Source organism: Triticum urartu, chromosome 5A (genome assembly GCF_056163025.1).
Source record: "Triticum urartu cultivar PI428250 chromosome 5A, HENAU_Tu73, whole genome shotgun sequence".
In the NCBI taxonomy this organism is placed as follows: domain Eukaryota; kingdom Viridiplantae; phylum Streptophyta; class Magnoliopsida; order Poales; family Poaceae; genus Triticum; species Triticum urartu.
The window spans coordinates 137,400,037-137,472,125 of NC_141877.1; the positions used below are offsets into that span (position 1 = coordinate 137,400,037).

The 72,089-nt window shown below is 45.3% G+C and overlaps 2 protein-coding genes across 2 annotated transcripts; one reads left to right on the plus strand and one right to left on the minus strand.

Moving 5' to 3' along the window:
* Positions 1–38,497: 38,497 nt before the first annotated feature.
* Positions 38,498–42,239, plus strand: LOC125528452 (calmodulin-binding protein 60 A). Its single transcript, XM_048692929.2, has 11 exons — positions 38,498–38,731; positions 38,816–38,915; positions 39,219–39,292; positions 39,452–39,936; positions 40,053–40,213; positions 40,331–40,528; positions 40,604–40,766; positions 40,854–40,942; positions 41,033–41,314; positions 41,463–41,541; positions 41,635–42,239. Exons 1-11 carry the CDS (start codon positions 38,634–38,636, stop codon positions 41,940–41,942), a joined length of 2,037 nt encoding a protein of 678 aa, XP_048548886.1. The 5' UTR covers positions 38,498–38,633; the 3' UTR covers positions 41,943–42,239.
* A 72-nt stretch (positions 42,240–42,311) lies between these two features.
* Positions 42,312–48,632, minus strand: LOC125528453 (kinesin-like protein KIN-14Q). The gene is made up of 19 exons (XM_087525678.1): positions 48,284–48,632; positions 47,547–47,713; positions 47,322–47,465; positions 46,880–47,137; positions 46,722–46,793; positions 46,563–46,628; positions 46,331–46,423; positions 46,003–46,137; positions 45,801–45,882; positions 45,619–45,714; positions 45,361–45,537; positions 45,170–45,276; positions 44,909–45,086; positions 44,659–44,818; positions 44,322–44,575; positions 44,072–44,235; positions 43,807–43,965; positions 43,005–43,423; positions 42,312–42,912 (listed from the first exon to the last, which is right to left on the minus strand). The coding sequence occupies exons 1-19, from the start codon at positions 48,402–48,404 to the stop codon at positions 42,750–42,752; spliced, it is 3,015 nt and encodes a 1,004-aa protein (XP_087381804.1). The 5' UTR covers positions 48,405–48,632; the 3' UTR covers positions 42,312–42,749.
* Between the last annotated feature and the right edge of the window lie 23,457 nt (positions 48,633–72,089).

A 72,089-nucleotide genomic window follows, 5' to 3' on the forward strand; every position in this document is an offset into this window, starting at 1 on the left:
TTATGGCATTCCCATAGCCATTCCGAGATATATTGCCATGCAACTTCCAACCTCTTTATATACATGACTTGAGCATCATTGTCATATCGCTTTGGATGATCGTAAGATAGCTAGCATGATGTTTTCATGGCTTGTCTGTTTTTTGATATCATTGCTACGCTAGATCATTGCACATCCCGGTACACCGCCGGAGGCATTCATATAGAGTCATATTTTGTTCTAGTATCGAGTTGTAATATCGAGTTGTAAGTTGTAACACCCCGGATGTAATTTACCTTATATGTATCCCAACTCTTGTCGTTTCTGGCCTAAGTTATTTTTATTTTCTCCGTTGTCGGGTTTTTGTCTCCGTGTGTTGTTGCCTTTGTCATGCATCTCATGTCATGTCATCATGTGCATTGCATTTGCATACGTGTTCGTCTCATGCATCCGAGCATTTTCCCCGTTGTCCGTTTTGCATTCCGGCGCTCCTATGTCCTCCGGTGGTCCTTTCTACCTCTTTTCGTGTGTGGGGGTTAAACATTTCCGGATTGGACCGAGTCTTGCCATGCGGCCTTGGTTTACTACCGGTGGACCGCCTGTCAAGTTTCGTGCCATTTGGACTTCGTTTGATACTCCAACGGTTAACCGAGGGACCGCAAAGGCCTCATGTGTGTTGCAGCCCAACACCCTTCCAATTTGTCCCAAAACCCACTAAAAACCCTTCCATCATCTAGAGCGTTCGATCACGATCGCGTGGCCGTAAACCGCACCTCATTTGGAGCTCCCTAGCTCCCTCTACCTCTATAAATAGATCCCCTCCCGAAATTCCCGGATCTCCTCTCCTCTAACCCTAGAAATTCAGCTCCGCCGCCATCGGACACTGTGACGCCCGGATAATTAGGCTACAGTAATCCCACGTTAACGATGCCACGTCACTTTGATTACTGTTAGTAATCTCACGTTAGTTCGAAACCGATTCAAATTCAAAATCAAAATCAAGCAAACAATAAAAGTTTTTCAAATAATAAAACTAAAGTGTTCAATAAATAGTAGATAAATCAGAGGCTATGATAAAATTGTAAACAACATTATTGAAATTTGATAAGTGACTTAAACAACCTCGAACAGTGGCTGAAAACATTATTTACTAACCTTTTTATTAAAAAAATAATAAATATGAAATGATAATTACCCCAAACTAGTTTTTGGTGGTAGGATATATTGTGTTGTGAATTGTGGGCAAACTCTCATATTTTACAAAACTTATTTGGTGCCCAAACAATTAGCTAAAACAGAAAAGAAATATAAAAACAGAAAGCAAAAGAAAAACAAAGAAAAGCCCCCTCGCCCAACTGGGCTTTAGCCCAGTCGACCGGCCCACCGACGCCAGCCCACCTCACTCTCCTTATCCACTCCCCTCACCCCCCGCAACCCTAGCCGCCACCCACTCGCCCCCTCCCCCCAGTCGCTCTCCCCCCTCCTCCCCGATCCAGATCGGATCGAGGGGAACGCCCCCCCCCCCCCGACGACATCGCCCCGACGTGCGTCGCCGTCCTCGGCGCCCCCCCTCCCCACCGGAGCACCACCCCCCCATCGCCCCACTACCCCGATCCCCTCGGCCCTCTCCCTCGCGCGCACGTCGCCGCCTGGACCGCGCCTCCGCCTCGACCTCCCCGTCGCCGAACCCCCCCTCGCCGGCCTGCATCCTCCTCGGCGGACTGTCCCCATCTCTCCACCCCGAGCCCCATTGCCCCGATCCCTACACCCCTCGGTGAGCCCCGCCGCCGCGCTGATCTCTGCCGCCCCCCCCCCCTGCTACTCTGCCGCTGCCGCGCAACCTCGCCTACGCCGTGGCCACTGGCGCCGCCTCTCCTCTGCTCTCCCTCGACGCGCCGTCGCCCGTGTCGTTCGCCCGCTCCGGCCGCGCGTCCTGCTGCCGCTGCTCACCCCCCGCTCGGCTCCACCGCGACCTTGCCCCGCGCTGCCCCCGCTTCTGCTCTGCTGCCGCTGCCCACCGCTCGCCGGGCCTCGCCCCCTCCCCCTTGCTCACCCGCGCGCGATCGCGCTTGCCGCTGCTGCGGCCACGCCGTGCCCGCGCCCTGTGGCGCCCCTGCTTCCCTCCCCTCTGCTCCGCCTTCGGCCGCGGCCAAGCCAACGCCCGCGGCCCGCCGTCGCATCGGGCCTTTGCTCGCCGACGTGCCCGTTCGGGCGACACCGCGCCCCGTCGGATGCCCACGGTCACGGCCTTGCCCCGGCCCTCCTCGCCCCGGCAATTTGGGCGAGCGCCCAGTCGAGCGCCGCAACGCCCGACCCGCCGTAGCGCCCGAACCCGCTAAGGCCCCTGTGCCTATGACGGGGGGGCCCCACCGCCCCAGAACGTTTTAATTAAAAAAATAGGAATTAAAAATAATATGTAAAATAAATAAAATAAATAAATAGGTAATAATAATTTAATTAATTAATTAATTAAGGAATTAATTAAGTTAATTAATCGTAATTAGATTAACCTAACTAATTAGTTTAATTAAACAGTAGTTAGTTTAGTTAAACACTTATTAGGCTAAACAGTCAATGACCAGTGGGTCCCACACGTCAGTTGACCAGTCAACACCTCTGTTGACTGCTGACGTCATGATGACATCAGCAAGCACTGTTCTGGATAATGTTGTATTAAAATAATTAAATAAATCCTGAAAATGATTTAAATCTTTTAAAATTAATAGAAAATAAACCGCAGCTCAGATGGAAAAACTTTGTACATGAAAGTTGCTCAGAACGACAAGACGAATTCGGATACGCAGCCCGTTCGTCCGCCACGTGTCCCTAGCGTAGTGAACCTGCAACATTTCACCTCCGGTTCATCTGTCCGAAAACGCGAAACACCGGGGATACTTTCCCGGATGTTATCCCCCTTCACCGGTATCACCTAATACCGCGTTAGGGCACCCCTAGCACCGTTACTTGACTTTTCATGCATCGTTATGCATCTGTTTGCATTATATTTATTGTTTCTTCCCCCCTCTTCTTCCGCTAGACACCGAGACCGACGCCGCTGCTACCCAATACGACTACGGAGTTGACGACCCCTCTCTCTTGCCAGAGCAACCAGGCAAGCCCCCCCTTTGATCACCAGATATCGCCTACTCTTCTCTATACTGCTTGCATTAGAGTAGGGTAGCATGTTACTGCTTCCCGTTAATCCTATACCGATGCATAGCCTGTCCTTGCTACTACTGTTGTTACCTTTACCTGCAATCCTAATGCTTAGTATAGGATGCTAGTTTATCATCAGTGGCCCTACATCCTTGTCCGTCTACCATGCTATGCTATCGGGCCGTGATCACTCGGGAGTTGATCACGGGTATATACTATATACTTTATACATGATACATGTGGTGACTAAAGACGGGTCGGCTTGAGGAGCACCCGCGAGTGGATCTTTGAGGCGGAGCGACAGGGCAGGTTCCGACCACCTAGGAGAGAGGTGGGCCTGGCCCTGATCGGCGTTCGCGGATACTTAACACGCTTAACGAGATCTGGGTATTTGATCTGAGTCTGGCCATTTGGTCTATACGCACTAACCATCTACGTGGGAGTAGTTATGGGTATCCCGGTGTCGTGGTATCAGCCGAAGCCTTCGTGACGTCAGCGACTGAGTGGCACGCGCCGGATTGGACTGGAAGGCCACTAGGCTAGGTCTGCTTTCGGCCGCGTTCGCAACGTGCAAGTGTGCTAAGGGCGATGGGCCCAGACCCCTGGGCGCTTAGGTTTAGACCGGCGTGCTGACCTCTCTATTGGTCTAGGTGGGGCTGCGACGTGTTGATCTTCCGAGGCCGGGCATGACCCAGGAAAGTGTGTCCGGCCAAATGGGATCGAGCGTGTTGGGGAATGTGGTGCACCCCTGCAGGGAAATTAATCTATTCGAATAGCCGTGATCTTCGGTAACAGGACGACTTGGAGTTGTACCTTGACCTTATGACAACTAGAACCGGATACTTAATAAAACACACCCTTCCAAGTGCCAGATACAACCGGTGGTCGCTCTCTCACAGGGCGACGAGGGGAGGATCATTGGTTAGGATTATGCTATGCGATGCTACTTGGAGGACTTCAGTCTACTCTCTTCTACATGTTGCAAGACGGAGGCGGCCAGAAGCGTAGTCTTCGAAAGGATTAGTTATCCCCCTCTTATTCTGGCATTCTGCAGTTCAGTCCACATATGATACCCTTACTCCATTTGATACCCATGCATATGTAGTGTAGCTCCTTGCTTGCGAGTACTTTGGATGAGTACTCACGGTTGCTTTCTCCCCCTTTTCCCCGTTTTCCTTTCATTCTGGTTGTCGCAACCAGATGCTGGAGTCCAGGAGCCAGACGCCACCGTCGACGATGACTCCTACTACACCGGAGGTGCCTACTACTACGTGATGCCCGCTGACGACGACCAGGAGTAGTTAGGAGGATCCCAGGCAGGAGGCCTGCGCCTCTTTCGATATGTATCCCAGTTTGTGCTAGCCTTCTTAAGGCAAACTTGTTTAACTTATGTCTGTACTCAGATATTGTTGCTTCCGCTGACTCATCTATGATCGAGCTCTTGTATTCGAGCCCTCGAGGCCCCTGGCTTGTAATATGATGCTTGTATGACTTATTTTATTTGTAGAGTTGTGTTGTGATATCTTCCGTGAGTCCCTGATCTTGATCGTACACGTTTGCGTGTATGATTAGTGTACGATTAAATCGGGGGCGTCATAAGTTGGTATCAGAGCCGACTGCCTGTAGGAATCCCCCTTCCACACTCCTTGGTCGAAGTCGAGTCTAGACATTGCAAAACTTTTACTAACATGGCTGTGCGGCCCATGGGCCCACGTCGTCATTGGGTGGTATTAGGATCTTTTACTTCTCGATCTTTACTCTGGGATTCTGAATTCTCTTCTATTCGGGTTAAACGATTTTTACTAAAATCTAACTTTAGGTTCTCGAAAATACTTTCTCCCGGAGAGCCCCTTCAGTCCAGATGATCGCTGGCTGCACTAAAAGATTTCGAAGATACTCTTTGATATTCTCTCGAGACCTTGTACCCGTTGTTTTTGCAATTCCCTTCCACCGAAATATCCCTATGGATAAATACTTACACCTGTCGTTCTTACTTCTATTCCCAGTCAATCTTGTTATTATAAGATACCCCGAGAATACTTTGTGCCTACTGCCTTGCAGTTCTTTGCCACATGCATACCACTACGGATAATTACTCGCATTTATCGAGTATCCGCTCATCCCCAGATATTCATGCAGTTCACAAAATTCTTCGAAATACCATTCGGTCTTCCGAAAATCCTGAGCAACCTATTGCTCCTGTAATTCTTGCTTGCTTGCATTATGGTTAATCCCATAATTAAGTATAGTAATCTTATTGGCAACCTTTGTCAATATCATTTTGAGTCCATTGACTCAATATGTTGCGAATGCTCGCAATCCTCACTCAGATCATAGAATTCATCCTTCCAGCTCGGATGTCATTTAAAACGCAAGCTGGTCCTCGGCCAATCAGATTGCCATCGATTGTACCCCTAAGTCTATTCAACTTGTCCGTCCTTGATCAGAGCGTTTGCTCCTGATCCCTTGATTCGAAAATCATAATTCCTTTCTTATTTAAACGTTGAATTATTCAGATTTCTGTAAAACGATGCATTTGCATTCTTTCTTCCTCTGATTGGGTATCGATACTCACATCAGCTCCATTGTGGATCACCATATCCACTGTTGGATTATTATCCGACAATGTCCTTCATAATTAATCCCCTTGTGAGTTCTTTCTCCGATACATAATGCCTTTGGTAAATTGTATCCTCTCCTTTTGCCAACCATGCTCTGCTTTCGAGCTGGTGATATCTACTCTTGAAGATTGTGTTATATTTTTCCACGATACCCTAACGGGTTGATCCGATGCCTTCCTTTATATGTGTGAACTCGGAAGTTTTCACGAGTCATACTCATCTGGTATTTCACCAGGTAAAACTTTCAACACTAAGGCCTTTATCAAAGCGAAAAGTGAATGGAAGGTTATACATTGAAGAAGTGGGAGTCGACCTTGAACTTTGTGTTCATGCCCATGGACACGATGTAGATCTTATCATTAAAGCTTCTCTTAAATTAATTACTCCCTTGGTATAAGTTCATATTATATCTGGGATCTGGCCTTTTTGCAATCGTGGTTTCGACCATGTTCTCTTTTAGGTACCGTTTCTCGTGCAAGTTTAAGCACTTGTCTTCTGCAGAGCAATACCCCAGTCCAACCTCTACTTTGATCTGTCGTCGAGTATTACCCCCTGGTATCTCGAGGATACCATGGAATACATAACTTCTTATGAGTTCTGCATCAACTAATATTCTTGCCAATTCCATTTTTCCAACGGGTTCTCAGTTGTTAGAACCCCTCAAGGACACCGACAACTGAATTGAGTCCGCACTACGATTCAACAACTCTTGGTAACCTTCATTACTTACGAGTCTGAACTCGATCACGTCATTCCGAGCCTACTCGGCTATATCATTATCGTGCCAAATTTTAACTGTGCTACCTGGTCCTTCTTTCCGGAGCACAATTTTGACGATGGGCTAAGCTTACGTCGATCTTCCTTGTCTTATCGTTTCACCTCAAACAACAAACTTGATTTCAAGTTTGTGTCGTACCCATGGTTCCAATAACCTTTCGCTTCATCATTCGTTTGACTTGATGTCATCGCCGACCGATTACATCTCCATGAAACCTCTCGACAGAAATTGTCATGATCATCATCAACATTTCGAGCTCCTCAAGGATATCAATTGAATTCCTGATGGGGAATACCATCCTTGCCCTCGATGATTTGTGTTATCATCGACCACTCAATTGCCTTCTGTTCAACACAAACTTGTTCGTGTTTTGTGTTATACCTTGAGATCCTTGCTATCCAGCATTTGTTCTCCTTTACCTTGGAGTATTACCATCTTTTATGTCAAGAATGTTGTGAGAATTTCACCACCTCTTAAGAATTCTTGGTATCGTGATACTTCTCACCATCACCATTCTTTCTTGGTCCTCGTGTTGATTCCAACCGGGGTACCAACAAGTGAATGGTGTTGTTTGGATTCTGCACTTCTAGCAACCCTATTGCTTTGAAGTTAATGGTCGGCCGTTCGTTCTTAGACTATTGATTATTGAATCACCATTCTGACATTGGTCGTGCAACCCAACCCATATTTTGGGTGCACCTTTCAACCAATGTTTAATTGTGTATGTTTTCCGTGAGCATACTTCCTTATATCATTTGATCTGAGAAATGTTATCTCCTTGTTCACTTAATTGTGGAAATCCATCTTTTGTTAATCTCGATGAATTGTCGCTGATTCCATCAGCCACCTCCTCATTCTATCCTTGATTTAATAATGAACTCATGATTCGGAACTTGCTTCCACAGTTCAATTCCCGAGAATCTTACAATGTCGTCTCGTCAATTTTTCTTGCACCTTTTCTTCTCAGGCATCTTGAGTCTGAGGTTTCCTAACACCGATCAGATCTGAATCTCGGTCAGATATGATGGTTGGAACATACTTTCAAGAGTTATAACATTGATCCTCATATGACCTGGTAAGGTGATGTCATGCCAGCACACCTGGCCGGAGGACCTACTGTTATAGTTTTCTTATTAGCAAGGTTATCCATTCTTCCATGAGGAAATTGCAAGACTTATTCTATAAGTTGTTCCTGATGAATCCTTGGTGTATCCAAAGTACGACCTTTGCTTGAAGACTATGTCAATGCTATCTCGAAGCATGTCTATGGTACTCCGATTTTCAACAAGAACATTTAAAGCCCAATGCTAAATGTTTCCTGCTCAATTATCCAAACACCGATGTACGGGTAATGTCATGAAATTTCTCTCCCCTACCTAAGGAGTTTTCTACATTATATCCTGTCATGGATAATATGTTCTGCTTGTCCTTGGGAAGAATATACCCTTGAAATATGTGTTTAAACACATTTTCCTTTCCATTGTTCTGTTTAAAACCTGATAATCACTTTTCCTTTCCATTGGGTTGTTTAAACCTCCTTGTGTTCTATATTGTATAAGCAGTAATATTCTCCTGCTTATGTAAACACCTCGGTGTACAACTCTATCAGTAAGATCCTGTTACTATTGTTGATAACATTCCGGTAGCCACCGATGGACGAGAACTTTGTCTATTGGTCCGCCTCATTCAACGAGCAGGAAAATGGTTCTCTTCGTCCCTCGCCCTAGGTACCAACGTTGTTGCCGACATAACTGATAGGCTATCCTCTGACATGCCTTGCTTACATGATTGTGCAAGACGTCACCGCCTTTCCTACTTTTAACCCACATGGTGGGCCCATAACCCACAGGTCCCAGGATCAAAACCTGACTCTCTTGTACACCCCATGTTCCCAAGGTTATTCCTTGCGCGTGTTCTCGTATGTAATTCACGAGCCACCTTCCGATGAGATCATCAATTCTGGTATCAGACGCAATACTTATTCCCATTTCTCTGAACCCCTTTCACACTTCGTTTCAGGCAACGAACGATTGCCTATGCGTTTGAAACTTCTATTTTGCACCTTCTTACTTTGCTCTCGATATTGTCTTAAATTTCAATTCGAGAGTTACTTTCCGCCACCTTCCTCGTTGTTGTCTACCAGATAGTCTACCCTGCAGAGGTCCATTCTTCCGGTATACCCCCTTATTCTTTCGTTAGTATGATGAAGACTCCGGAGAAAGGATGATGACTTCACCATGATGACCTGAAGCAAAGAAATGAAGACGTCAATGTAATGGATCGACCTCTTCGAGGAGAGCAACCAAAGACAAGAAGATCCGTTAGACTTTCGTAACCAGGACTTCCCCCTTACTACCTCTTAAATCTCGGGACGAGATTTCTTGTAGTGGAGGAGAATTGTGACGCCCGGATAATTAGGCTACAGTAATCCCACGTTAACGATGCCACGTCACTTTGATTACTGTTAGTAATCTCGCGTTAGTTCGAAACCGATTCAAATTCAAAATCAAAATCAAGCAAACAATAAAAGTTTTTCAAATAATAAAACTAAAATGTTCAATAAATACTAGATAAATCAGAGGCTATGATAAAATTGTAAACAACATTATTGAAATTTGATAAGTGACTTAAACAACCTCGAACAGTGGCTGAAAACATTATTTACTAACCTTTTTATTAAAAAATAATAAATATGAAATGATAATTACCCCAAACTAGTTTTTGGTGGTAGGATATATTGTGTTGTGAATTGTGGGCCAACTCTCATATTTTACAAAACTTATTTGGTGCCCAAACAATTAGCTAAAACAGAAAAGAAATATAAAAACAGAAAGCAAAAGAAAAACAAAGAAAAGCCCCCTGGCCCAACTGGGCTTTAGCCCAGTCGACCGGCCCACCGACGCCAGCCCACCTCACTCTCCTTATCCACTCCCCTCACCCCCCGCAACCCTAGCCGCCACCCACTCGCCCCCTCCCCCCAGTCGCTCTCCCCCCTCCTCCCCGATCCAGATCGGATCGAGGGGAACGCCCCCCCCCCCCCGACGACATCGCCCCGACGCGCGTCGCCGTCCTCGGCGTCCCCCCCCCCCCCACCGGAGCACCACCCCCCCATCGCCTCACTACCCCGATCCCCTCGGCCCTCTCCCCCGCGCGCACGTCGCCTCCTCTGCCTCGACCTCCCCGTCGCCGAACCCCCCCTCGCCGGCCTGCATCCTCCTCGTCGGACTGTCCCCATCTCTCCACCCCGAGCCCCATTGCCCCGATCCCTACACCCCTGGGTGAGCCCCGCCGCCGCGCTGATCTCTGCCGCCCCCCTGCTACTCTGCCGCTGCCGCGCGACCTCGCCTACGCCGTGGCCGCTGGCGCCGCCTCTCCTCTGCTCTCCCTCGACGCGCCGTCGCCCGTGTCGTTCGCCCGCTCCGGCCGCGCGTCCTGCTGCCGCTGCTCACCCCCCGCTCGGCTCCACCGCGACCTTGCCCCGCGTTGCCCCCGCTTCTGCTCTGCTGCCGCTGCCCACCGCTCGCCGGGCCTCGCCCCCTCCCCCTTGCTCACCCGCGCGCGTCCGCGCTTGCCGCTGCCGCGGCCATGCCGTGCCCGCGCCCTGTGGTGCCCCTGCTTCCCCCCCCTCTGCTCCGCCTTCGGCCACGGCCAAGCCAACGCCCGCGGCCCGCCGTCGCCTCGGGCCTTTGCTCGCCGACGTGCCCGTTCGGGCGACACCGCGCCCCGTCGGACGCCCACGGTCACGGCCTTGCCCCGGCCCTCCTCGCCCTGGCGATTTGGGCGAGCGCCTAGTCGAGCGCCGCAACGCCCGACCCGCCGTAGCGCCCGAACCCGCTAAGGCCCCTGTGCCTATGACGGGGGGGCCCACCGCCCCAGAACGTTTTAATTAAAAAATAGGAATTAAAAATAATATGTAAAATAAATAAATAGGTAATAATAATTTAATTAATTAATTAAGGAATTAATTAAGTTAATTAATCGTAATTAGATTAACCTAACTAATTAGTTTAATTAAACAGTAGTTAGTTTAGTTAAACACTTATTAGGCCAAACAGTCAATGATCAGTGGGTCCCACACGTCAGTTGACCAGTCAACACCTCTGTTGACTGCTGACGTCATGCTGACGTCATGATGACGTCAGCAAGCACTGTTCCGGATAATGTTGTATTAAAATAATTAAATAAATCCTGAAAATGATTTAAATCTTTTAAAATTAATAGAAAATAAACCGCAGCTCAGATGGAAAAACTTTGTACATGAAAGTTGCTCAGAACGACGAGACGAATTCGGATACGCAGCCCGTTCGTCCGCCACGTGTCCCTAGCATAGTGAACCTGCAACATTTCACCTCCGGTTCATCTGTCCGAAAACGCGAAACACCGAGGATACTTTCCCGGATGTTATCCCCCTTCACCGGTATCACCTAATACCGCGTTAGGGCACCCCTAGCACCGTTACTTGCCTTGTCATGCATCGTTATGCTTCTGTTTGCATTATATTTATTGTTTCTTCCCCCCTCTTCTTCCGCTAGACACCGAGACCGACGCCGCTGCTACCCAATACGACTACGGAGTTGACGACCCCTCTCTCTTGCCAGAGCAACCAGGCAAGCCCCCCCTTTGATCACCAGATATCGCCTACTCTTCTCTATACTGCTTGCATTAGAGTAGGGTAGCATGTTACTGCTTCCCGTTAATCCTATACTGATGCATAGCCTGTCCTTGCTACTACTGTTGTTACCTTTACCTGCAATCCTAATGCTTAGTATAGGATGCTAGTTTATCATCAGTGGCCCTACATCCTTGTCCGTCTGCCATGCTATGCTATCGGGCCGTGATCACTCGGGAGTTGATCACGGGTATATACTATATACTTTATACATGATACATGTGGTGACTAAAGATGGGTCGGCTTGAGGAGCACCCGCGAGTGGATCTTTGAGGCGGAGCGACAGGGCAGGTTCCGACCACCTAGGAGAGAGGTGGGCCTGGCCCTGATCGGCGTTCGTGGATACTTAACACGCTTAACGAGATCTGGGTATTTAATCTGAGTCTGGCCATTTGGTCTATACGCACTAACCATCTACGTGGGAGTAGTTATGGGTATCCCGGCGTCGTGGTATCAACCGAAGCCTTCGTGACGTCAGCGACTGAGTGGCACGCACCGGATTGGACTGGAAGGCCACTAGGCTAGGTCTGCTTTCGGCCGCGTTCGCAACGTGCAGGTGTGCTAAGGGCGATGGGCCCAGACCCCTGGGCGCTTAGGTTTAGACCGGCGTGCTGACCTCTCTGTTGGTCTAGGTGGGGCTGCGACGTGTTGATATTCCGAGGCCGGGCATGACCCAGGAAAGTGTGTCCGGCTAAATGGGATCGAGCGTGTTGGGGAATGTGGTGCACCCCTGCAGGGAAGTTAATCTATTCGAATAGCAGTGATCTTCGGTAACAGGACGACTTGGAGTTGTACCTTGACCTTATGACAACTAGAACCGAATACTTAATAAAACACACCCTTCCAAGTGCCAGATACAACCGGTGGTCGCTCTCTCACAGGGCGACGAGGGGAGGATCATCGGTTAGGATTATGCTATGCGATGCTACTTGGAGGACTTCAGTCTACTCTCTTCTACATGTTGCAAGACGGAGGCTGCCAGAAGCGTAGTCTTCGAAAGGATTAGTTATCCCCTTCTTATTCTGGCATTCTGCAGTTCAGTCCACATATGATACCCTTACTCCATTTGATACCCATGCATATGTAGTGTAGCTCCTTGCTTGCGAGTACTTTGGATGAGTACTCACTATTGCTTTCTCCCCCTTTTCCCCGTTTTCCTTTCATTCTGGTTGTCGCAACCAGATGCTGGAGTCCAGGAGCCAGACGCCACCGTCGACGATGACTCCTACTACACCGGAGGTGCCTACTACTACGTGATGCCCGCTGACGACGACCAGGAGTAGTTAGGAGGATCCCAGGCAGGAGGCCTGCGCCTCTTTCGATCTGTATCCCAGTTTGTGCTAGCCTTCTTAAGGCAAACTTGTTTAACTTATGTCTGTACTCAGATATTGTTGCTTCCGCTGACTCGTCTATGATCGAGCTCTTGTATTCGAGCCCTCGAGGCCCCTGGCTTGTAATATGATGCTTGTATGACTTATTTTATTTGTAGAGTTGTGTTGTGATATCTTCCGTGAGTCCCTGATCTTGATCGTACACGTTTGCGTGTATGATTAGTGTACGATTAAATCGGGGGGCGTCATAGACACGTCCGGTCGCAACCGGACGCGTCCGCCCGTCACGCCCAGCCAGCCACAGCGTGCCACGTGGCACCCCGGCGCCCGCCGCCGCCGCGGCCCGTGGAAGCCCGCGGCCGGCCCTCCCCGCCGCCCGACCGGGCCCCGCGCCCCGCCGCCTACCGCCGCCCACCTCTCCACTCGGCTGCCGCCCGTCCGCCTGCCCGCCGGCGTTCGCCCGCCGCCCGCCGGCGCTCGCCTCGCCGCGGAGGTCGCTCGCCGCCGCCTCGTGCCTCGCCGTCCGGCCCTCTTCGGCCGCCCTCCGCCCTCCTCCTCGCCCGGATCCGCCGGCCGCCGTCGCCTCTGTCAAGTCCGGCGAGAGCGCCGCCGCCTCGGGAAGCGCACCGCTACAGTACCCCCAGATCCAGATCTGGACGAGGGTTGACTTCTTCCCCGAAAACCCTAGCTAATTTGCATTTTTCTGCATGTCGTAACTCTGCATCCGGAGCTCTGATTTGTGCGTGTAGCATATCAAAATGTTTGTCTCGACGAGTACATCATTTCATCTCATTGCATCATTTTCATCTGAGCTCATCTTGATGCCCAAAATTCTGTTGGAAGAGGGCTATGTGGTGAATTTGTCAGATCTGTTTCATCAAATAGCTATTTGTCATTTTTGCCATGATTAATGTGTGCATGCTATGATCCTGAGCTCTACATGTGTTTTGTTATATGCCATGCCATCTTTGCAGAGGTGCTTGCCATGTATTTTTGTGATATTTGTGGTGACTAGCACAAGCTTGCAAAGTAGCGTAACCGGTAATGCTGATTTCAGGGACTTAGAATTTCACCAAGTCCTTGTCCTGTTTTTGTCATTATGCCATATGTTCATGTTGTTTCCTAGTAATCCGTGCCTCTTTTGAGGATGATCAGTAAGGATGTTTTGTTAACATTGTGGTGCTCTATCTATCCATGTCTTTGTTTGCATTTATGGAGCACCCTAGCTTGAGTCAATCGAGCTCTACTTGTGCTATAAAGTGAATCCTGGCAGATTGTTGACATGTTTAGCGATTTTGCCGGGGATGTTGCTATTGATCCATGCATGCTATGTTGTTGTTCTTGCCATGTCTAGATCCTATGCCATGTCTTATTGATGGGTGTATGCTTAGTTTGTCATGCCATGCTCTGTAGTGAGTGCATCGAGCTCGTAAACATGCCTACTCGTTAACTGATTTGCATGCTCCAGTTTTTCACAAGTCTGAGATCTGTTTATGTTTTTGCCATGTTCACATGCTTGCAATTGTATTCTCTGATCCCTTTTGGCTCAAGGTCACTAAGGGACTTTTGTTAAGTGCTTTGAGTAGCTTCATGCCATGCCTTGCTTTGCCATGTTAAGTTCCTGTAGCATGTACTTTTCATGCTCTAAAATGTGCTTCCTGATGATAAATTCCAGACTTGTGTTAATTTCACAAGTCTGAAACCTGTTATCATTTGCACTTTTGCCATGCTTGTTTGAACCTGTTAATGGATGAATTAGCCGTAGCTCAGTGTTCATATTTTGTCAAGCTTCATGAGTGGATCCCTGCCATGTATTTTGTTGTCATGTTTGAGTGTTGTAGCATATTTGTCTTGATGCATTTAGATGACTACTTGCTGATTATCGCAGACCGGTGTCATATTTGTTTTTCTTGCCATTTCCAAACCGTGCATCTGATTCCGGTGATCTTTATATCGATTTCAACCGAAATCACCTCACCTTTCCAATGGCACTCTTGGATTTCCAAGTTGAGTCCAAGTTCAATCATTCCTCGTCAAATCTTGCATATGCATCACATACCGCATCCCGCATATCATACCATGTTTGCATCATGTTGTTTGAGCATTGCACGTGGTTGATTGTGTTCCGTTTGCTTGTTGTTCTTGTTTGGGTAGAGCCGGGAGACGATTTCATGAACGAGGAGCCCGTTGAGTTCGCTTACGAGGATCAAGTCAACTCTGACAACTTTGCAGGCAAGATGACCATACCCTCGAAATCACTTCTATCTTTGCTTGCTAGATGCTCACTCTTTTGCTATGCCTATGCTATGATACCTACCACTTGCTTATCATGCCTCCCAGATTGCCATGCCAAACCTCTAACCCTCCATGTCCTAGAAAACCGTTGATTGGCTATGTTACCGCTTTGCTCAGCCCCTCTTATAGCGTTGCTAGTTGCAGGTGAAGCTTGGAGATCGTTCCTTGTTGGAACATTGTTTTATTGTTGGGATATCACTATATTATCTTTTTATCTTAATGCACCTATATACTTGGTAAATGGTGGAAGGTTCGGCCTTTTTCCTAGTGTTTTGTTCCACTCTTGCCGCCTTAGTTTCCGTCATATCGGTGTTATGTTCCCGGATTTTGCGTTCCTTACGCGGTTGGGTTATAATGGGAACCCCTTGATAGTTCGCCTTGAATAAAACTCCTCCAGCAATGCCCAACCTTGGTTTTACCATTTGCCACCTAGCCTTTTTCCCTTGGGTTTCGCGGACTCAAGGGTCATCTTTATTTTAACCCCCCCCCCCCTGGCCAGTGCTTCTCTAAGTGTTGGTCCAACTGAGCGATGTCCGGGGCTACCAGGTGCAACTCTGGGCTGGCCTACCCGACGTCTGGCTCATTGGAGTGTGCCCTAAGAACGAGATATGTGCAGCTCCTATCGGGATTTTTCGGCACATTCGGGCGGTGTTGCTGGACTTGTTTTACCATTGTCGAGGATGTCTTGTGACCGGGATGCCGAGCCTGATCGGAATGTCTCGGGAGAAGGAATATCCTTCGTTGACCGTGAGAGCTTGTGATGGGCTAAGTTGGGACTCCCCTGCAGGGATTTGAACTTTCAAAAGCCGTGCCCGCGGTTATGGGCAGATGGGAATTTGTTAATGTCCGGTTGTAGATAACATGAAACTTAACTTAATTAAAATGAATCAACCGCGTGTGTAACCGTGATGGTCTCTTCTCGGCGGAGTCCGGGAAGTGAACACTGTGTTGGAGTAATGCTTGACGTAGGTTGTTCTAGGATCACTTCTTGATCATAGTTGTTCGTCCGTGCTTTTGCATTCTCTTCTCGCTCTCTTTTGCGTATGTTAGCCACCATATATGCTAGTCGCTTGCTGCAGCTCCACATCATACCTTGCCTTACCTATAAGCTTAAATAGTCTTGATCGCGAGGGTACGAGATTGCTGAGTCCCCGTGACTCACAGTTTACTTCCAAAACCAGATGCAGGGACCGATGATACCGTTCCAGACGATGCGCTTGAGCTCAAGTAGGAGTTCGATGAAGACTCTCGCCATTACTATGTGTCTTTCCCAGATGATCAGTAGTGGTGCCCAGTTGGGGCGATCGGGGACTTTGTCGCATGTGGGGGTTGATCTTTATTTTGGTACCGTAGTCGGACCATGAGTGTATTGGATGATTGTAATGTTATTCTTGTATTTGTGTGACGTGGCGAGTGTAAGCCAACTATGTATCCTTTCCCCTTTTATCTATTTACATGGGTTGTTGTGAAGATTACCTTACTTGCGACATTGCTTTCAATGCGGTTATGCCTCTAAGTCGTGCTTCGACACGTAGGAGATATAGCCGCATCGAGGGCGTTACAAGTTGGTAATCAGAGCCTTCCCCGACCTTAGGAGCCCCCTGCTTGATCGAATCGTTGGCGTTGTTGAGTCTAGAAAAATGTTTTGAGTCATTTAGGAATTATTTATCAGAGAGTTAGGAATTCTTTTTACTCCCCAGTCCCTTCATCGCTCTGGTAAGGCATCCCGACGTAGAGTTTTGACTCTTCTCTTCTCAAATTTCACTAAAAAAATTAGGATCACGCGGGTATCTTGGAATTGTTCTGATCGATTTGTGACGAGAACATTGTTCTTGGTGCCAGCTGTCATTTAGGGGTTGTGGCAGTGTCCCGGGGAGTTGAGCTCCAAGGTGTTGTCGTCACAATTTTATCGTTGAGATTCTGGAATACCTGAGTTTCGCCGACATCGAAAATCTCTTTTATGCAGTTGTTGGTGAGATAACCTCGACGCCACCCAGTACAGGGGCGGGAGTTCGGGAGTATTGCCATAACTTGTATAACGGATGCTTTTCAAAGGTTGAGGTAGACGATTTCCGAAGGTTTCTCGTTTATGTGTTGAAGGATGGATACAGCTGGATGTAGGATTTGCTAGATTTGGGTGAGATATTATGCTTCCCCTGTATCCCCAACACCTGATTGCATAACCGGAAAGGTTCGGGAGTTTCATAGGTGGGAATTCTTGTAGCTCTAGTTCTTCTTCCGCGGATATTTGGTTTGGGATTGGGTAATCCTCACCAAGTATTCGTTCTTGTCCGTACCTTGTTGGTTTTATTCTTCTACCTCAATTCTAAGTGGCTTATCAATTTATGGATATGTGACCATTTCAATTGGAATGCATTCGTTCATTTTGTTCGGATGTGAAGACTATATGTTGCAATTTCAACCCCTTTGATTCAGCTTCAATATTTGTCTGTCAATGTGCTAATGGATGTCAACCTCTTCAGGATGGCTCCTGCAACGCGCATGACTCTGAATCCTGATCCGCCACCACCACCTCCACCTCCGGAGGCATGGAAAGCTGTGATGGCTGCTACCAATGCAAACACGCAGATGATCATGCAACTTCTTCAAGAGCGCAACCAAGGGAACCAGGGTCATGGCAACAATCAGAATCAGTTTGCTACACTCAACCAGTTCCTTGCTAACCAGCCAAAGACCTTCAGCAATTGTGTAGAGGCAACAGACGCTGATGATTGGCTCGTGGACATATGCAAGCATTTCGAGTGCAGTAACGTCAGGCCTGAGGACTTTGTCAAGTTCGCCTCCTTCCAACTCAAAGACCAAGCTGCAGAATGGTTTCAGCAATACAAAGATTCCAGAGGAGGCCATGTGATTACCTGGGATGAATTCCGTCAAGACTTCAAAGCTCATCATATTCCTCAGAGTGTGGCTGAGAGCAAGCGTGAGGAATTCCGCAACCTGAAGCAAGGCTCTATGTCTGTTTACGAGTACAACAAAATGTTTCAGAAGCTCGCCCGTTTTGCTAAGCAAGACGTCCCTGACGAGAAGAGCATGATATATCAGTTTAGGGGTGGTCTCAAAGAAGAAATCCAGCTAGCTCTCATCCTCTTTGAGCCCAAGAGGTACGATGAGTTTTACAACATGGCAATGAAGCAAGAGACTGCTCAACTGAAGTGCGATGCTTCCAAGAAGCGAGTCAGAGATGCAACTCCTTCTTCCTCAACTCAAGTGGCTAAGCAGCAAAAGTATTGGCTTCCTCCTCCTCCGTTCCGTCAGCCTTATCAGTAGAAGAGCAAAGGTGGCAGTGGATCTTCCCACCCGCCCAACCCTGGCTTTCAGAACAAGACTTCGTCTCAAGCTACAAGATCAAGTGCTCCGTATCACCATCTGCTCTCGGAGGTCACTTGCAACAAGTGCCAACAGAAGGGTCACTATGCCAACAAATGCTTCAATCAGAGGCATCTCCATCCTCCTCCTCCTGTGAGATCGGCAAGTACAGCTGTGGTCAAGCATAACCCCAAGTCTGCTAAGGTCAACTTGATGAATGCAGCTCAGGCAGAGGACTCGTCAGATGTCATCATGGGTAACCTTCCTGTTAACGATATTCCTGCAAAAGTTCTTTTTGACACTGGTGCATCACATTGTTTCATCTCGAGACCATTTGTTTCTAAGCATGAGTTTCCTTTACAAGAATTGCCTAGGCAGTTATCAGTTGTTTCTCCGGGTAAGTTCATGAATGCAAGCGCTATGGCCCCGGATTGTTGGGGATCGTAGAAGAAATTTAAAATTTTCTACGCATCACCAAGATCAATCTATGGAGTAATCTAGCAACGAGGGGAAGGGGAGTGCATCTACATACCCTTGTAGATCGCTAAGTGGAAGCGTTGCAAGAACGCGGATGAAGGAGTCGTACTCGTAGCGATTCAGATCGCTGTTGATTCTGATCTAAGTGCCGAACCACGACGCCTCCGTGTTCAACACACGTGCAGCCCGGTGACGTCTCCTACGCCTTGATCCAGCAAGGGGAGAAGGAGAGGTTGGGGAAGACTCCGTCCAGCAGCAGCACGACGGCGTGGTGGTGATGGAGGAGCGTGGCAATCCTGCAGGGCTTCGCCAAGCACCGCGGGAGAAGAGGAGCACTTGGGAGAGGGGGAGGGCTGCGCCAGAACTTGGGTGCGGCTGCCCTCCCACCCCCCACATATATATAGGGGCAAGGGAGAGGGGGGCCGGCCCCCTCAGATCCAATCTGAGGAGGGGGCGGCGGCCAGGGGGGTTGCCTTGCCCCCCAAGGCAAGGGGGCGCCCCCCTTTTAGGGTTCCCCCAAACCCTAGGCACATGGGCCCTAGGGGGGAGGTGCCCAGCCCACTAAGGGACTGGTCCCTCTCCACACACAGCCCATAGGGCCCTCCGGGGCAGGTGGACCCTCCCGGTGGACCCCCGGAACCCCTCCAGTGGTCCCGGTACAATACCGGTAACCCCCGAATTATTCCGGTGACCGTATGATGACTTCCCATATATAAATCTTTACCTACGGACCATTCCGGAACTCCTCGTGACGTCCGGGATCTCATCCGGGACTCCGAACAACATTCGGTAACCACGTACATCTATTCCCTATAACCCTAGCGTCATCGAACCTTAAGTGTGTGGACCCTACGGGCTCGGGAGTCATGCAGACATGGCCGAGACAACTCTTCGGTCAATAACCAACAGCGGGATCTGGATACCCATGTTGGCTCCCACATGCTCCACGATGATCTCATCGGATGAACCACGATGTCAAGGATTCAATCAATCCCGTATACAATTCCCTTTGTCTATCGGTACGATACTTGCCCGAGATTCGATCGTCGGTATCCCGATACCTTGTTCAATCTCGTTACCGGCAAGTCTCTTTACTCGTTCCGTAACACATCATCCCGTGATCAACTCCTTGGTCACATTGTGCACATTATGATGATGTCCTACCGAGTGGGCCCAGAGATACCTCTCCGATACACGGAGTGACAAATCCCAGTCTCGATTTGTGCCAACCCAACAGACACTTTTGAAGATACCTGTAGTGTACCTTTATAGCCACCCAGTTACGTTGTGACGTTTGGCACACCCAAAGCACTCCTACGGTATCCCGGAGATGCACAATCTCATGGTCTAAGGAAATGATACTTGACATTAGAAAAGCTTTAGCATACGAACTACACGATCTTTGTGCTAGGCTTACGATTGGGTCTTGTCCATCACATCATTCTCCTAATGATGTGATCCCATTATCAACGACATCCAATGTCCATGGTCAGGAAACTGTAACCATCTATTGATCAACGAGCTAGTCAACTAGAGGCTTACTAGGGACATGGTGTTGTCTATGTATCCACACATGTATCTGAGATTCCTATCAATACAATTCTAGCATGGATAATAAACGGTTATCATGAACAATGAAATATAATAATAACCAATTTATTATTGCCTCTAGGGCATATTTCCAACAGTCTCCCACTTGCACTAGAGTCAATAATCTAGTTCACATCGCCATGTGATTAACACTCACAGGTCACATCGCTATGTGACCAACATCCAAAGAGTTTACTAGACTCAATAATCTAGTTCACATCACTATGTGATTAATACTCAATGAGTTCTGGGTTTGATCATGTTATGCTTGTGAGAGAGGTTGTAGTCAACGGGTCTTGCCATATTCAGATCCCTATGTATTTCGCAAAACTTTATGTCATATCGTAGATGCTGCTACCACGTTCCACTTGGAGCTATTCCAAATTATTGGTCCATTATACGTATCCGGTATCTCTACTTAGAGTTATCCGGATAGGTGTTAAGCTTGCATCAACGTAACTCTTTATGTCGAACTCTTTATCACCTCCATAACTGAGAAACATTTCCTTATTCCTCTAAGGATAATTATGACTGCTATCTGGTGATCCACTCCTAGATCACCTTTGTACCCTCTTGCCAGACATGTGGGAAGTCACACATCTGGTGCGGTACTCAGCATGACATACCGTATAGAGCCTATGACAAACGCATAGGGGACGACCTTCGTCCTTCCTCTTTCTTCTGCCGTGGTCAATCTTCGAGTCTTACTCAACTTCACACCTTACAACTCAGGTAAGAACCCCTTCTTTGACTGATCTATTTTGAACTCCTTCCAAAACATGTCAAGGTGTGCGTTCTTTGAAAGTATCATCAAGCGTTTTGATCTATCTCTATAGATCTTGATGCCCAATATGTAAGCAGCTTTATCCAGGTCATCCTTTGAAAAACACTCTTCAAACAACCGTTTATGCTTTCCAGAAATTCTACATTATTTCGGATCAACAATATGTCATCCACATATACTTATCAGAAATGTTGTAGTGCTCCCACTCACTTTCTTGTAAATACAAGTTTCTAGCAAACATTGTATAAACCTAAAAGCTTTGATCACTCCATCAAAGCATATATTCTGACTCCGAGATGCTTGCTCTAGTCCATAGAAGGATCGCTGGAGCCAGCATACCTTTTAGCATCCTTAGGATCGACAAAACTTTGATTGTATCACATACAAATCTTACTTACGAAAACTGGTAAGAAAACTCATTTTGACATCCATCTGTCAGATTTCATAATTGAAAAATACAGCTAATGCTAACATGATTCCGACGGACTTAAGCATCGCTACGGGTGAGAAATTCTCATCGTAGTCAACTCCTTGAACTTGTGAAAAGACTCTTTCCCACAAGTCAAGCTTCATAGACGGTAACATTACCGCCCACGTCTGTCTTCTTCTTAAAGATCCATTTATCTCAATGGCTTGCCGATCATCGGGCAAGTCCACCAAAGTCCATACTTTGTTCTGATACATGGATCCTATCTCAGATTTCATGGCTTTTAACCATTTGTCGGAATACGGGCCCACCATCGCTTCTCCATAGCTCGTAGGTTCATTGTTGTCTAACAACATGATATCTAAGACAGGATTACCATACCACTCAAGAGTAGTACATATCCTTGTCGACCTACGAGGTTCGATAGCAACTTGATCCGAAGCTTCATGATCACTATCATTAACTTCCTATTCAACAGACGCAGGTGCCACAGAAAACATCCTTCTGTGTTGCATCACTCTCTGGTTGAAGTAAAGGTTCGACAACCTCATCAAGTTCTATCTTCCTCCCACTCAATTCTTTCGTGAGAAACTCCTTCTCGAGAAAGGACCCGTTCTTAGCGACAAACAATTTGCCCTCGGATCTGAGATAGAAGGTGTACCCAACTGTCACCTTTGGGTATCCTATGAAGATGTGTTTGTCTGCTTTGGGTTCGAGCTTCTCCGGCTGTAGCCTTAAGCATCGCAGCCCCAAACATTACGAAACGACAACTTTGGTTTCTTGCCAAACCAATGTTCACACGATGTCGTCTCAACGGACTTAGATGGTGTCCTATCTAAAGTGAATGCAGCTGTCTCTAACGCATATCCTCAAAATGAAAACGGTAGATCGGTAAGAGACATCATAGATCGCACCATATCTCATAAGGTTCGATTACGACGTCCGGACACACCATTACCCTGTGGTGTTCCAGGTGGATTCAATTGTGAAACAATTCCAAAATGTCTTAAGTGATTGCCAAACTCATAACTCAGAAATTCTCATCGATCAGATTGTAGGAATTTGATCTTCTTGTTATGACGGTTCTTAACTTCACTCTGAAATCGCCTGAACTTTTCGAACGTTTCAGACTTGTGCTTCATTAAGTAAATATACCTATATCTACTCAAATCGTCAGTGAAGATGAGAAAATAGCGATATCCACCGCACGCTTCATTTCTCATTGGATCACATGCATCAACATGTATGATTTCCAACAAGTCACTTGCCCATTTCATTGTACCTGAAAACGGGGTCTTAGTCATCCTGCCCATGAGGCATGGCTCGCATGCGTCAAGCGATTCAAAATCAAGTGACTCCAAACATCCATCGACATGGAGTTTCTTCATGCATCTTACGCCAATATGACCTAAGCGGCAGTGCCACAAGAAAGTGGTACTATCATTATTAACTCTACATCTTTTGGCGTGAACATGTGTATTACCACGACCGAGATTCAATGAACCATTCACATAGGGTGCATGACCATGAAAGGTATTATTCATGTAAACAGAATAACCATTATTCTCTAACTTAAATGAATAACCGTATTGCAATGAACATGATCTAATCATATTCATGCTTAACGTAGACACCTGATAACATTTATCTAGGTTCAATATTAATCCCGAAGGCAGATGGAGCGTGCGATGGTGATCTTATCAACTTTGGAAACACTTCCAACACACATCGTCACCTCGCCCTTAGTTAGTCTCCGTTTAGTCCGTAGTTTTTGCTTCAAGTCACCAATAATAGCAACTGAACTGGTATCCAATACCCAGGTGCTACCAGGAGTACTAGTAAGGTACACATTAATAACACGTATATACTTTGTTGAAGTTGCCGGCCTTCTTATCTACCATGCATTTGGGGTAATTCCGCTACCAGTGACCGTTCCCCTTACAATAGAAGCACTTAGTCTCGGGTTTGGGTTCAACCTTGGGTTCCTTCACTGGAGCGGCAACTGGTTTGCCATCCATGAAGTTTCCCTTCTAGCCCTTGCCCTTCTTGAAACCAGTGGTCTTGTTAAACCATCAACACTTGATGCTCCTCTTGATTTCTACCTTTTGCGGTCTTAAGCACCGCGAACAGCTCCGGGATCAACTCCATCCCTTGCATGTCATAGTTCATCACGAAGATCTAGTAGCTTAGTGATAGTGGCTAGAGAACTCTATCAATCACTATCTTATCTGGAAGTTTAACTCCCACTTGATTTAAATGATTGTAGCACCCAGACATTCTGAGCACATGCCCACTAGCTGAGCTATTCTCCTCCATCTTGTTGGAAAAATAACTTGTCAGAGGTCTCATACCTCTCAACACGAGCATGAGCCTGAAATCCCAATTTCAGCTCTTGGAACATCTCATATGGTGTTCAAAACGTCATTGGAATCCCGATTCTAAGCCGTAAAGTATGGTGCACTAAACTATCAAGTAGTCATCAGGACGTGTCTGTCAGGTGTTCACAACATCCACAGATGATGTTCTAGGGGTTTGCACATCGAGCGGTGCATCAAAGACGTAAGCCTTCTGTGTAGCAGTGAGGACACTCCTCGGACTACGAACCTAGTCCGCATCATTGCTTACAATATCTTTCAACTTGGTCTTTCTCTAGGAACGTATTGAAACAGGGAGCTACAACGTGAGCTATTTATCTACAACATATTTGCAAAGACAATTTGGACTATGTTCATGATAATTAAGTTCATCTAATCAAATTATTCAATGAACTCCCACTTAGATAGACATCCCTCTAGTCATCTAAGTGAAACATGATCCGAGTCAACTAGGCCGTGTCCGATCATCACGTGAGACGGACTAGTCAACATCGGTGAACATCTTCATGTTGATCGTATCTTCTATAGGACTCATGCTTGACCTTTCGGTCTTCCGTGTTCCGAGGCCATGTCTGTACATGCTAGGCTCGTCAAGTTAACCTAAGTGTATTGCGTGTGTAAATCTGGCTTACACCCGTTGTATTCGAACGTTAGAATCTATCACACCCGATCATCACGTGGTGCTTCGAAACAACGAACCTTCGCAACGGTGCACAGTTAGGGGAAACACTTTCTTGAAATTATTACGAGGGATCATCTTATTTAAGCTACCGTCGTTCTAAGCAAATAAGATGTAAAACATGATAAACATCACATGCAATCAAATAGTGACATGATATGGCCAATATCATTTTGCTCCTTTTGATCTCCATCTTCGGGGCTCCATGATCATCGTTGTCACCGGCATGACACCATGATCTCCATCATCATGATCTCCATCATCATGTCTTCTTGAAGTTTTCTCGTCATCTATTACTTCTACTACTATGGCTAATGCTTTAGCAATAAAGTAAAGTAATTACATGACGTTTAAGTTGACACGCAGGTCATAAATAAATTAAGACAACTCCTATGGCTCCTGCCGGTTGTCATACTCATCGACATGCAATTCATGATTCCTATTACAAGAACATGATCAATCCCATACATCACATATATCATTCATCACATCCTTTTGGCCATATCACATTACAAGGCATATGCTGCAAAAACAAGTTAGACGTCCTCTAATTGTTGTCGCAAGTTTTTTACGTGGCTGCTGTAGGTTTCTAGCAAGAATGTTTCTTACCTACGCGAAAACCACAACGTGATATGCCAATTTCTATTTACCCTTCATAAGGACCCTTTTCATTGAATCCGATCCGACTAAAGTGGGAGAGACAGACACCCGCTAGCCACCTTATGCAACTAGTGCATGTCAGTCGGTGGAACCAGTCTCACGTAAGAGTACGTGTAAGGTCGGTCCGGGCCGCTTCATCCCACGATGCCGCTGAATCAAGATAAGACTAGTAACGGCAAGTAAATTGACAAAATCGACGCCCACAACAACTTGTGTTCTACTCGTGCATAGAAACTACGCATAGACCTAGCTCATGATGCCACTGTTGGGGATCGTAGCAGAAATTTAAAATTTTCTACGCATCACCAAGATCAATTTATGGAGTAATCTAGCAACGAGGGCAAGGGGAGTGCATCTACATACCCTTGTAGATCGCTAAGCGGAAGCGTTGCAAGAACGCGGATGAAGGAGTCGTACTCGTAGCGATTCAGATCGCGGTTGATTCCGATCTAAGCGCCGAACCACGGCGCCTCCGCGTTCAACACACGTGCAGCCCGGTGATGTCTCCTATGCCTTGATCCAGCAAGGGGAGAAGGAGAGGTTGGGGAAGACTCCGTCCAGCAGCAGCACGACGGCGTGGTGGTGAAGGAGGAGCGTGGCAATCCTGCAGGGCTTCGCCAAGCACCGCGGGAGAAGAGGAGGACTTGGGAGAGGGGGAGGGCTGCGCCAGAACTTGGGTGCAGCTGCCCTCCCACCCCCACATATATATAGGGGCAAGGGAGAGGGGGGCCGGCCCCCTCAGATCCAATTTGAGGAGGGGGCGGTGGTCGGGGGGTTGCCTTGCCCCCCAAGGCAAGGGGGCGCCCCCCTTTTAGGGTTCCCCCAAACCCTAGGTGCATGGGCCCTAGGGGGGAGGCGCCCAGCCCACTAAGGGACTGGTCCCTCTCCACACACAGCCCATAGGGCCCTCCGGGGCAGGTGGACCCTCCTGGTGGACCCCCCGGAACCCCTCCAGTGGTCCTGGTACAATACCGGTAACCCCCGAATTATTCTGGTGACCGTATGATGACTTCCCATATATAAATCTTTACCTCTGGACCATTCCGGAACTCCTCGTGACGTCCGGGATCTCATCCGGGACTCCGAACAACATTCGGTAACCATGTACATCTATTCCATATAACCCTAGCGTCATCGAACCGTAAGTGTGTAGACCCTACGGGCTCGGGAGTCATGCAGACATGGCCGAGACAACTCTCCGGTCAATAACCAACAGCGGGATCTGGATACCCATGTTGGCTTCCACATGCTCCACAATGATCTCATCGGATGAACCACGATGTCAAGGATTCAATCAATCCCATATACAATTCCCTTTGTCTATCGGTACGATACTTGCCCGAGATTCGATCGTCGGTATCCCGATACCTTGTTCAATCTCGTTACCGGCAAGTCTCTTTACTCGTTCCGTAACACATCATCCCGTGATCAACTCCTTGGTCACATTGTGCACATTATGATGATGTCCTACCGAGTGGGCCCAGAGATACCTCTCCGATACACGGAGTGACAAATCCCAGTCTCGATTTGTGCCAACCCAACAGACACTTTCGGAGATACCTGTAGTGTACCTTTATAGCCACCCAGTTACGTTGTGACGTTTGGCACACCCAAAGCACTCCTACGGTATTCGGTAGTTGCATAATCTCATGGTCTAAGGAAATGATACTTGACATTAGAAAAGCTATAGCATACGAAGTACACGATCTTTGTGCTAGGCTTAGGATTGGGTCTTGTCCATCACATCATTCTCCTAATGATGTGATCCCGTTATCAACGACATCCAATGTCCATGGTCAGGAAACTGTAACCATCTATTGATCAACGAGCTAGTCAACTAGAGGCTTACTAGGGACATGGTGTTGTCTATGTATCCACACATGTATTTGAGTTTCCTATCAATACAATTCTAGCATGGATAATAAACGGTTATCATGAATAATGAAATATAATAATAACCAATTTATTATTGCCTCTAGGGCATATTTCCAACACGGATGTTACTATCACGTTGGGGACTACAAGTTTCTATCCTCTCCAGTGGTCCTTGGTAACTCGGATATTGATCTTATTCTTGGTATGGATTGGCTTTCTAAGCACAAGGCTCAGCTTGATTGTGCTGACAGGCAGATTCAATTGACTCATTCGTCTAAGGATGTAATTGTCTTTGCTGCTAATGACGATACCATCCGGCTGTTTTCTCTCAATGAGAAGGGTGAACTGGTTGCCATCTTGCAAATTCCAGTCGTTTGTGAATATCAAGACGTCTTTCCAGAAGAGCTTCCAGGAATGCCTCCGCACCGGCAAGTTGAATTCGTCATCGATCTTGAGCCTGGTACAGAACCTGTTTGCAAACGTCCTTACAAGCTGGGACCTAAAGAGTTGAAGGAGCTGAAGAAGCAACTCGATGAACAAGAGCGTATGGGTCTCATCCGACCTAGTTCTTCTCCGTGGGGTTGTGCAGTTCTTTTTGTGAAGAAGAAGGATGGAACGGACCGACTTTGTGTTGACTACCGTCCATTGAACAAGAAGACTATAAAGAACAAGTACCCACTTCCCAACATCAACGAGCTGTTTGAACAACTCAAAGGTGCTCAAGTATTCTCCAAGCTTGATCTCTGTATGGGCTATCACCAGATTCGAATTCGTGAGCAAGATATCCCCACGACAGCATTCAGAACAAGCTATGGTTCATATGAATACACTATCATGTCTTTTGGCCTCGTCAACGCTTCGCCGACTTTCTCTTGCATGATGAACTTCATCTTCAACCCCTACACAAATGACTTCGTCTTGGTCTACCTCGATGACATTTTGGTCTTTTCCAAGAACAAGGAAGATCATGCCAAGCACTTGCGTTTGGTGCTTGATAAGCTCAAAGAACATCAGTTCTACGCCAAGTTTTCAAAGTGCGAGTTTTGGCTCGATGAGGTTCTCTATCTTGGGCATATCATCTCTGCCAAGGGCATAGCGGTGAATCCCGAGAAGGTGTCTGCAATTGTGAATTGGGAACCACCTCAGAACGTGAAGCAACTCCGCAGCTTCCTTGGTCTCGCAAGCTACTGTTGAAGGTTCGTTGAGAACTTTTCAAAGATCGCGAAGCCGCTTTCCAACCTTCTCCAGAAGCACGTGAAGTACGTTTGGCCTCCTGAATGTGACATCACTTTCAACACCTTGAAAGAGAAATTAGTCACTGCTCCAGTTCTGACTCCTCCTGATGAATCCAAACCGTTCGAGGTCTTCTGTGATGCCTCTCTTCAAGGTCTTGGTGCAGTGTTGATGCAAGAGAAGAAAGTTGTGGCTTATACCTCTCGCCAGTTGAAGCCCAACGAGAAGAACTACCCCACTCATGACCTCGAGTTGGTGGCAGTTGTGCATGATCTTTTGACTTGGAGACATCTCTTATTGGGAAGAAAAGTGGACATCTTCACTGACCACAAGAGTCTCAAGTACATCTTCACTCAGCCTAATCTCAACCTCAGGAAGACTCGTTGGGTCGAAATGATTCAAGAGTATAATCCGAGTATCGAATATACTCTAGGCAAGTCCAATGTTATTGCTGATGCATTGAGCAGGAAGGCTTACTGCAACAGTCTGATTCTCAAGCCTTACCAACCCGAGCTTTGTGAAGCTTTCCGCAAACTCAATTTGCAAGTTGTTCCTCAAGGTTTCCTCGCCAACCTCCAGGTCTCTCCTACTTTGGAAGATCAGATTCGCGAGGCTCAACTTCTTGATGCTATGGTGAAGAAGGTGAAGATTGGGATTGCCAAGAGTCAATCCAAGTACAAGTGCTATCGCCTTGATGACAAGGATACTCTCTTATTCGAGGATCGCATTGTTGTGCCTAAAGGTGACCTTCGTAAAGTCATTATGAACGAGGCTCACAATTCACTCCTCTCTATCCACCCTGGAAGTACAAAGATGTACCAGGACCTCAAGCAGGCGTATTGGTGGACTCGAATGAAGCGTGAGATTGCTCAGTTCGTGAATGAATGTGATGTCTGCAGAAGAGTGAAGGCGGAACACCAACAACCAGCTGGTCACCTCCAACCTCTTGCCATTCCAGAATGGAAGTTTGACCACATTGAGATGGACTTCATGACGGGATTTCCATAGTCAAAGTGTGGCAATGATGCTATATTCGTTGTCATCGACAAACTCACTAAAGTGGCTCATTTCCTTCCGATCAAAGAATCCATCACAGCAGCTCAATTGGCAGAGCTTTATACCTCTCGGATTGTCTCTTTGCACGGCATTCCACAGTTGATCTCTTCAGATCATGGCAGCATCTTTACCTCCAAGTTTTGGGATTCTTTTCAGAAGGCCATGGGCACCAACATCCGTTTCAGCATAGCTTTTTCATCCTCAAACTAGCGGCCAAGTCGAGCGTGTCAATCAGATCCTTGAAGATATGCTCAGGGCTTGCGTTATCTCTTTCGGTATGAAGTGGGAATATTGTCTTCCATATGCCGAGTTCTCCTACAACAACAGCTTCCAAGCGAGTTCGGGCAAGGCCCCATTTGAAATTCTCTATGGCAGGAAGTGCCATACTCCTCTTAACTGGGCAGAGACTGGTGAACGTCAACTTCTCGGAAATGACTTGATCACAAAGGCAGAGGAAATGTGCAAAGTCATTCGTGATAACCTCAAAGCAGCGCAATCGCACCAGAAGAGATACTATGATAGTAAGCATCATGATTTGGCTTTCGAGATCGGAGACCATGTTTACCTCCGTGTCTCTCCAATGAAAGGTACTCGTCGCTTCGGTATCAAAGGGAAGCTTGCCCCTAGATACGGGGGTCCTTTCAAGATCGTCAACAAGAGAGGCGATCTCGCCTATCAACTCGAGCTTCCCTCCAACTTTGCAAACGTGCACGACGTGTTCCATGTCTCTCAGCTCCGCAAGTGCTTCAAGACCCCTGACCGCACCGTCAACTTCGAAGACATTGATCTCCAAGAAGACCTTTCTTATCGTGAGCACCCAGTTGCTATTCTTGAAGAAACTGAGCGCAAGACTCGCAATAAGTCAATCAAATTCCTCAAAGTCAAGTGGTCACATCATTCCGACCATGAAGCCACCTGGGAACGCGAGGATCACCTCCGTTCTGAGTACCCGGCGTTTTTCTAGTCCTAGATCTCGGGACGAGATCCTTTCGTAGTGGTGGAGTGTTGTAACACCCCAGATGTAATTTACCTTATATGTATCCCAACTCTTGTCGTTTCCGGCCTAAGTTATTTTTATTTTCTCCGTTGTCGGGTTTTTGTCTCCGTGTGTTGTTGCCTTTGTCATGCATCTCATGTCATGTCATCATGTGCATTGCATTTGCATACATGTTCGTCTCATGCATCCGAGCATTTTCCCCGTTGTCCGTTTTGCATTCCGGCGCTCCTATGTCCTCGGGTGGTCCTTTCTACCTCTTTTCGTGTGTGGGTGTTAAACATTTCCGGATTGGACCGAGACTTGCCATGCGGCCTTGGTTTACTACCGGTGGACCGCCTGTCAAGTTTCGTGCCATTTGGACTTTGTTTGATACTCCAACGGTTAACCGAGGGACCGAAAAGGCCTCGTGTGTGTTGCAGCCCAACACCCTTCCAATTTGGCCCAAAACCCACCAAAAACCCTTCCATAATCTAGAGCATTCAATCACGATCGCGTGGCCGCAAACCGCACCTCATTTGGAGCTCCCTAGCTCCCTCTACCTCTATAAATAGATCCCCTCCCGAAATTCCCGGATCTCCTCTCCTCTAACCCTAGAAATTCAGCTCCGCCGCCATCGGACACGTCCGGTCGCAACCGGACGCGTCCGCCCGTCGCGCCTAGCCAGCCACAGCGTGCCACGTGGCACCCCGGCGCCCGCCGCCGCCGCGGCCCGTGGAAGCCCGCGGCCGGCCCTCCCCGCCGTCCGACCGGGCCCCACGCCCCGCCGCCTACCGCCGCCCGCCTCTCCACTCGGCCGCCGCCCGTCCGCCTCCCCGCCGGCGTTCGCCCGCCGCCCGCCGGCACTCGCCTCGCCGCGGAGGTCGCTCGCCGCCGCCTCGTACCTCGCCGTCCGGCCCTCTCCGGCCGCCCTCCGCCCTCCTCCTCGCCCGGATCCGATGGCCGCCGTCGCCTCCGTCAAGTCCGGCGAGAGCGCCGCCGCCTCGGGAAGCGCGCCGCTACAGTACCCCCAGATCCAGATCTGGACGAGGGTTGACTTCTTCCCCGAAAACCCTAGCTAATTTGCATTTTTCCGCATGTGTAACTCTGCATCCGTAGCTCCGATTTGTGCGTGTAGCATATCAAAATGTTCGTCTCGACGAGTACATCATTTCATGTCATTGTATCATTTTCATTTGAGCTCATCTTGATGCCCAAAATGCTGTTGGAAGAGGGCTATGTGGTGAATTTGTCAGATCTGTTTCATCAAATAGCTATTTGTCATTTTTGCCATGATTAATGTGTGCATGCTATGATCCTGAGCTCTACATGTGTTTTGTTATATGCCATGCCATCTTTGCAAAGGTGCTTGCCATGTATTTTTGTGATATTTGTGGTGACTAGCACAAGCTTGCAAAGTAGCGTAATCAGTAATGTTGATTTCAGGGACTTAGAATTTCACTTTTATTGCTGGGATATCACTATATTATCTTGTTATCTTAATGCACCTATATACTTGGTAAAGGGCGGAAGACTCGGCCTTTTGCCTAGTGTTTTGTTCCACTCTTGCCGCCTTAGTTTCCGTCATATCGGTGTTATGTTCCCGGATTTTGCGTTCCTTACGCGGTTGGGTTATAATGGGAACCCCTTGACAGTTCACCTTGAATAAAACTCCTCCAGCAATGCCCAACCTTGGTTTTACCATTTGCCACCTAGTCTTTTTCCCTTGGGTTTCGCGGACTCAAGGGTCATCTTTATTTTAACCCCCCCCCCCCCCCGCGGGCCAGTGCTTCTCTAAGTGTTGGTCCAACTGAGCGATGTCCGGGGCTACCAGGGGCAACTCTGGGCTGGCCTACCCGACGTCTGGCTCATCGGAGTGTGCCCTGAGAACGAGATATGTGCAGCTCCTATCGGGATTTGTCGGCACATTCGGGCGGTGTTGGGACTCGTTTTACCATTATCGAGGATGTCTTGTAACCGGGATGCCGAGCCTGATCGGAATGTCTCGGGAGAAGTAATATCCTTCGTTGACCGTGAGAGCTTGTGATGGGCTAAGTTGGGACTCCCCTGCAGGGATTTGAACTTTCGAAAGCCATGCCCGCGGTTATGGGCAGATGGGAATTTGTTAATGTCCGGTTGTAGATAACATGAAACTTAACTTAATTAAAATGAATCAACCGCGTGTGTAACCGTGATGGTCTCTTCTCGGCGGAGTCCGGGAAGCGAACACGGTGTTGGAGTAATGCTTGACATAGGTTGTTCCAGGATCTCTTCTTGATCATAGTTGTTCGTCCGTGCTTTTGCCTTCTCTTCTCGCTCTCTTTTGCGTATGTTAGCCACCATATATGCTAGTCGCTTGTTGCAGCTCCACATCATACCTTGCCTTACCTATAAGCTTAAATAGTCTTGATCGCGAGGGTACGAGATTGTTGAGTCCTCGTGACTCACAGTTTACTTACAAAACCAGATGCAGGGACCGATGATACCGTTCCAGACGATGCGCTTGAGCTCAAGTGGGAGTTCGATGAAGACTCTCGCCGTTACTATGTGTCTTTCCCAGATGATCAGTAGTGCTGCCCAGTTGGGGCGATCGGGGACTTTGTCGCATGTGGAGGTTGATCTTTATTTTGGTACCGTAGTCGGACCATGAGTGTATTGGATGATTGTAATGTTATTCTTGTATTTGTGTGACGTGGCGAGTGTAAGCCAACTATGTATCATTTCCCCTTTTATCTATTTACATGGGTTGTTGTGAAGATTACCTTACTTGCGACATTGCTTTCAATGCGGTTATGCCTCTAAGTCGTGCTTCGACACGTAGGAGATATAGCCGCATCGAGGGCATTACATAAGTAAATAAAAGTGTGATGATCATCATTATTAGAACATTTTCCCATGTGAGGTTATCAAAATAAAAGAGCCAAAGAAGCCCAAATAAAAAAAGAGACCAAAGAAGCCCACCAAAAAAACAAAAAAACAAAAAAATGAGAGAAAAAGAGAGGAGGGCAATGTTAATATCCTTTTACCACACTTGTGCTTCAGAGTAGCACCATGTTCTTCATATAGAGTGTCTCTTGAGTTATCACTTTCATATACTAGTGGGAATTTTCATTATAGAACATGGCTTGTATATTCCGATGATGGGCTTCCTCAAATGCCCGAGGTCTTCATGAGCAAGCAAGTTGGATGCACACCCACTTGGTTTTTAGTTTGAGCTTTCAAGCACTTATAGCTCTTAGTGCATCCGTTGCATGGCAATCCCTACTCCTCACATTGACATCAATTGATGGGCATCTCCATAGCCCATTGATTAGCCGCGTCGATGTGATACTTTCTTCCTTTTTGTCTTCTCCACACAACCTCCACCATCATATTCTATTCCACCTATAGTGCTATATCCATGGCTCACGCTCATCTATTGCATGAAAGTTGAAAAGGTTTGAGAACGTCAAAAGTATGAAACAATTGCTTGGCTTGTCATCGGGGTTGTGCATGATTTGAATATTTTGTGTGGTGAAGATGGAGTATAGCCAGACCATATGATTTTGTAGGAATAACTTTCTTCGGCCATGTTATTTTGAAAAGACATGATTGCTTTATTAGTATGCTTGAAGTATTATCGTCTTAATGTCAAATGATAGACTATTGCTTTATATCACTCGTGCCTTAATATTCATGCCATGATTAGATTACATGATCAAGATTATGCTAGGTAGCATTCCACATCAAAAATTATCTTTTTTATCATTTACCTATTCGAGGACGAGCAGGAATTAAGCTTGGGGATGCTGATACGTCTCCGTCGTATCTATAATTTTTTATTGTTCCATGCCAATATTCTACAACTTTCTTATACTTTTGGTAACTTTTTATACTATTTTTTGGGACTAACATATTGATCCAGTGCCTAGTGCCAGTTCCTGTTTGTTGCATGTTTTTTGTTTCGCGGAAAATCCATATCAAACAGAGTCCAAACGGGATAAAAACTGACGGAGATTTTTTCTAGAATATATGTGATTTTTGGGAAGAAGAATCAACGCGAGACGATGCCCGAGGGGGCCACGAGGCAGGGGGCGCCCCAGGGGGTCAGGCGTGCCCTGGGCCCTTGTGGCCACCACGTAAGGTGGTTGGTGCCCTTCTTTCGCCGCAAGAAAGCCAATATCCTGATAGAGATCGTGTCAAAATTTCAGCCCAATCGGAATTATGGGTCTCCGGGAATTTAATAAACGGTGAAAGGGCAAAATCAGCCAACGCAGAAACAGAGAGAGACAGAGAAATAGATCCAATCTCGGAGGGGATCTCACCCCTCCGCCGCCATGGAGGCCATGGACCAAAGGGGAAACCCTTCTCTCATCTAGGGAGAAGGTCAAGGAAGAAGAAGAAGGGGGGCTCTCTCTCCCCCTCTCTCCTGGTGGCGCCGGAACGCCGCCGGGGCCATCATCGTGTGACGGCAATCTACACCAACACCTCCGTCATCTTCACCAACATCTCCATCACCTTCCCCCATCTATCTACAGCGGTCCACTCTCCCATAACCCGTTGTACCCTCTACTTGAACATGGTGCTTTATGCTTCATATTATTATCCAATGATGTGTTGCCATCTTATGATGTCTGAGTAGATTTTTGTTGTCCTATCGGTGGTTGATGAATTGCTATGATTGGTTTAATTTGCTTGTGGTTATGTTGTTGTCCTTTGGTGCCCATCATATGAGCACGCGCGTGGATCACGCCATAGGGTTAGTTGTATGTTGATAGGACTATGTATTGGAGGGCAAAAGTGACAGAAGCTTCAACCTAGCATAGAAATTGATGCATACGGGATTGAAGGGGGACCAATATATCTTAATGCTATGGTTGGGTTTTACCTTAATGAACGTTAGTAGTTGCGGATGCTTGCTAATAGTTCCAATCATAAGTGCATAGAATTCCAAGTCAAGGATGACATGCTAGCAGTGGCCTCTCCCACATAAAACTTGCTATCGGTCTAGTAAAGTAGTCAATTGCTTACGGACAATTTCGCAACTCCTAACACCACTTTTCCACACTCGCTATACTAACTTTATTGTTTCTTTATCTAAACAGCACCTACTTTTTATTTACGCGCTCTTTATTATCTTGCAAACCTATCCAAAAACACCTACAAAGTACTTCTAGTTTTATACTTGTTCTAGGTAAAGCGAACGTTAAGCGTGCGTAGAGTTGTATCGGTGGTCGATAGAACTTGAGGGAATATTTGTTCTACCTTTAGCTCCTCGTTGGGTTCGACACTCTTACTTATCAAAAGAGGCTACAATTGATCCCCTATACTTGTGGGTTATCAGGGGGCACCCTAGAACACACAAGTTGATCAGTTGATCTTTTAGCCGTGTGCGGTGCCCCCCTCCACCATAATCCACCTTGATCATATCGTAGTGGTTCTTAGGTGAAACCCTGCGTCGGTAGCAACATTATCACCGTCATCACGCCGTCGTGCTGACGGAACTCTCCCGTGAAGCTCTGTCAGAGTTCGTGGGACGTCATCGAGCTGAACGTGTGCTGAACTCGGAGGTGTCGTGCGTTCGGTACTTGGATCGGTCGGATCGTGAAGACGTTTGACTACATCAACCGCGTTCTCATAACACTTCCGCTTACGGTCTATGAGGGTACGTGGACGATACTCTTCTCTCTCGTTGCTATGCATCACCATGATCTTGCGTGTGCGTAGGAATTTTTTTGAAATTACTACGTTCCCCAACAATTATCACCCAGTTATTTTGTGACGTTTGGTAGCACACAAAGTGTTCCTTCGGTATTCGGGAGTTGCATAATCTCATAGTCATAGGAACATGTACATGAAGAAAGCAATAACAACAAACTAAACAATCATTGTGCCAAGCTAACGGATGGGTCAAGTCAATCACATCATTCTCTAATGATGTGATCCCGTTAATCAAATGACAACTCATGTCTATGGTTAGGAAACATAAGCATCATTGATTCAACGAGCTAGTCAAGTAGAGGCATACTAGTGACAATCTGTTTGTCTATGTATTCACACATGTATTAAGTTTCCAGTTAATATAATTCTAGCATGAATAATAAACATTTATCATGATATAAGGAAATATAAATAACAACTTTATTATTGCCTCTAGGGCATATTTCCTTCACCCGCCTCTCGCGAAGCTCCAGACTATGACACCAGGGCCTCGCTCCTGTGTAGTTTTACCCTTGTAACCCTGGGGGTCGGCCTATAAGACCCCGCCGGAGCCCTCCATGCAGGGGGCGACCTCATATGCTCTCTAAGCGACCAAAGTAGAACACACACACACATACACATGGAAGGCAAGAAGGAGATCTAGCTTCTTCCTCCTCCACCAAACAGCTCTAGGAGCACCATTGTAGCCCTTCTGCATATCATACCATTTCGGTAGGACTAGGGGTGTTACCTCCCCCGAAGGGCCCCAAACTTGGGCACGTCTTGAGTCTCACTCTCGCACGTACCGACCTCGCCTTTGGAACCCACCCGCGTCCTCACATAGCCCCCACTTTTAGCCATCTTATGGCATCTGCCGCGATTTCACAACAACAATGGGGGCGCCCGGGAGCGCTCGGGCGCGTCCGCCACGTAGGACTGACGATGGGGTCCCACGCGGAAATGCCCAGAAACCCGGCGGTTCGACGGACGCCTCATCCGTTGTCGCGGTGTGAACGTTGCGTGGCGCCGCTCCGGCTTGTCGCCCGAGGCCAAAGCCACCTATTTAAGCCGGCCGACATCCCCCAACTCTAGCCCATCCACCTCGTCCCTCTCCGCGTCGCCACCCGAGCCCGTCCGCCTCCTCTCCCCCGCTCTCCGGCATTGCCATAGTCCAACGGCTGATCACCATGTACGCTATGCTCACACCGGAGGCAGATCACAGAGGAGATCCAGGCAAGGCGCGCCGCCGGCATCGCTGCCAGGCTGCCTCCGGACTCGCCGGAGCCGGAGGAGGACGAGGGAGAGCCACTGCCGGAGTCGATGGAGGAGGCGGATCCGAAGGTGGACGAGGCCGATCTACCGGAGCAGGGCTTCAACATGACGGAGGTGGAGTCCGCCGTCGCCCAAGCCGCAGAGATGGCGGAGCAGCAGGCCATCCTAGAGTCCATCCAGGATGACGCCTACGTGGAGCCAAACCGGCAGTTCCTCCGGCGGTAGCAGGTGGCGACCAACCAGTGGCGGTGCCAGAAGTTCAATGCAGTGTAGTCAATTTAAAGTTGTGTTGTCAGATATATGAATTTATTTATTTATTGCAAGATATATACATGTATACATTGATTTTATCAAAAAGATGGGTAGTCAATTGACTACCCAGCTTACATGTGGCTTCGCCACTGCGACCAATGCGCTCTTCGCCGAACTCGACGCGAAGATAGAGGAGAAAGAGGCCGGAGCGAAGCAGCCGGAGGCGCCAGAGGCTCGGGAGCTGCAGCTCACGCCCATGCTGCTGGAGCCGGACATGGAGATTGTCGACATCTCCGGCGAGGAGTAGCTAGATCTGTACGTAGTGTGTAGGTTTTGTTATTTGCATGTTTTTGTATGGATTTGAGAATCTAGTATAAGATGTCCAAATACAGTTGTGCTAATTTAAAGAGTGTCCGGTCACTGTCTGTGGACGCATCCGGACGTGTCCGCAAACATTTGAGGGGTTATATTTATCATATGCGGATGTAGATGCTCTAAGCAAACACTAGCGAAGGAAGTGAGCCGACAGTTCAGATATGTACTAGTCGCGTTGCGGCGGTTCATGGCCATGAACCGATCCGCTCAACGAACCTTCCCCACCACGATGGTGCTTCCAAGAAGATCCCGGCATGCAGGTTTCTACGCCTTGTCAGCCCGGCTTGTAACAGGGGTCCAGCGTCAGTGTAATAATCTTGTTAAGAACTGCAGAGGAAGTTCCGGCGGTATATAACTTCATTAATAAAAATGAAAAATAGAAAATATGTACATTGAGCTGCCTGTTGTCGTCAACTACAAAGGAAAGAAGAACAACAAAAAGAAACGTCCAAACGCACTGCCACAAAACGCAAGGCGAAAGTACCAAAGAAGAAACGGATCCGCCGTTGACAATCACAAGTCAAGTGTTGCACTAAAAGCGTAGGCAACTCAAACGCTGCCACGTCTTGTTTTTGGCCGGGGCTTGGATTATTTGCCTGTTTTACTTTGGCCCGAGAAAATCCCCGTCTTGGCCCGAGAAAAACCAAAGAAGCTGAGATTAGGGAACTTTCTCAGCTTGTTCCTGCGGGTTTCCCTCCATTTCTTGCCCCCTTCCTCCTCCTCTATATCAGCCCCCCTGCCAATGGACTCCTCCTTCCCTTTCTTCCCCAATGGCTTCTTCCAAGCGGCCCCGTCCATGTTCCGGCGACGGTTCCGACGACGGCGGCGAGCTCTCCCGACCTTCCAAGCGTTGGAGATCGCTCGTCATGTGAGTCTCCGACGCCTGGTCAACTTACCTTGTTTATATGCGATCCTGGGCTGATCTGAAGGTCCCGTGTTTTTTGGGTGGCAGGCATGTGAGGGGGAGGACCATGGGTCTGGGAGTGTTTGGCTTCAGAGGGGTCATAGGGGAGGAGTTCATGACCATGTTCAGCAATATGGTTCGGAGAGTGGTAAGCACTTGGTCAAACAAACCTCTTCCTGTCTCGCTATGCCTTTTGATTTATTTATGAGAATTTTTGTCTAGGCTAGAACTTCTGATGACTGTGAAGGAAGGATTCTTCAGAGAAACTGTTCCAAGGAACAGCTAAAAGAAAGGCCTATTATTCATTTGTGAAACGTTGTGACATGCCGCGATAGATATATCGACATTTATAACAGCTAAAGGCCAAGCATATGCTGTTCTTGATACTCTTTTTTTCCTTCTTAATATCATCTGTAAAAATTACAACCTTTTTCACATCTGCATATTTCAGGTTTCGGAGGAGGTAGAGAAAGCCATGTTCAGACAATTCAGTGCAGCAGCAGCAGCAGCAGCAGCACCTCCAAGGTGAGAGATACACTTCTCCTTTGCCATAAAACTAGATTCCATTTTACAAAATGTTTCAAGTAGGTCTCACTGGTCTTCAAGTAGTAGTACATGCTAAGCTGCATCAATATGCTTCCATTTGCTCAATTTTGATGCTAATTTTTTGAGCTATATATGTAGGCTATTAGTTGGCCAGAGCCAGCGTCCGAGGTATCAGCTCACGTTCTTGAATGATCTAAAACCTGTTTACACCATGATGAAGTTAGAAGCCAAGGATGGGTCGGCCCTTAAGGTGGCCATGGTTGAAAACCTCGAAAACGACCAGAAAAACGTTGTCAGGTTTGGTCATCTTTCTTCGGTTAGGGTTGAGGTTGTAGTCCTCCATGGCAACTTCAATGCTAAAAAAGAGGAATGCTGGACTCCTGAGGAATTCAGTAAGCATATAGTATGGGGCCGAGAGAAAAGCGCCAAACTCCTCAACGGTGATCTGACGCTGAAGCTCAGTGGAGGGGAAGCTTTTCTTGGAAGTGCTAACTTCACTGATAACTCCAGCTTCACAAGCACTAAGAAGTTCAGGCTAGGGCTGAGGCTTGTCAATGCCTCTGGAGAGAGGGTTCTTGAAGGAATCACCGAGCCTTTCCGCGTGAAAGAGCGCAGGGTGGAGGGTAATGCCTATTTGCCTCACATTGAAGCTTTTCATTTGGTTTTATTTTCTTCTTCACAAATGTGTCTTCTTCGTTTGGAGCTGAGACCGATCATGTGCGTCTTGCTGCTTTTGTAGGATTTGAAAAGCACTACCCACCTAAGCTGGGCGACGAAGTTTGGCGTTTGAAAAAGATTGGTAGGAAAGGGGCTTACCACCAGGCGTTGTCAGACAGTGGAATTGATACTGTCCAGAAGTTATTACAGTCTTATGTAAAGAATGAAGAGAAGCTATTGAAGGTAAAGGCTCTATGTTTATATCGGAGTACTAACTAAAAAATACTGCATGCTGCTTTTGTAAAACAAAGTTGCTGAAATTGGACTAACAAGTTCTTTCGGTTTCTCCTCTACCTCTAGACTTTCCCCAAGATGTCACCAGCAGCTTGGAAAGCCATCATAGGACATGCCATGACGTGCGAAGTTGGCGACACTCTTTACATGCATGAAATTAAGGAAACCAACATGGAATTTTTCTTTGATGCCATACTTCAGCTTGTTGGGGTGAAATTTGGTGATTGTTACAAGCCCTTAGATAAGATTCACCAACCAGAGAAGGTGCTTTATCCTCACTTGCTTCAGATAGCAGATTTTCTCACTAATGCTCTAACATTTAACGTTCTTTATTCACAGAATTTAGTCGAGACTCTGAAGCAAAAGGCTTATGAGAATATTAAGGATGTTCAGTATGATCATATTATGATCAACAACTGTCCTGTACCACTTCATAAGTTTCATGCAAAGGATGCTTCTGGGTTGAGTAATGCTCTTCAAAATCAGCAGATACTGAATTATGGTACCATCTTGCCTGTTCTATGAGTTCCATTCACTAACTGCAATAATTCCTTAAGAACATCAATCGTTGATGTTAATTCGTTGGCAGGTCAGCACAGTAGGTTTCAAGGAGACTTCTTGACTAGTCAAGGACTTCAATCAAAGGAGAGATTATGTTCTTTCCAACAAGCAACTGATGTAAGTAGTAATGCTTCAAGCATAAACTATGGTAAAGGATAAGAAACATATAGAGGTTGCTCTAAGACGCTGTCATCAATTTTCATGCAGGCTTCAGTGGATATGTCAAGATTTCTGCAGGGTCAGACTTCCAATGATGTTAGCCATCAAATAGTCACCAACAAAGTTACACCATATGATCCAAGCCAAGCAACTTTCTTACCTCGACCAAGAATCACACAGCTACGTATACCAAATATTGAAAGAAGAGATTTTGGTCCAGATGCTGAAACTTCTGCTATTGCTCATTACAACATTCAGGCAGGTCAGGTTGTTATGCAATTTGGTCAGCATGGACAGAGCCATTCTCATTTCTCTGAACAATCATACAGTGTAAGATAACTTTTTCCTGTGCAAGCATGGTGACATTTACTTTTGGAAGTAATCTCTATCAAAAGTGACTCTGGATATAAATTGGAACTGAACAATTCATTGGGATACTCTTAAACTGAACAAAATCAAATATCTTTTGCGCCTGCAGAGCTTCCCTGTTGGTAGTTTAACGTCTACGGATACAGCCATGGATTCTATGCAGCCTCACTCCCAGCTTACAAGCAGCAGTAATTACTCTGAAACGTTACCTTTACTGCTAATTACCTGATATTTGATGGTGACTTGCTTTGGATCTTATTAGTTCTGGATGACATCTGCAGGGGAGAGTTTCAGCAAGCAACCTGACCTACTATGCAATGGCCAAACACTAAATCAATCAAATCAAGTTTTTGCTGGCTTACAGCCATCAAGAACAAACAGCTTTGACTCGGTGGAAAATGATCAGCTCATACAACGCTTCATTTCTCAGTTTTTTAGCAGTGAAGGGGCAGCGACACCTTTGTCGCCACGCAAGTGGGTTAAGATCAAGGCAGCATTGAAGCTAGCATCTGTAGGGCGACTCTCCAGAGCTTCGAGAAGGGGTCTGCATAGTCCCCCGGGAAGGGCAAGGCTGGTACCAACAACATGACCCTGCTGAATAGTGTGGATAACAGTTGTGACAGAACAATGTGCGGATCAAGGATCCATCTTGATGTTGTACTCCATAATATTGATGAAGTATATAATCTAATAATCTAGTTAGTTAAAAATAGCAGTATTGTGACAGAACAATGTGTGGAGCTTGTATTCTGATCTGTTAGCAACAGTATACACAAGTAAATATATCTGGATCTTAGTTGTGACAGAACAATGTGTGGAGCTTGTATTGTGATTTGTTAGCAACAGATATATAAATAAATATTTCTATATCTTAGTTATTTATGAACACAGGAGTCAGACCATGTAAAAGACATGCAATTTCTTCACTCTTGCTCCTGAAGTTCATTAGAGACAATCCTTTTAAAATGAAGTGAGGTGCTTTTATTAAATGCCGTGGAAAAGTTGTCTGCTTAGCTCGATACTTGCTATAGAAGAGATCAAGTAAAAAGATGCTATAAACATGGCTAGCCTGTCTATTAGAAGCAACTACTTACAAGGTGCAGCGCTCATGAACAATTGGTACAACAGTAATTTCTAGTGTGGAGGACGTACACATCCCAAATATGAAATTCCCTTCATGTTTATCTTCTTTCTGTCCTCTTGAAGATCTTCCATCTATATTCAATGTAATAAAATGATCCATCCAGTGGATGTAAATCACTCCACACTGTTGATCCTTCCAAGGAGCTTCAAGAAGATAATTCTTTTGAAAAGCTTTTTGTTGCTCTGATTTGCCAGCACAATGCCATGCACAGACGAGGATGATGGCAGAAAAAACCACCTTCGCATTGATTCATTACTTTACAGTGTTAGTCTTTCCACTTGGAGTTCTTCTTCCATCTGTGCCACTCAAAAGTTGTTTGCCATTCTTGGTAGGTGTTTTTTGCACAGAGCTCCTGACTGGTGTTTGTAGTCTTTTCTGCGATTGTGGTGGTGACTTGCATGTTGGATTTGTACTCCTGAGTTATTCAAAACCAGAAGAACAGGTTAAAGCGACCTAATCATGTGCAAAGAATAGTTTCATTTGAGTCTAAATAGCAGCTGGCCTCACCTCGTTGTCATATTATTTTCATTCTTTTCCCTAGGCTTCTTTTTATTTGAAACGCCTCCATTGGTAATGCCAACTACTTTCCGGCCACTGGCTGACATCACCATGTCCTGGTCCGAGGAACAGCTGTTGGTAACACCATTAAATTCGTCCGACTCCTGGCCTGGTACTGATTCAACCCTACCCTTTTGCAGCCCCGGAGTGTATCTTTGATAGAACAAATTCGGAAGCAGGGTGTGAGTGGTGAGATTAGGTTCCTGCTCTCGAACAGAATTGCTATTCTCGAATTGGTTGTCACCAACAGCTGCGTTATCAACCCAGCAATTCTTGACCGAGTTAGGCGAGTTATGCTCGACGTGGATGCCAGAGCCAGGAATATCAAACTTTAGCGCTTTTTGCATCGGAGTGACATTGTTCCGGACCTAATAAAAAAAGGAAGAAAATATACATTGAACCTATATTAGAGTTCCACATGTCAAGAAGATTAAGATTAAAAGATATTTACGGTACAATTTCTGTTTTCTCAATTGGAGAAATCTGACCAATCCAATCTCTTTTCTAAATTTAAGACCTATATCTACAAACTATCTACAAAATAAGTCCGCTTAGTAGCAAGCTTTTTTCAAAAGACATTTCTATCTTAGAAGGGTTTCACTGTCCTCAAGTTATGGGTCTACCTGTAGATAATATTTGACAATATTTTTTCTGAGGTTGATACCGCAATTAGAACACATGAATTCTGTCAAATTAATACAATTTTTGTGATATCCAAGAGAAAGAGCTGAAATGGCTGGAAAAGAGTCACCTCTAGGTTTCCAACGTCTTCCATTGGCTGCCTGTTTTTTCGGAATACAGGTGTTGCATTGCCTTTGTTGATTCCGTATATGTTTGGGCTTGACTGTGTGCTCTGAATGTTCTCTGGTTCTCCTTCCTTCTTAGCCAGTGTTGCCTTGAGGCAAGCAATCTAAAATGCACAAAAGAACATAAGTTTCTTATACATCTCAATGGCAATGGCACGGTGCTACCTACAGCTAAGTCACAGAAACAAGAAATCAAGAATAAGTACGTACCTGTTCTTTCAGCTCCCTAACCTCACCACCTTCTTTATTCGCTTTTGCCGTGCCCAGCTCAACAGAGGCAACTCGTTCAGCAAATTTCAAGGTGCTTATTGTCTCATTAACAGCGTCTGGTTCAGGGCTTATGTGCACAAACATCAATGTTTTTGCTTGTCCTCCTGAACATCAACACAATGTTTATCCCATAGATTGTATATTTTGGTACCAAGAAAGTGAAATTTAGGATATTAACTTCGCAAAGTACCTAGAGAATCTTGCAAAAGCTGGGTAAGCTTGCTGTTGCGGTAAGGGACATGAGAGTTTTTCTGGGCAAGGGACGCGATCACATCTCCGAGTGCTGAAAGTGACTTGTTTATGTACAGTGCTTCCTTCAGTCTATCTCCTACAACCTCAGATTTATCAACTCTTTCACTACCGGCTAGATCAACAAGATGCATGCAACCTCTCAAGATTGTCCCAGATGTTAAGTCACGTCCTTGAACATGAACGGTCAGGCAACTGCATGTAAATTTCAGTCATAAGTATAAAGCTAAACTATACAGGTAAAAACTCAGTATAAACAAGGTATGTCGATGCCAAACCTATGAGAGCGGCTGCTTCGGTCGTTAATGGCTGTTGAACCTACCACACGATTCTTTTGGCCTTGATTCATCAGTTCAGCAACATCAGAGGTCGATGTGACAGGAACTATGCTCGCATCTGGAACTGCAAGCCCTTTCTGTGAAGTATTTCTTATCTCTAATGTGCTAAACGTTAAGGAGATTCAAGATATTCCTCAAATAGCTAAGATCCAATATTAACAACAGAAAATTTTCTAATATAAAAAAGGATATCTTCTGTTTCCACTATCCTGAAGGAGATCTCTCACTTGCTCGTTGTAGATCTCAATCATCTGCACAAAAATTTCGTAATTGATTGTCCCCTTTCTCTGTGCTTTAAGATTAAATAAGTCATTTAGTGCTCTGTAGTTGACACCAACGCTTTCCTCGCTCAGTACATTAGGTCCACTCTGCACAGCATCATAAGAATGGCCTTAGCTCTTTTACCTTTGTGCTACGAATATTTAGATAATATTTTAACAAAGCTTATTACCATTGTATAGGTCTTCCCTGATCCAGTTTGGCCATAAGCAAATATGCAAACATTGAAACCATCAAGAACCGAACGGATCAATGGTTGCATATCCGAAAAGACTTCCTCTGTATTCATAAAAAGAGAACTGAAGTTCGGTACTCAATCAAAGTCAAGCTAATTATGAGTAAGCATATGCAAGAGTATGTAACCTTGAGTGGCTGCTGGGCCAAAGACCTTGTTGAAAGTAAAAGATTTGCTTCCATCTTTTCCATATTTTGCGGGAGTGATTATTGTGATTGTTCTTTCTTCCATGCCAGCAACACTGCTGGAGGAATTTGCTTGTCCAGGTAGAAAAGGCCTCACTCGACAATACACTCTAATATTTCCTGGTGATAAAGTCAAACAAAATTTATGATGTAGACTAGTATGCTTAATATCTTGTTTCATTGAGCACCAAAAATGGTTACCTTTAAGATCCTGTATTTGGTTGTACAACTTGCGGTTATCCTCAAGAACTTTATGATAGCCAGAAGCCGCGTTAGAGAGGATGTACAGCTGCCTACCTGTTATAACGTGTTGTAAAATATGGTGTTTCTTAAATAGATTTGTAGGAAAAAAACTGATAGATGCAAAATCAGTTATAGGTTACCAATTTTAGTAAAATCTTCAGAGTACTGTATTCTCAATTGTTCCATTCCAGACTTGACAGAAGAAAGGGAATTTCTTAATTCCTACAGTGAGCATATTATGTTAAAAGATCAAGCAAGGAATGCACAAATAACGGAAAATATGATCAACCGAAATGCGGATTAGGGAAGACCGAACAAGGAATGTAAAACAAAAGGAAATACCTGGATATGTTTCTGTTGTAATTCAATACTTATTTCCGCCCCTGGTTGGAACTGTTCAGCTGCACAATCATCATTCCGACCTACAGAGCTGACCTCTTCTGTCACCTTCAAGAGATTTGGCTTCTCTTCACCCATCTTCATTTTGTTTGACAAACAATGAAACATATTAGTACATGAAAGCTCTCCGGCCATGTAGAAACTTATTTATCCTGAATACTGAATGTGTTTTTTTTTTGCAAGGCCTGGATGTATAGTTGTTGACATCCAATTTAAAAGCAATGCTCACTGTCTACATGTCTGGCTAATAGATGGCAAGAAACAAGCATACCTTAACTCGATTACTGGTGGAAGTTTTTTCTGGCAATGGTTTCTCTGGTCTGGAAAATAGGTCGGATCCTTTAAGGTCACCTATGCAATTCACCTGTGATATTTTTTTCCAAATTAGTAAATTTGCACTATATATCATCATCATATAAAAGTTCTATGTGATACAACTAAGAAAGTGCCCAAGAATATTTGGATAAACTTGATCTTCTCAATAATAGTGGAACGGAACATACCAAGTGCTGGTTTGCAGCTCGACACTCATATTCCTGAATAACTTTAATCAGGAGTGACTCAACAATCTGCAAGTTGGCAAAGACTTTGGTTTCATTTTGTATGTCTACCAAGAGCGGCTGCATGACGATCAGCTATATATTTAAGGAAAGTAGGCTAACCAATGGGATTTCTTCTGGTTTCTTATCCAAGAGTAGTGTACGCACAAGCATGTTAAGGGATTCTGAAGTAGTCTACAAAGGAAGAGATACATGTCATTATGGAGTACATCACATGACTGAGTGTGAAATAGGAACTGATATTCCATTATAAGACTTACCATCTCAGTGGATTCCAGACAACAATCAGTTTCTATGCTTTGCTCTGCTATTAAAACTTTCTGGATTGGCTCTGTTGTGTGGCTTCTCATTAACTTATTCATAAAAGCATCAGAATTCTTGAGTATGAAATGCTTTCCAGACGTCGAAGGCTTTGTAATGCTGCCATATTTACATGGAGTCTGTCTCCCTGTTGTCTTACTTTCACTGAATGACTTCAGAGCAAGAATGCAATCGACAACTCGAACACCCTTGCCACCCTGAGTTCCAGTTGGCAGATAAAATTGTTACCTTTTTGCCACGGAAAAGTAGCCCAAGCATTTACTTTGTAATTCATTTGAAGTGCCTTACCAATAAGGACATAAATCCAACTAAGGAATACTGAATTTATAAGCTAAATGAACTTATGGCATGAGCTCTCAATAAAAAATGTAAAAAAAATACCTTCTCCAAGTCAGACAGCTCAAATGTAGGGAGCCCTATATCTTGTACACTGACAAGGAAGTTGCGCAAATTCTCAAAGTACTGATATGCACACAAAGCTGAGCCATCAGCAGGCATAACGGTATCTGTGCGGGCTTCCACGACCTAAAATGTACGGGTATAACATCACTGTGTATTAGCATGCATGGCAGCTAACTAAAGTAGAAGTACGGAAAGTGCAACTACCTTAGGTATGGCGCCGGGCTGGACCTTGTTCAGTGCATTGCAAAGGACAATTCCATTTCTCAGCCCAAGCCGAAATTCCTCCTGAGAGGGCTCTTCTGGCAGGTCCCTTGCACACATGATCCCGACTGTTCTTCGCAACCAGCTGGCTGCATCATACCGTCTATTTGCTGCATTTTCAACCCCGGTAAATCATAAATTCACTTTGCGCCGCTATATTGTAGCAATCATGCATAGCAACTGTACTAAGAACCATCACCATCATACATTATCTATTTTAAAACACAAGTCCATATGCTCAGTGTTGGGTTACCACAAAATTATGAAAGGACTGCCTCATGAACCAGCACAGTAGTATAATTTGCAAAGCGAATGATACAACTGGCCCAGTGTCATCATTAGGTACCATCGCAGTAGTATAATTTGCTAAGTAAACAAGACAATTGGCAGTTTGGCACAGTATAATTTGCATAACGAGCGATACTACTGGTACTATCCACTGACTTGGGACCCAGATCACACCATGAAATTTGAATTCAACTGCATCTGGTCACTGCCGCACATCTCGCCTAAATCAAAAGCCAAAACGCCGAGATCACGCCACCGTGACATCGGGATGGGAGTTTCCCCGCCCGGGCACTCATTTCTCCACCCCCAGTCATCCAGCGAACCAAGAACGTCAAATCACTAAATTCCCGCCCCGCATTCAGCGCGATCCGCGCATGTGCCCGCGGACTCACCTGCCTCCTGGGCCCGCCGGGCGGCCACGTCGATGTCTTTCACCGTCCCGTGGTTCCGCAGCGCGCCCTCCGCTACCGCCGGGTCCAGCTCCCTCTTCGTCGCGGTCGCCGTCGCCACCATCGTCCCTGGTCCAAGAAGGCCCGAACCAGCACCTATCCCGACGAGCCGACCGACTGCCGTGTGTCCGCTGGGAGAGAAGAGAAGAGAAGATGGAGCGTGGGGGAGGAAGGCCGGGTTGGGGTTGGGTTTGGGGTTGAACTCGTCTGCAGTGGTGGGGTGGGGTAGTGAGTCCCGAGGGGTTCTTCCTTGTGTTTTCGAATGGTGGTGGCGCTCGCTAGGGGAAGAGAGCGGTTGGGGTCGGGGGGGTGTTGATGACGTGGGGTGGGGCACTGGACCGGGCTTTTCGAGGGGGTAAATAAATGTAGATACTCATGTTTTGTTTTTTTAACTGAGAAGAAGATGAGAAGGCCAGACCACGTCTCGTCGTGCTGCTCCGCACCGTTGGATTTTGCGTGCACGACGCCGATAGTGATTAGGGCATTCTATTTGTGTGCCCTCGGGTTGCTTAGTACGTACTCATCAGTTTTACCTCATCCAACAAACGTCCCTCGCTTTTCCCCTCGCAACAGTCGCCGCACACTCAAAAAACGCTCAAATGGTAGCATTTTCGTTGGGTCAATGCAGTTGACCGTTACATGCCGCATACACTCACGCGTGGATCATCCGGGACCCACCTGTCAGTGTCTAGTATATATGTAAATAAATGTTGAAATATACAGAAGCCTGAGACACCGTGGGACCCACATGCCAGTGGCTGATTTATGTGGACAAAAGAGTGCAATATATTGCGGGGGGTCGAACTCGGGACCAACACTAGATTATGCAACATGCGAACCATTTCCGTTGAGTACATCTGTTTGTTTATGGTCATAGCTGAGCCTTTTTGTCCTGATATTTACTGCCATACAGAAGGGCCCATAAGCCAGTGATGATGGAGAGATAGGACACATCGGTGTTTATGTTACAGAAGGGCCCACGAATCAATGACACTAGAAAGATAGAACGCGGCGGAGTACAACACAACAGATTCAGAGATTCAGAGATTATGATAAAACTGAATAACCATGTTCTTAGATTTGTTCAACGATTAATACAACGAACTGACACGGTGACATTACACTAATACGCTATTGTAATAAGGGCGACATTAGATTGCTGGCCAGTGGTGGCAGTGTCAACAAATGGAAGGCTACTTGTCTTCATCATCCAAAAAGACGATGGCGTCGCCGTCGTCGTTGTTTTAGTCTTCGTCAGAGGAGGAGGATAGGATGACGATGTCAGGTCCCACGCCTTCCGCCTCGACGGTGGCCGCTACACGCAAAGTAGCCGCCCTTCTCCGCTCTCGAGTTGCAGCCTCTTCTTCAGCTGCCCGGCGCTTGGCTGCCTGCACCGTCGACAGAGACGCGGCTAGCACCGCCTGGTCGAGTTGTTGTTGCGTCGCACGCAGGACCTCCTCGGCCTGGGCAATGAGCACGGCGACATCATATGCAGGAGCCGGCACATCATCTTCCTCGGCCGCATCTTCGACGACGTATACGTCGAGGTGCTCCTGCATCACCTTGAAGGACACCTCCTCCTCGGTGTCTTCCTCCTCGAGCTCCCGATGGTTATGAGGCAGCTTAGACGGCGTGGGCTTGAGCTCGGAGTAGTCGGAGTAGGAGCCTGAGCCCGCCGAGGGGGCGCCGTAGTAGAAGCTAGTGCCAGGGTTGGCCCCCGTGCCGGAGTTGGAGCCCGCCGCCGCCGGTGCCCGCCCTGGGGCAGAAACCTCCCATGGAGATCCTTGCGGTCTATAGCTTTCTCACTATGGCGGTTGAACTAGATTTGGATTGCGCGGCGCGTGGAAGCAATGGACTGAGGCGTGGATGGAACGATGCCGGACATCGGTATTTAATTAGGGGAGTGTAGGGAGTGGAGCCTCGGTGGTGGCAGACTGTTTTCGAGGCATCTAGAATTGGCGGGACTGCCTAGTGGCGGGAAGGGCGGTGGTGGTGACAATGGGGCACCGCCGCGTGGCTCTGTCCTCTTGATGGCTGATACGTCTCCGTCGTATCTATAATTTTTTATTGTTTCATGCCAACATTATACAACTTTCACATCTTTTTGGCAACTTTTTATATGATTTATTGGACTAACCTATTGATCCAGTGCCAGTGCCAGTTTTTCTGTTTGTTGCATGTTTTTTGTTTCGCAGAAAATCCATATCAAACGAAGTCCAAACACGATAAAAATTTACGGAGAATTATTTTGGAATATATGTGATTGGGACTTGGAATCAACGCAAACGAGGGCCCACTGTGACCACAACTCACCAGGGCGCAACGGGCACCCCCTGGCGCGCCCAGGTGTCTTATGCCCTCCTCGAAAATCGGTTGGGGCCCTTCTTCTGGCGCAAGAAAGATAATTTATGGAAAAAATCGTGTAAAAATTTCAGCGCAATCGGAGTAGCGGATCTCCGGGAATTTAAGAAACGGTGAAGGGCCAGATCTAGGGAACGTGAAACAGAAGAGAACAAAGAGGGAGAACCAATCTCGGAGGGCGCCCCTCCGCCGCCATGGAGGACATGGACCAGAGGGGGAACTCTCCTCCCATCTAGGTGGAGGCCAAGGAATAAGAAGAAGGAGGGGGGCTCTCTCCCCCTTTCTCCCGATGGCGTCGGAGTACGGCTAGGGCTAGGATCGTGACAACGATCTACATCAACAATTTCGCTACCGTCAACACCAACTTTCTCCCCCTCTATGCAGCGGTGTAACACCTCTTCTCCCTGCTGTAATCTCTACTTAAACATGGTGCTCAACTCCATATATTATTTCCAATGATCTATTGTTACCCTACAATGTTTTAGTAGATCCGTTTTGTCCTATGGGTTAATCGTGATCTTGGTTGGTATGATTGTATTTTATTATGGTGCTGTCCTGCGGTGCCCTCCGTGTCGCGCAAACGGAGGGCCCCCCGATGTAGGGTGTTGCGATATATTCATGGTTTGCTTAATGTCAGTGTTGCGGGGGTGACAACATCCTAAATGCGGATAAGTGGGTTATGGCGTATGGGAGTAAAGATGACTTGATACTTAATGCTATGGTTGGGTTTCATGACCTTAATGATCTTTAGTAGTTGCGGATGCTTGCTAGGGGTCCAATCATAAGTGCCTATGATCCAAGTAGAGAAAGTATGTGAGCTCATGCCTCTCCCTCATGTAAAATTGCAAGAATGATTACCGGTCTTGTTATTGATTTCCTAGGGACAAATGACTTTCTTATTGACAAAAGCTATCCACTTTTATTACCTTGCAATTTATTCGTAGTTTTATTCTCGCAAAGTACTCATAGTTTTATACTTGCAAAATAGTTTCATACTTGTTTTAGGTAAAGCAAATTTCAAGTGTGCGTAGAGTTTTATCGGTAATCGATAGAACTTGAGGGAATATTTATTCTGCCTTTAGCTCCTCGTTGGGTTCGACACTCTTATTTATCGAAGAAGGCTACAAATGATCCCCTATACTTGTGGGTTATCAAGACCTTTTTCTAGCACCGTTGCCGGGGAGCAATAGCGTGGGGTGAATATTCTCGTGTGTGCTTGTTTGCTTTATCACTAAGTAGTTTTTATTTTCTGTTCTAAGTTGTTCTCTATCTTTAGTTATGTATATGGAACACGAAACACGAATTTTTTTAGTGGTACTTGCTACTCATGGAGATGGGGAACTCTCCTAAAACCCTCGATGCTCGTTATGTGAAAAATATTATGCACTACTTTGATATTCCCGAGAAAACCCCATTCAACTTGATAATGGGAGTAACGTTGGATCAACGTGAATACTTTAGGGATTATCACTTGACACAAAAAGGGAAACTATTATGGGATCAAATTGATATGTTGCATTGGTATGCTTGGAATTTATGCGAGAGATATGATTATACTTGTTGCTCTAGGATGAACACTCCACACCTTCCCTTTTCATGCAAATTTAATGATAATGGAACCTTGGCTTCTTATGCCAATGGTAGATATGATTATTATGATGTGGAACGAATAGAAGAATTTGTTGCTTTTAAGAGTGCTTATGAAATTGAATCTTTGTTTTTAAAGTATGAAGCTTTTGATGATGATGTTTATAGACCTGGAAATTTTGCCATCCTTAAATATTGCTACGAAAATTATAAATACAATTCCTATATTGATATATTTATTGAGGAAGTCTCCGTTGTTCAAGAATAGACTAATATTTTGCAGGAGTCTATGGAAGAAGAAATTGATGAAACTGTGAGCTCATTGGATGAAAAAGATGAGGAGGAGGGCAAAGAACAAAAGGAGGAAGAGCAGATTAGCTACATGTGCCCACCTTCTAATTAGAGTAACTCTTCAACTCATACATTATTTAATTTCCCTTCATGCTTACTGAAGGATGAATGTTATGATAATTGCTATGATTCCATTGATTCGTTTGAAATATCCCTTTTTGATGATGCTTGCTATGCTTGTGGTCAAGATGCCAATATGAATTATGCTTATGGAGATGAAATTTCTATAGTTCCTTATGTTAAGAATGAAGTTATTGCTATTGTACCCACACATGATAGTCCTATTATCTTCTTGAATTCTCCCAATTACACTATATCGGAGAAGTTTGCACTTATTAAGGATTACATTGATGGGTTGCCTTTTACCATTGCACATGATGATTTTGATGAATATAATATGCATGTGCTTGCTGCTCCTACTTGCAATTATTATGAGAGAGGAACTACATCTCCGCCTCTCTATGTTTCCAACACGATAGAATTGCAAGAAATTACTTATACTATGCATTGGCCTTGACTTGATGTGCATGAATTGTTCTTGTATGACATGCCGATGCATAGGAATAGAGTTAGTCTTCGCCATTGAATTACATAGGTTGCTTTGTGCTCACTACTAAATGCCAAACCATTGTTAATTAAAATTGGCTTTGATATACCTTGGGATCCGGGTGGATTCATTACTTGAGCACTTTATGCCTAGCTTAATGGCTTTAAAGAAAGCGCTGTCAGGGAGACGACCTGGAAGTTTTAGATAGTCATTTTATTCTGTTGAGTGCTTTTATTAAGTTTAAAAACAAAAAAACATAGAGGGGAACTTAAAACTTCACAAAAAGAAAAGTGAAAGTGAGAAAGACGAACACCGTTGAAGTGGGGGACGTCCTTGAACTTTGTTCATGGCCGTGGAGATTGTGTGAATCTCGATTACAGAAACTTTTCAACAAAAATAATTATCCCCTTGACCAAATCCATTATATTGTAAAATTATTGTGCCAAGATTTTCCTTTAGGATGAGTAGATTGCTTGTTGGTATGTGCGGTGCAAAAACAGAAACTCCAGCTGTAGTGCGCGATTTTACATTTTTTTACTGGAACATCGAAAGTTTCTGAAACTTTTAGCACAATATTGCTATACAAATTGTTTATTTTGTCCTAATTTTTCAGAATTTTCGGAGTACCAGAAGTATGGTAGATGTTCAGATTGCTACAGATTGTCATGTTTAAGAAAGATTTTGTTTTTGACGCATTGTTTTGCTTGTTTTGATGAAACTATCAATTCTATCGGTTGTATAAGCCATGGAAAAGTTATAATACAGTAGCTACAATGAAAAAACAAAATATGAATGGGTTTGCAACAGTACTTAAAGTAGTGATTTGCTTTATTATACTAACGGATCTTACCGAGCTTTCTGTTGAGTTTTGTGTGGATGGAGCGATCAAAGATCAAGGAGGTCTCGATATGAGGAGAAGGAGGAGAGGCCAGAGCTCAAGCTGGGGGATGCCCAAGGCACCCTAAGTAAATATTCAAGGAGACTCAAGCGTTTAAGCTTGGGTATGCCCTGGAAGGCACCCATCTTTCGTCAACAAGTATCGATTCACTCGGATGAGGTGGAACAAAAGAAACGGGCAGCCTCATGAAGGTGTGTGCGATGTACAACATACGGTTCACTCGGATTAACTGTTTGTGATTAGGCAACACAAAAGAAATGGTCAGCCGGATCAAGGTGTGTGCGATGTACAACATACAGTTCACTTGGATGAACTGTTTGTGATTAGGCAACACAAAAGAAACGGTCAGCCAGATCAAGGTTTGTGCGATGTACGGCATGCGGTTCACCCGGATGAACTGTTTGCCTTGAGACAAGAGAAAAGAAATGGTTCAATATAACAAATACCATAAATATTGCAAGGTTCAAATTCAAAGATTACAATGCCCAAATGCAAACATTGCAAACTGCGTAATTTCTGAAAAGGGATCAGCCGCTGATAAGTCATGTATGGGTTTGACACAATAACTTTTAATTGCTTTGCCATATGCTCTTCCAATACAAAGTTTGACATTTTTGGAGGCACTTCCATTCTGCAGTACCAGCCGCCTCTGATAATCATACCATTGATCTTTCCTAATTAAATGCGTGTTCAACCTCAGTACCCTCAGCACCTTTGCTCTGGCAAGAAAGAACATGGCGAGTGTAATCTCCGGTGGGGTCCCTCGATAGGAGTTCAAAGTAATATTTTAGAGATGCAGATCCAGGCATTCGATGTGATTGTCGTTATCAACATCTTCCATCGGGCCTAATATGCACTGCAAAAGAAGAGAAGTGTTAGTGCCTACATGCAGTTTTGAACACTGCTACACGCCCATTTGGTTTGCAGGATTTGTAAAATGCACCAACGTGCCATCTTCGATCTGTCATGATTAACATGGGCATCAATTTTATTACAATCTAGAAACATGTAGCCTTCTTCACAAGAGGTTGGATTGGATGAAAAATTCCCTAAGAAAACTAGTATAGATGAATCCAAAGGAGAAATGCTTATGGACGAATGTAACCATATGAATGAAGTAACCAATATGGGGTGGGGGTGTATGTCCTAAAATCCTGCAAAATTCCTTCAGAAATCGTAGTACATAGTCATTGTAAACTTGGGAAAAGGTGCAAAAAATTGAACTCCCTTATGGTTAACATTTAACATGAAAGGAACATCACCTCGATATACAGCTTCTTCAAGCACGGAAAGCGTCTCAGGCAACTGAAAACTTGGTCCAGGTTGGGGATGATAGATTCTAGTGCCAAGACCTTCACTGTGCCTAGAGTCTGGGTGAAGCTTCGCTGGATGATAGACGAACATACATCTTCAAAAATAGAAATAGCATTGATATCAAGAAGGAGAGGTATATAAGGCGACTGTTGTACCTGAAAGTTGTAGTATTTGACAGACGAGTAGCCCACCACTTTCAATTTCGGCGCAGAAATGACATTGATTCTTGTTGGACCTTGTTGATCAACTACAAGTAATCTCTCAAGTGAAGGTGTGTCCTAGATGACCATATTATGGTCCAGCTTTTGTGATCTCTCGTTGCAGCACCAGCAACACACATAAATAGTGAGAAGAGTCTTGGAGGTGATGTGCAAGGTACTCGACCAATTCATCACCTGAAGACGAAGGAACTCGAGTGCAGTATAGCCGCGGAGCAGGCGCTCCATGTCATCCTTTGGGATGCGAATGGCGACGAGCTCGAGGTGCTTCAGTCGTGGTAGAAAAAGAGCAGGCGCGTCATTAAGGGGGATGGCAGTTCATGAACTTGGCGAGGCACAGCGTGGGCGCGAAGCGGAGCGCGGACGTTGGCAGCAAGCTCATATGCCCATCATTATAACTTAGCTTCTCGAGCTGATCTATGGCGCGGGATCGGAACCGCTCGTCAAGCTTGGCTCGCTCCTTGCCATTGGAACAGAACTTGCCCACGATAAGGCCTTTGATTGGGCCATGGTGACTGCCGAGGATCTGGGAGAACGCATCCAAGCTTTGGCGATAGCCATGGCAGAGCTTGTGGGCGTGGAGGAGGTCGATAGGGGTGCGGAGCCATAGGGTGCGCCACCGCCGGGAAACGGCGGCTGTCCTCGCCCGATTTCGAATTGGCAGGAGGGATATGATGACTATCAACATATCATCGGGGAGGTTGTTGATGAAGTCTAGGCCTGCTGGAGTCGCTTGCGGTTCTTTCTCGACCCGTCTCCGCTTGTTGGCAGCCTCCTTCTCCACCTCGTCGGCAGGGATGGGAACCTCTGTCTCCATATTCATGTCGTGCTCCGGTGCTTCAGAAGCCCCGGCGTCGCCACTCCCTCCGATGGGGCGCTTCGGCGGCATCCTCATACACCGACGGCTTTGAGGACTCAGAGCGGCGTCGAGGATGCGGGCGAAGAGAGAGGAATTGTGTGTGTGGCGAGGATGGAGGGGTGCGGCCGCTCGGCGGCGCCATTAATATAGACCAGTGGGAGCGAGGCGGGCGGCGGTCTAAGGCTGTCTCGCTTCCCGGTGAGAACGACTGCTTAATCTCTAGTATGAATGAAATCTATGCTTAATTACTGAATTTTAGTTGCAAAAAATAGATAGTGATATTGATTTTTAGCTGCATATTTTGACAAATCGCAGCGTCTCTTGGCTTAGCGCCGAAGTCTGGCTTTAATTTGCATACCGTAATCTGAACCATTTGCGTTGAAGAGATGCACAGATCCTGCGTTGAATAGCCTGTACGCTTCCGGGTGAGCCTGCGCACCGGACTGCGCTCGCACGCCTCCCGTTCAGTCAAGCAGCTGTCCCCATGACACCTCCTATATCCATTAAAACCAAGACACGTGGCGTCACGTGAATGGTTAACCGAACACACACGGTTTGAATTATACAAACATTTGAGATATTAAAGTGGCAGCTATTTTTTTCAAAATGCCTTTGTTGGCTATCATTATTCAAGTGCGCCTTCTCTCAAAATGGACATAAAAAATACCACAACATCCCTGGTGCCCTTGCATGACAGCATGCCAAGTTTCATGAATTTCAGACGAGTTTTGGATTTACTAGAATTTAAAAACCAGGCATCTCAATGTTTTGCCGATAATCAACGGTGCCCCGGTGTTTGAAATTCATTCACATTTCTTGCATGGGACCTAAGCATGCACCCAAAGACATAGATTTGATTTTTCAACCAATTTATATGCACTAGAACACGCGCATGTAGTTCAAATTTGAATTATGCACATAAATGCATTGAAAACTCAGTTAATGCATAAAAATGTCCAAACGAATCCTGAAAAATCACAAAAATTCACACAACACTCTTGTTGTTCTATGTTGACACGAGAAAAGAACTTGAAAGCAGTAAGAGGCAATGGATATCGTTTCGTCCCCAAAGGTGGGACGTTCCCTACCGAAAACCATCATGCTTGTTGTGAGAATCTCCGGTTTGTGAGAAGCATATACCCAAACCTGCCCCAAATGGGACAAAATTTGTACCACGACATGTTGATGCCGCTCCATGATAGCATGCCAAGTTTCATGAATTTCAGACGAGTTTTGGATTTACTAGAATTTAAAAACCAGGCATCTCAATGTTTTGCCGGCAATCAACGGTGCCATGGTGTTTGAAATTCATCCGCATTTCTTGCATGGGACCTAAGCATGCACCCAAGGATACATATTTGATTTTTCAACCAATTTATATGCACTGGAGCATGCGCATGTAGTTCAAATTTGAATTATGCATATAAATGCAATGAAAACTCACTTAATGCATAAAAATGTCCAAACGAACCCCAAAAAATCACAAAAATTCACACAACACTCCTGTTGTTCTATCTTGACACGAGAAAAAAAACTTGAAAGCAATAAGAGGCAATGGATATTGTTTCGTCCCCAAAGGTGGGACGTTCCCTATCGAAAACCATCATGCATGTTGTGAGAAGCTCCGGTTTGTGAGAAGCATATACCCAAATCTGCCCCAAATGGGACAAAATTTGTACCATGACATGTTGATGCTGCTCCATGATAGCATGCCAAGTTTCATGAATTTCAGATGAGTTTTGGATTTACTAGAATTTAAAAACCAGGCATCTTAATGTTTTGCCGGCAATAAACGGTGCCATGGTGCTTGAAATTCATTCCCATTTCTTGCATGGGACCTAAGCATGCACCCAAGGACAAAGATTTGATTTTTCAACTAATTTATATACACTGGAGCATGTGCATGTAGTTCAAATTTGAATTATGCACATAAATGCATTGAGAACTCATTTAATGCATAAAAATGTCCAAACGAACCCTGAATAATTCCAATTCTTTTATGATCACTGCAGATAAAAGGTCAAGCAATTCAAACACTGTCCATGGCCGCTGTGACCCCATTATGTAATTCAAATCAAGATCAAAAATCAAGTAGATCCCACACAGTTTATTATAACCAACAGTGTGAAATGCAACACAAAATATCTTCGGACCGTGTCTGAATAAGGGACCGTGTCTGATGACACTTTGCGCGCCAGTTTTTTGTCTGAAGCGATTCCAAATTTTCGGCTTCTGCGGAAATATCTACCTCCCCGCCCCTCCCCCTTACCAAAAGCCACATTTCCCCTGTTTCCGCCTTCCTTTCCAAGTTGAAACCTTCACTCCTTGCTTGCAGCGCCACCGCCTCCTCGTCGGCGACCCTCCTTCACGCTGCTCGGCCTCGCCTATCCAGGCAGGTAATCCACACCCGACCCCCATCCTCCTCCTCCTTCCACATCCCACATGCTCCGACCGCCGGCACGAGCGCGACGCCTTCCACCCAAATCACCGACCCCTCCACCAAATAAGCGCTGGCCTAAGCCATGGTGCACACAGTATAGCCAGGACCTCAAGGAGCATGTGGTAGCAGAGAAGCAAATCGCGGCTGCACGCGCGGATGAGGTCGCGATGGCTGCCATTCATGTCGACCCCCAGATCTTGGAGGAGCACCTCGCTGTTGAGGCCACCGTTGACGGCTCGCGCGCCGACGCCGCGACACGGTTGGCTGCTTTAAACGACAGTTCGTGGCGTTTTCTTGAGGCCACCATCGGTGCCTTCAATGAAGACTATGAGGTGTTTTCTCAGCGTGCACGTGCTTACCTCATCTCGAGAGCCAGCAGGTTGGTGCCTGGAGCGGCTCAAGCAACTCACCACTACAACGAGGGCACCCACGATGCGGTGGCCTCGCCCTCTTCCATGTCCAAGGAGCCAATCGTCATTGATATCTCCAAAAATGAGGAGTAGCTTGTCTTATTAGCTCACTATAAGGACCCATGTTCAGTTTGCTAGCTACTGCCCTTCCTTAACAAATTATAGTGAATTGTGCTATCTAATTTTACCATGCAATCTTCTGCCATAGTGTATATGTTCTATATGTCGTGCAATGTGGTGTTCACTTGGTTCAATTCTGCAAATGTGATGTTCAATTCTTCAGGGTGCAATATTTCCAAGTTGTTAAGCATGCTTGGTTTGTTAACTGTCTGATCTTCTATTAGGAGTATGTTATATTGTTCAATTGGTGTTTACTTAACTGCTTGGTTCATTTGTTGTGGCTTGGTTCACTTGTTGTGGTGTTTAGTTAACTGCTTGGTTCAATTCTGCAATTCGATGTTCAATTGTTGTGGCTGCATTCTGTTATTGTATACCATGTGAGGAATAAATCAAATTTGGTCGTACTAAATACATGAGAAACAAATACAGTTGCTATATTTCCAAGTTGTTAAGCATGCCTGGTTTGGTTAACTGTCTGATCGTCTATTAGGAGTATGTTATATTGTGCAATGTGGTGCTCAGTTAACATTTGGTTCATTTGTTGTGGTGTTTAGTTAACTGCTTGGTTCAATTCTGCAATGCGATGTTCAATTTTTGTGGCTGCATTCTATTATTGTATACCATGTGAGGAATAAATCGAATTTGGCCGCACTTAATACATGAGAAACATATACAAGTGCTATATTTCCTAGTTCTTAATCATGCTTGGTTTGGATAAATGGGGTTTCCATGTGGCTTGAATTAATCTGATGAATCTGCAATGTGCTTATTTATCATCGACATATTTTACTGATAGCATGCGAACCCTTACTTAACCTGATGACTAACTACCTTATATGTGTTGCAGGGAAACAATGGGAAGCACTGAGGTTTACAAGATGGTACTAACTATTATACCTTGCCTTTTTGTATTCCTTTGCCCCATTTCCAATATAGAGAAGATATTTATGCACATCCTTGTTTTCAGGCTTCATTGATGATTACCTCTCAAACCACCTCTGTGGTCAGGAGCGCGAGGAAAGTTTTCATATAACACCCATGGTTCAATATTGAAGTGTTCCTCAAGAGGTCGAAGGATGGACGATCAATCATCCACAGGCACTGGCCTAAAGTTGCAAAGACCTTCAACATGAATGAAGGCTCAATATTCGCCTTCCACTTCAGCAGTTTTCCAGATGAGATGCATCTCTCTATGTACCGTCTATGATGCTAATTTCGAAAGATTCTAGATGTTGCATGTGAAACTTGCTGCTGGTGTAGTTGTGTAATGGGGATCATGTTGTACTTTGATGTATTTCAATTACGAAATCCTGCTTCCTTAATGTGGAAATGGAATATATTATGTGCTTAATATGAATGTCAATTAGATTAGTAAATGGATTATTAATAATAGGGCAATTAACCCGCTAATTGGGCAATTAGCCCGCTAATTGGCCAATTAGCTTGCTAATTGGGTTTTCCTATTGCAAACGGTTAATGAGAAAACACCATGGGCGATGACCTCAGGCAACACACACAGTTTCTAGGAATAAACCATGTTGGATCAATGAACAATCACACACGACATTCTCTTCAAAACTGTTTGCGACACGCCACCTTGCACAAACGTTTTCCTTGTAGTGACTGTGTGGGGTGTATATACGAACGAGTGGTGGCTGACTGTGTGGGATGTACTTATGACCGGAAATGATTTCGCCTGTATAATTGTATTTTTGAGCACTACTGTACGTATTTGTGTATTTGAGTGCTCGTCGGTCGCACGCGACCTCATTTTGCCGAGCATGTGTGCCAGGAGGGCATATCCCCAACGGTTTCTGGGTCGTGTGGGAAGGACCCCCCTATTGCCCACACTCACTTGGCGACGGTTCTGAATGCCGTCGCAGAAAGGGGTTAAAAACCGTTTGTTTAGGACCGACGCACACCAGTGTTTGCTTCACTTATATTTATTAGAGCGTGTGCAAGTCTTTTGTAGAAAGAATTAAACTCTCATGCTTCAATTATATCTATTTAGAGAGTCAACAGGAATTGGTCATTTGCATGGTTAGTCATAAAATCCTACATAAAACTTTTGGATCACTGAATATGATATGTTTGATTCCTTGCAATAGTTTTGCGATATAGAGATGGAATATGTGGGAGATACTAGTAAATGGTTGTGTTATTAAGAATATTGGTGTTAAGGTTTGTGATTCCCGAAGCATGCACATATAGTCTCTCGTTATGCTATGAAGTTGGAGCATGATTTATTATTGATTTTCTTATGAGTGGCGGTCGGGGACGAGCGATGGTCTTTTCCTACCAATCTATCCCCCTAGGGGGCATGCATAGTAGCACTTTGCTTCGAGGGCTAATAAACTTTTGCAATAAGTATATGAGTTCTTTATGACTAATGTGAGTCCATGGATTATACGCACTCTTACCTTTCCGCAATTTGCTAGCCTCTACGGTACCGTGCATTGCCCTTTCTCACCTCGAGATGTGGTGCAAACTTCACAGGTGCATCCAAACCCCGTGATATGATACACTCTATCACACATAAGCCTTATTATATCTTCCTCAAAACAGCCACCATACCTACCTATTATGGCCTTTCCATAGCCATTCCGAGATATATTGCCATGCAACTTCCACCGCTTCCATTTTGATGACTTGAGCATTCATTGTCATATTGCTTTGGATGATCGTAAGATAGTTAGCATGATATTTCCATGGCTTGTCCGTTTTTTGATATCGTTGTTACGCTAGATTATTGCACATCCTTGTACACTGCCAGAGGCATTCATATAGAGTCATACTTTTTATAGGTATCGAGTTGTAATTTTTATTTATTTTGAGTTATAAGTAAATTGAAGTGTGATGATCATCATTATTCATTTTTAGAGCATTGCCCCAGTGAGGAAAGGATGATGGAGACTATGACTCCACCACAAGTCTAGATGAGACTCCGGACAATGAGAGAAAAAAGCAAAAAAAGGGGAAAAAGAAAAGAAAAAAGAAAGAAAAGCAAAAAAAGGAAAATAAAAAACAAAAAGAGAAGGGGCATGCTAGTTCCACACTTGTGCTTCAAAGTGGCACCATGTTTTTCATATGGAGAGTCTCCTATGTTGTCACTTTCATATACTAGTGGGAATTTTTCATTATAGGATTAGATGCACACCCACTTAGTTTTCATATTGAGCTTTCATACACTTATAGCTCTTAGTGCATTCATTGCATGGAAATCCCTACTCCTCACGTTGATATCAATTGATGGGCATCTCCATAGCCCGCTGGTTAGCCGCGTCGATGTGAGACTTTCTTACTTTTTTGTGTTCTCTATATTTACCCCAATCATCATACTCTATTCCAGGTGTAGTGCTATATCCATGGCGCGCTCATGTATTGCGCGAGGGTTGAAAAAGCTGAAGCACGTTAAAAAGCATGAACCAATTGCTTGGCTTGTCATCAGGGTTGTGCATGATAAATACTTTGTGTTAAGAAGACAAAGCATGAAAAGACTATATGATTTTGTAGGGATAGCTTTCTTTGGCGTTGATATTTTGAAAGACATGATTGTTTGTTGGGATGCCTGGGTATTGATGTCTTTATGTCAAATTGTAGACTATTTCTTTGAATCACTTATGTTTTAATATTCATGCCATGGCTAGACATATGATCAAGTTTATGCTAGGTAGATTTCCACATCAAAAATTATCGTTTTTATCATTTACCTACTCGAGGACGAGCAGGAATTAAGCTTGGGGATGCTGATACATCTCTGTCGTATCCATAATTTTTGATTGTTTCATGCCAATATTATACAACTTTCACATATTTTTTGCAACTTTTTATATGATTTATTCGACTAACCTATTGATCCAATGCCCAGTGTCAGTTCATGTTTGTTCCATGTTTTTTATTTCGCTGAAAATCCATATCAAACGAAGTCCAAACGCGGTAAAAATTTACGGAGAATTATTTTGGAATATATGTGATTTTTGGGACTTGGAATCAACACAAACGGGGGCCCATAGTGACCACAACCCACCAGGGCGCAATGGGCACCCCCTGGCATGCCCAGGAGTCTTATGCCCTCCTTGAAAGTCGATTGGGGCCATTCTTTTGGCGCAAGAAAGATAAATTATGAAAAAATCGTCTAAAAACTTCAGCGCAATCGGAGTTACGGATCTCAAGGAATTTAAGAAACGGTGAAGGGCCAGATCTGGGGAACGCGAAATAGAAGAGAACAGAGAGGGAGATCCAATCTCGGAGGGGCTCCCGTCCCTCCGCCGCCATGGAGGCCATGGACCGGAGGGGGAAATCTCCTCCCATCTAGGGGGAAGGCCAAGGAAGAAGAAGAAGGAGGGGGCTCTCTCCCCCTCTCTCTCGGTGGCACCATAGTGCCACCCGAGCTAGGATCGTGACGGCGATCTACATCAACAATCTCGCTACTGTCAATACCAACTTTCTCCCCCTCTATGCAGCGGTGTAACACCTCCTCTTCCCGCTGTAATCTCTACTTAAACATGGTGCTCAACTCCATATATTATTTCCCAATGGTCTATGGTTATCCTATGATGTTTGAGTAGATCTGTTTTGTCCTATGGGTTAATCATGATCTCGGTTGGTATGATTGTATATTTTATTATGGTGCTGTTCTACGGTGCCCTCCGTGTCGTGCAAACGGAGGGCCCCCCCAATGTAGGGTGTTGCGATATGTTCATGGTTTGCTTATTGTCGGTGTTGCGGGGGTGACAGCAGCCTAAACGCGAATAAGTGGGTTATGGTGTATGGGAGTAAAGAGGACTTGATACTTAATGCTGTGGTTTCAGTTCACGATCTTAATGATCTTTAGTAGTTGCGGATGCTTGCTAGGGGTCCAATCATAAGTGCATATGATCCAAGTAGAGAAAGTATGTTAGCTCATGCCTCTCCCTCATGTAAAATTACAAGAATGATTACCGGTCTTGTTATCGATTGCCTAGGGACAAATGACTTTCTTGTTGACAAAAGCTATCCACTTTTATTACCTTGCAATTTATTTCTAGTTTTATTCTCGCAAAGTACTCATAGTTTTACTCTTGCAAAATAGTTTCATACTTGTTTTAGGTAAAGCAAATGTCAAGTCTGCATAGAGTTGTATCGATGGTTGATAGAACTTGAGGGAATATTTATTCTGCCTTTAGCTCCTCGTTGGGTTCGACAATCTTATTTATCAAAGAAGGCCACAAACGATCCCCTCTACTTGTGGGTTATCAATGGGCGGAGGTAGGAGTATGTGCGATGACTAGAGCAGAGAGAGCTACATTTTTGGCAAAAAAACCTTGTTGGCCGAACAATATATAACCAAAGCCGAGATGACCATTTGCTTTTTGCTAGAAATCACTTTTTTGTGAAGTAAGTGCTATATATAAAAAAGTAATAAAGTTGGGTCTTTCCATTTTTTGTGCAAAGTAGACCACAATGGATGTGCACTGCCCAAGTTTCATGAATTTTCAAGGTTTATTTCTATATTTCATCCATTTACTGAATTTCTACAGATTTATCCGAACTAGCTCAAATTTGAACTACAAGTGTCATGTATGTATGTCCTGAAAATTGGCAAAAATCATTTTGACCTTTCGAATTGATGGTGTAGGCACTGGACACAACAAAAGTTGAAATTCCCAATAGTTTGGTAGGTCTCGTCAATCTTGCAAATTTGACCTCATTTTGAAAAAAATAAAAGAAAATGAAAAAGCCTAAAAAATGAAATCCTTGTGCGTGGAGCCCTTTTGTGTGAACTAGTTACTGGGAAAAATCATGGACTTGCAATACCACAATTTTGAATTAAAACCTTCATAACATAAATTCCTTGTGCATGGATTCCTTTTTAAGTAAGTTATGCATGTTCCTGTTTTTTGGTAAGTTTTGCATGTTGCTATTTTTGGTAAGTTTTGCATGTTGTTGCTACTTTAGTTAAGTTTTGCATGATGCACACATGCAAAAACCATTTGAACATACAAAATCCAAAGTCTAGCATAGACCAATTCATTAAGCACATTAAAATAACATACTAAATGTTTTCATATAACGATGGGCATCCACATGTCGGATCCTCATCACTTGCTAGAAGGGGGTTGGAGAAGATTAAGATGGCGAGCCATGCGCCGGTGGGGTCGTTCAACATTCTGCTCAAAATGAGGGCTGAGCTCATACTCCACCACCATAATTGGGGCAGTCTTGTAGCCCAGCTTGGCCTCCAATCTCAGCAGCGGTACATCCTCCTCGGAATCAGCATTGAATAGCTCCTGGTCAACCATCAGATCATCCTCGTCATCCAATGCAATCATCAGATCTATGTCTGCTGACGAAGGATGAGCGATGATCTCCATACCCCCCCACGATAGACCATGTCTTATGCATCCTCCTCCTGATCCTCGTCAGAATCCTCTTCCTCCTCTTCCTCATCAGAAACTTCTTACTCTTCCTCCTCCCTAGAAACTACTTCCTCCTCCTCCTCGTCAGCATTGTCTTCCTCCTCCTCCTCATCGTCTGAAACCTCCTCCTCTGATTCCTCATCGACAACATCGACAATACGCAAGTTCACAGACCTTTCTGGCTCTAGATTCAGCAATGAGAGGCGGTAGCGGTACTCATATCGGTGAGCTCGCTGTCGAGGATCCAGCGACTCCATCGCCTCTGCCATTGCCCAGAGGAGGATCGATACTTCCAATTTGCATCATTCTTTTATATTGATATTTATTGCATTATGGGATGTTATTACCTATTTTGGTACAATACTTATGCCTTTTATCTCTTGTTTTACAAGGTTTACATGAAGATGGAGAATGCCGGCAGCTGGAATTCTGGACTAGAAAAAGGACCAAATCTGAGAGACCTATTCTGCACAACTCCAAAAGTCCTGAAAATTTACGGAGAATTATTTTAGAATATATAAACAATATTGGGCGAAGAAACTACCAGAGGGGACCCACCAGGTGGCCACAAGGGTGGGGGGTGCGCTGATGTCTACTACGCAACTTTATTCTTGTAGACTCGTGTTGGGCCTCCAAGCGCAGATTTTTTTAGGACAGTAGAAATTTTCCCTCAAGTGGATGACCTAAGGTTTATCAATCCGTGGGAGGCATAGGATGAATATGGTCTCTCTCAAACAACCCTGCAACCAAATACAAGAAATCTCTTGTGTCCCCAACACACCTAATACAATGGCAAATTGTATAGGTGCACTAGTTCGGCGAAGAGATGTTGATAAAAGTGTAGTACGGATGGTAGAAATATATTTTTATAATCTGAATAAATAAAAACAGCAAGGTAGCAAATAGTAAATGGGCACAAAATACGGTGTTGCAATGCTAGAAAATGAGGCCTAGGGTCCGTACTTTCACTAGTGCAATCTCTCAACAATGCTAATATAATTGGATCATATAACCATCTCTCAACGTGCAACGAAGAATCACTCCAAAGTTCCTATCTAGCGGAGAACATAAGAGGAAATCGTTTGTAGGGTACTAAAACCACCTCGAAGCTATTCTTTTCGATCGATCTATCCAAGAGTTCGTACTAAAATAACACCAAATAATTTCAGATTCATAATACTCAATACAACACAAAGAACCTCAAAGAGTGCCCCAAGATTTCTACCGGAGAAACAAAAGACAAGAACGTGCATCACCCTAATGCATAGATTACCCCAATGTCACCGCAAGAATCCACGAGTTGAATGCCAAAACACATATCAAGTGAATCAATATGATACCCCATTGTCACCACGGGTATTCATATGAAAGACATATATCAAGTGCTCTCAAATCCATAAAAGTATTCAATCCGATAAAACGAAATCTCAAAGGGAAAACTCAATTCATCACAACAAGATAGAGAGGGGAAAACACAATATGATCCGACTATATTAACAAAGCTCGCGATACATCAAGATCGTGACATCTCATGAACACAAGAGAGAGAGAGAGATTAAACACATAGATACTGGTACAAACCCTCAGCCCCGAGGGTGGACTACTCCCTCCTCATCATGTGGCTGTCGGGATGATGAAGATGGCCATCGGTGATGATTCCCCCCTCCGACGGAGTGCCGGAACGGGGTCTAGATTGGTTTCTTGTGGCTACAGAGCCTTGCGGCGGCGGAACTTCTGAGCTAGGGTTACCCCTAAGGGTTTTGGAATATTTGGCAATTTATAGGGCGAAGAGGGGGTGCAGGAGGCCACCAAGGTGGGCACAACCCACCTGGGCGCGCCTGGGCCCCCAGGTGTGCCCTGGTGGGTTGTGCCCCCCTCGGGGCACCCCCCAGGTGCTGCTCTGGCGCACTGGTGGTCTTCTGGTCCATAAAAAATCCACAAAAAATTTCGCGGTGTTTGTACTCCGTTTGATATTGATTTCCTACGATGTAAAAAACAAGCATAAAAACAGCAACTGGCACTGGGCACTAGGTCAATAGGTTAGTGATACGTCTCCAACATATCTATATTTTCTGATTATTCCATGCTATTATATTATGTTTTGGATGTTTAATGGGCTTCAATATGCTCTTTTATATTATTTTTGGGACTAACCTATTAACCGAAGGCCCAGTGCTAGTTTCTATTTTTTGTTGCCTATTTTAGAGTTTCGCAGAAAAGGAATACCAAACGGAATGAAACCTTTGTGATGACCTTTCTTGGACCGAAAGCAAACCAGAAGACTTGGAGTTGAAGTCTGGAACTCTGTGAGGAAGCCATGAGGCAGGAGGGCGCGCCAGGGGGTAGGCACGCCCCACCCTCGTGGGCCCCACGTAGCACCACCGACGTACTTCTTCCACATATAAATATTCTTATACCCTAGATCGATCGCAGAGAGCCACGAAACCACTTTTCCACCGCCGCAACCTTCTGTACTCGTTAGATCCCATCTTGGGGCCTTTTCCGGTGATCTGCCGGAGGGGGAATCGATCATGGAGGGCTTCTACATCAACACCATAGCCTCTCCGATGAAGCGTGAGTAGTTTACCATAGACCTTCGGGTCCATAGTTATTAGTTAGATGGCTTCTTCTCTTTCTTTGATTCTCAATACAAAGTTCTCCTCGATGTTCTTGGAGATCTATTCGATGTAATACTCTTTTGCAGTGTGTTTGCCGAGGTCCAATGAATTGTGGGTTAATGAACAAGATTATCTATGAATATTATTTGGTTCTTCTCTGAATTCATATATGCATTATTTGATATCTTTGCAAGTCTCTTTGAATTATCAGTTTAGTTTGGCCTACTAGATTGATCTTTCTTGCAATGGGAGAAGTGGTTGGCTTTGGGTTGAATCTTGCAGTGTCCTTTCCCAATGACAGTAGGGGCAGCAAGGCACGTATTGTATTGTTGCCATTGAGGATAAAAAGATGGGGTTTATATCATATTGCTTGAGTTTATCCCTCTACATCATGTCATCTTGCTTAATGTGTTACTCTGTTCTTATGAACTTAATACTCTAGATGCATGCTGGATAGCGGTCGATGTGTGGAGTAATAGTAGTAGATGCAGAATCGGTTCGATCTACTTGTCACGGACGTGATTCATATATTCATGATCATTGCCTAGATATTCTCATAACTATGCACTTTTCTATCAATTGCTCGACAGTAATTTGTTCACCCACCGTAATACATGCTATCTTGAGAGAAGCCACTAGTGAAACCTATGGCCCCCGGGTCTCTTTCCTATTATATTGCATCTCTTTTATTTACGTCGCATCTCATTTACTATTTTGCAATCTTTACTTTCCAATCTATACAACAAAAACACCAAAAATATTTAATTTACTATCTTTATCAGATCTCACTTTTGCGAGTGACCATGAAGGGATTGACAACCCCTTTATCGTGTTGGTTGCAAGGTTCTTGATTGTTTGTGCAGGTACTAGGTGACTTGTGCGTTGTCTCCTACTGGATTGATACCTTGGTTCTCAAAACTGAGGGAAATACTTACGCTACTTTGCTGCATCACCCTTTCCTCTTCAAGGGAAAACTAACGCATGCTCAAGAGGTTGCAAGAAGGATTTCTGGCGCTGTTGCCAGGGAGATCTACGCCAAGTCAAGACATACCAAGTACACATCATAAAGTCTTCTCCCTCGCATTACATTATTTGCCATTCACCTCTCGTTTTCCTCTCCCCCACTTCTAAAACAATTTTTCGAAAACCTTTACCTTTTCTTCGCCCCTTTTCTGTTCGTCTCTTTCTACTTGCTTCTATTGTGCCTGTTTGCTTTGATGGCTCTGCCAAAAGGCGTTGATCCTCACCTTAGAAGGTTGGAAGAAATTGAAAACAATGTTAGAAGTTTCATGTCTTTGCAATTTGAGCATAACAATTTCTTCATAAATGAATTTAAAGAACAAAAGAGTTTTATGGAATACATGAATAAAGAGCTCGATGACATGTCTAAGGAATTTTATGGCCTGAAATCTCAGTTTGCTCATCTTGAAAATTTAGTGGGCCAAATTTTGGATAAGCAAGCCACCTTAGTGATACGTCTCCGTCGTATCTATAATTTTTGATTGTTCCATGCCAATATTCTACAACTTCCATATACTTTTGGCAACTTTTTATACTATTTTTGGGACTAACATATTGATCCAGTGCCCAGTGCTAGTTCCTGTTTGTTGCATGTTTTTTGTTTCGCAGAATATCCATATCAAATGGAGTTCAAACGGGATAAAAACTAACAGAGATTTTTTTGGAATATATATGATTTTTGGGAAGAAAAATCCACGCGAGACGGTGCCCGAGGTGGCCATGAGGCAGGGGGCGCGCCTGCCCCCCTGGGCGCGCCCCTGACCCTCGTGGGCCACCCGTAAGGCGGTTGATGCCCTTCTTTCGCTGCAAGAAAGCTAATATCCGGATAGAGATCGTGTCAAAATTTCATCCCAATCGGAGTTACGGATCTCCGGGGATATAAGAAACGGTGAAAGGGAAGAATCTGAGAACGCAGAAACAGAGAGAGACAGAGAGACAGATCCAATCTTGGAGGGGCTCTCGCCCCTCCCATGCCATGGAGGCCAAGGACCAGAGGGGAAACCCTTCTCCCTTCTAGGGAGGAGGTCAAGGAAGAAGAAGACGAAGGCCCCCCTCTCCCCTTCTCTTCCGGTGGCGCCGGAACGCTGCCGTGGCCATCATCATCATCACCGCGATCTACACCAACACCTCCAACATCTCCGGGAATATAAGAAACGGTGAAAGGGAAGAATCTGAGAACGCAAAAACAGAGAGAGACAGAGAGACAGATCCAATCTCGGAGGGGCTCTCGCCCCTCCCATGCCATGGGGGCCAAGGACCAGAGGGGAAACCCTTCTCCCATCTAGGGAGGAGGTCAAGGAAGAAGAAGAAGAAGTCCCCCCTCTCCCCTTCTCTTCCGGTGGCGCCGGAACGCTGCCGTGGCCATCATCATCATCACCGCGATCTACACCAACACCTCCGCCATCTTCACCAACATCTCCATCACCTTCCCCCCTCTATCTACAGCGGTCCACTCTCCCGCAACCCGCTGTACCCTCTACTTGAACATGGTGCTTTATGCTTCATATTATTATCCAATGATGTGTTGCCATCCTATGATGTCTGAGTAGATTTTCGTTGTCCTATCGGTGGTTGATGAATTGCTATGATTGATTTAATTTGCTTATGGTTATGTTGCTGTCCTTTGGTGCCCATCATATGATTGCGCGCGTGGATCACACCCTAGGGTTAGTTGTATGTTGATAGGACTATGTATTGGAGGGCAAGAGTGACAGAAGCTTCAACCTAGCATAGAAATTGATGCATACGGGATGGAAGGGGGACCAATATATCTTAATACTATGGTTGGGTTTTACCTTAATGAACATTAGTAGTTGCGGATGCTTGCTAATAGTTCCAATCATAAGTGCATAGAATTCCAAGTCAGGGATGACATGCTAGCAGTGGCCTCTCCCACATAATACTTGCTATCGGTCTAGTAAAGTAGTCAATTGCCTAGGGGCAATTTCGCAACTCCTACCACCACTTTTCCACACTCGCTATATTTACTTTATTGTTTCTTTATCTAAACAGCCACTACTTTTTATTTACGTACTCTTTATTATCTTGCAAACCTATCCAACAACACCTACAAAGTACTTCTAGTTTCGTACTTGTTCTAGGTAAAGCGAACGTCAAGCGTGCGTAGAGTTGTATCGGTGGTCGATAGAACTTGAGGGAATATTTGTTCTACCTTTAGCTCCTCGTTGGGTTCGACACTCTTACTTATCGAAAATTGTTGCGATCCCCTATACTTGTGGGTTATCACTTAGTTAATAAGATGACCGCTAAACCGGAAGATTTTCATGATAATAACGATGAAGATCTAAAAGTGATTGATGTGACTCCTATTAAATCTTTGTTTTCCAATATGAATCTTGATAAGTATGGGACTAGAGATGCGTCAACTTTAGTTAAAAGGCGTCCCAATGATTCGTAGTTTTTAGACTTGATGCAAAAATTAATAAAAGTGGGATTGAAGAGCTCAAAACTTTACATAGCAATGAACCCACTATTTTGGATTTCAAGGAATTTAATTATGATAATTGCTCTTTGATAGATTTTATTTCTTTGTTGCAATTCGTGTTAAATTCTCCTCATGCTTATAATCAAAATAAAGCTTTTACTA

Coding starts and splice junctions, on each gene's coding strand:
- LOC125528453 (XM_087525678.1), bottom strand. CDS start 48,404: ATGGTGGCGACGGCGACCGCGACGAAGAGGGAGCTGGACCCGGCGGTA. Junction 47,138..47,321: donor AGCTGTCTGACTTGGAGAAG/GTATTTTTTTTA, acceptor ACTGGAACTCAG/GGTGGCAAGGGTGTTCGAGT. Junction 44,236..44,321: donor GCTTTTGCAAGATTCTCTAG/GTACTTTGCGAA, acceptor GTTGATGTTCAG/GAGGACAAGCAAAAACATTG.
- LOC125528452 (XM_048692929.2), top strand. CDS start 38,634: ATGGCTTCTTCCAAGCGGCCCCGTCCATGTTCCGGCGACGGTTCCGAC. Junction 39,293..39,451: donor GCAGCAGCAGCACCTCCAAG/GTGAGAGATACA, acceptor CTATATATGTAG/GCTATTAGTTGGCCAGAGCC. Junction 41,315..41,462: donor TCTCTGAACAATCATACAGT/GTAAGATAACTT, acceptor TTGCGCCTGCAG/AGCTTCCCTGTTGGTAGTTT.